Genomic DNA, 68,562 nt, shown 5'->3' on the forward strand with positions numbered 1-68,562 from the left:
CCCATGCATGCCTAGGTGATGGGTGGAAGTGCACGTACATGTGTCCGAGTGTTTGAACAGCTGACATTTCTCTACTGCATGACTGCAGATGAACTCCACTGAGCTGAGAATCAGAAGAGCTTTGTGTTAGCATGGGGGGGGGGGGGGGGGGGGGGTTGGGTAAGAATCTCTGCGGGGTCAATAGTTGATGCTTTTTGTTCTGCAAAGCCGATAAGCTAATATGAAACAGCGCTGTACCTGCCAAAGCTGCCTAAAAGAAAAGAGTTGCTCTCTTTGAGCTTCATCTCATATTTTACCCAGACTGCTTGGTCTAACTGCTCTACAACAATTTCACCTTTCAAATTTAGAGAGCTGCATCAGTGGCATAAACACACCGCTTTGCAAAAGTATTCACACCTTTTAAAAGTTTTTTCAAAAGCAGTTTTTTCAGCCTGATGGGATTTGAGGTATTTAATCTGTAGGCACTCCTCTTTAGCGGTCATTCTATCCATTTTGATTTACGTAGCAGGGTGGCTGAGGATAATACAGCCCCGCTGCATGATGCAGACCCTACCATGCTTGACAGCTACTCTTTCATTTGAAAGCCTCACTTTTGTCTCCTCCAAACACTTTTCTTGTGACTGCAGTAAAATAGCTGATGCTGTGTCTGGTAAACAATGACAATAAAAACGTTCTTTAGAAGTTGTTTGGCTTGGGCAGCTGCACATTACAGATGGTTGAGTTTGAAGGTGTTTTGGTCAGTGCCCTCTCAGTAGATTTTAAACTTAGAGGGGACATATGTTTTCAGTTCTTCTTTTTTGCATAAAAACCATTCAGCTTTGGTCTATATAAAGTGGAGCTGCGATGCTTTGGTCTGAATTCTTTGTGAATGTTCCCCCATGTTCCTCCTTTTTACCCTTGTGGTGAGGTTAGGGGGATGTTGGAGGGATGGCGTATTCAACAGCCGAGATCCAATTGTAGTTTCGGCATCCTTCCGCTTGGACAAGAAAATTGCTCAGAGAAATAAGAACGGCAGATTTAAGAGATACGAGCCTGGTAAGCTGGAAGTCCATGATCTTGTTTAGCAGCTCTGGAGAAAATACTATGATATAAAAAGCATAATAGAAAGCAGAGAAAACTGAACGGCTTGAAAAGTGTGACCCAAAACGAATATAAAGATGTCTACAGAGCTGCTGGACAGACTCACATGCCCTGCACTCCTAGAGACTCCAAGTGCACAACAGACTATTCAAGGGTTAAAAAGTGGATTTTGCATGATATGACCCCTTTAACCTGCCTGCACTATAGACAATGACACAACAGTTTAAGCGATTGATATTCTTGTGTTGTTCACACATCCTGTAAAATGTTCATCTAAGATGAATAATGTTTTTTTTCATAACTTGAGAAAGTTTTACTCATCAGTACTTGTACTGCAGTACAATGTTTTGAGCTGATAATCTTAGAATCTGCGTCTAATTAGAACTGACTCCAAAAGCCTTTTTCAACATGAGTGAATCCACGCTTATGCAACAATTTAAATGAAATCCTATGATTTCCCTGTATACTGCCACACAGAAACTAACAGGTGCAATCAGTCATGATTACTAACAAGAAGTTAATAGGCCTTGGCCTTGCTCGTTTTTCTCTCTTTTTTTCACAAACTCTGGATAATGTTGGTATGGTCCTGCCTTCCATCTCCAGAACTTTCCTGCTCCCCATCTCGACCGCCTCCAGGTGTTCTTCGCTGTTCTCACCACTGGCCTCTCATTGTCTTTCCTCCCCTGACTCTCCTCTGTGTGTCTTTCCTCCTCTTCATCATGTAATGCTCCCACAGGGTATGGATCAGCACTCTCCTCCCCAGCTCCCCTTCCACTTTAATCTCTAACTCCTGTCTCATCCCACCGCCTCCCGGGCCTTTCATCTTCCTCACACCCCTCTGTGTTGTCAACGTGTCATGCCTTTCCCCTTAAGAGGAGACAGAGTCCTGGTTGGCCAATAAGATCCTTTCTGTCTCCTCTGACATGTTGTACACAGTTTTTTTTTTCTCGCAGATTATGGACACAGCTTTGTCTCTCTCTCTCTCTCTCTGTCTATGTGTGTGTGTGTGTGGGGCGAATCAAACTGAGATGCAAATGTTTCACCTCAACAGATCGAAGACCAGCTCCCAGTGTCTTCCACCTGCATGTTGCTATGGCAACTGGGTATCCTCTGTACGTCACTTGTGCCCATGTTTGGTCTAGCTTCCTGCTCCTCTCCATTAGTCCCCCCCCTTTCCCTTTTCCTTGATGATTTGCAGTCCATGTCTCCCCTCTTCTGTCTGTGGTCTGAGGCATGCCCACCAACACAGACACCAGCAGAAACATCAGAAGAGCAGCTCAAATCAAAGTTGAACGTATCTCCCGTTAAATAAATTACTTATTGTTTGCATATGAACAATTCAGATTTAATATGCATCATGTAAACCACATAAACACTGATTTGAAACAATTCAATTACTTTGAACAGTGTCAGTTTACAGTTTAAACAGGTGTGGTAACTATTTATAATTCGTTTCTGCTCATCATCTTAAATTCTTGTCACAGATTTTAAACTGGATTAAGGTCTGGATTTAGCCTGGGGCCTAAATACGTTTTGATCTTTGATTGTATGCTTGGGAATTGTGAACCTGACCTCAGGCCACATCCACACGGCGCAAAATACTATGTCCGCACAGGAAAGTTTGAGCGTAAAGATGAAACTGTGCCAAGCCGGAGGAGCCATAATAGGCGTTGTAACACCTATTCCACGTCAGCGAGTGGCACTGTAATGGTGCCATAGAAGTAAAGAAAGAAGAAGAAGGTAGATTAGTGGTAAAAAGAAGGGTGAAAACAATTAATGCAAGACAGAGAAAATATGTGTTTTTGTGGAGCGAACATAAAAACACATATTTTTTGTACTGGTCCACACAAACACAGTAGAGAAGCAAAATAGGTTAGTGTAAAACATTGAATAGTGTCTGAAATCCCAACCACAACTCTGAAATCTTCCATTGTTGTTTGTATTAGCACATATGAGTCAAGGGAGAGTTGAGGTCTATGTTGACTCGCATGCACAAACACGACAGTTTGTAACCGGATATGCAGACAGGAGTGTCCAGATGGAGGCTGCTTCAAACTTTCCCAACCATTTTCAAATGTTGTCGGTTTCACGGCTGCTTGTTCTGGATGGGACCCCCTATCTGACTGAAGAGTGTCGGATAAAGCCAAACCAGTCTTCGTGTGGACAGGGCCTCAGTTTCAAGACTTTTGCAGCCTCTAATGATCTCCAGGTGTTTGGCTTTTGATTTTCTTTTGTGTAGGTATTTCAAATAGTTGTTGATGTTCCTTGGATCGTCATTTTTTTAGTTATTTCCTTAGCTTTTTAGGTTATTTTGTGTTCATATTTCTTCCCATTTATATTTTTGCTCATTTGTCCATTAGGTTCTTAGTTCATTCAATGTACATTTTGTATTATTTCCTGTTAGATTCCTTTACTGTGTTTCCCATTCATTTTCTGGTCATTGCACTCCTCCTCTCTGCTCATCTGTCTTCATTGGTCTTAGCTTCTCCTCATCTGCTCCTGATTGCCTTCATCTGTCTCTCCCTCCTCTATTCCTCTGTATATAAACGTCCTGGTTTTCATTTCTCATCCGTGGTTTCTTCCCTTGTCTTCATGTTTGCTGTTGCTTTCTTGCTCTGCAGGACATTTTTCCGTTGTTTATTCTCATGCTTTGTTTCCCTGTCCTGTTCCTCATGTCTGTTAAAGGTTTTTACTATTAAATATCTACACTTAGCGATTTGTCTGCATTTGGGCCCTTCCTCAACCAAAAACATGACCCTAACAGGTTTCCTTTCAGGATAGTCGTATATTATGGATATATTTATATGTCAACACAAGTTTCCCTTTGTGGGCTGAAGAAAATCTTCCACGCAGCATGATGTTGCCACCATCTTGTTTCACAGCTGTGAAACAAGATGAGCAGTGATAGTTTCTGCCCAAAAAAAATCTTATGGTTTCATCTGACCTTTACCAATATGTTTGTGCATCCCCTACATGGTTTCTGGTAAACTATTTTCTTTAAATAGTTTCTTCTTAGCAAAACATAAGTAGTTTGTATCACAGATTTTGCCAATCTTCACCATTATGTCCAATGCGTTGGATGCAGGTGGCATCTTGGAGAAGGGTTAGGACGTGTCTAAGGAAGACAAGACACTGTTTCTCACTGTGCTCTGTGGTGGATGGTGGCACTGGGAGAAATCCTGATGGATCCACAGGCACAGAGCACTTGGGTGTGGGTCTGGAGAATGAGGCGGCTTTGTGGTTTTCATGGAGTTTCCAAAGACTTCAGTGTGCAAGAGCACAGGGGTGCAGGCCAGAGGGCTTCGGATGAGTCTTTCCCTGGAGTAGGCCGTAGAGGAACCAGTGGTTCTCCGGGGGTTCATCCAGACTTGGATGTAGGAGAGTGCAGGAGAGGGGGTGGGTAGGAACAGGCACAGGAAACACCCAGGTAGGGACAGAGGACACTTATGGTAAGATGCTCAAAGAACAACAGGTTATTTATGAATGGAAACCTGACTATGTCATTATGGATGATCATCAACGAAAAATGGTCATCAACAGCGTGAGTTGGGCAGCCTAGTTTTAGGATGGATATTTCTTTGCAACCACACCAAGGAGAAAGTCTAGCGCAACACACTGACATACTCTAGAGCCATGACAACAGCTGAAAGTGTTGCTGTGAAATTGACCTTTGTGCTGAGTTCCTTGGTCTTCATTTTGCTGTTTGTTCTCTGATATTTTATGATAACTCTCTGAGGCCACAACCCGAACAGCTGGATTTCAACTGACTTTATATTACACACAGGTGACACCCTATTTAGTAATTTGGGGGCTTCCGAATGTGTGGGTTGCACTGGTTTTAATTTAGTTGGATCAGAGTAAATGACGCAGAATAAAAATGCGTGCCATAAGTTTTTTTTTTAAGTGCATAAAACTGTCCAGCCACTTAACTGCATTGAAATCAAATATAGAAGAAAGACGATGCCACAAGTAGAGTTCCAGGGACATGCTCTGAAAATCTTGAACAACTTCCAGCAAGGTTGCCGGATTAGATTTGGACAGCAGGGCGCCAGGTGTCAGGGTCCAACCTGGAGGTCGTATTAAAATGAGGAGTGATGGAGACACGGGCAGAGAGAGACAGCTCATGCTCTATTTAGAATATCATTCAGAGAGAGAGAGAGAGAGAGAGAGAGAGAGAGAGAGGACTGCAGTGAGACAGCTGTGGACTGGGCTGACCCTCCTCCCATTTCCCACCTTCTCTCTTTTATCGATTCAGTAGTGCAGCAGCAGCAGCATAACAAAACTCTTGCAATAAAAATCCCCTCCGCTTTGGCTTCTGCAGAGGAAAAGAACCCGATTGTAAAACTATTCATCACCGCAACATACTCAGTTGCACTTTTAACCATTCTTCAGACAAAAAGTACATACTATATGCAGAACCCCCCCCCCCCCCCCCACCACCACCACCACCCATCTATTTGTTGACTCTTGCTTCTTTGAGATGCTGTTTTTCACGTCAGTGCTGCCCCTCTCCTTTACTGCTCAGTGAACTCCTCTTTGTCATCCACAAGCTGTTAGAGAACAAAACCGTTGCCTACGCCGCCTCATCTTAACCCTGCAGCATCTCCTTCTTGCACATGATAACACCAGGAGTTCATGAATATTCAGGGATCAGTCTGGCTGTTTGTTTTTCTCGTGTAGCATCTTGTGCCCCTCTAGCTACAGTAAACTCCTGCTCAAGATGAGGCATACTTGCCATGCAGTGGGAGAAATCAGTCACAAGAAGATTGACTTGCAGAGCGTTAAGGGAAATAAAACTTTAGGAAACAATGAATTGCTAAACATGTTTATTTGGTCAATTATTTCTTTCTGTGTGAAGTCATATTATTCATTTATATATTTATAGTTTAAAAATTCTAGTATATCTGTGTATATTATATTATCTATATATTATATATAATATACCAATCATAATATCAATTTTCTTTCCTTGGAAGTATGGGAAAAAGGCAGGACACCTCAGAGCTGACCACAACTTGGAGCAGAATACCAAACTTGCAGACCAGTTTCACGCTTCCCTCTCTTCAACCTCTTTGAAGATTTAGCTGTTTGTGTAGAGGGTGCAGCTTATGCAGGTAATGGGCGTCTCACTTTGGGACAAATTGGGATCGCTGATTTGTCAGTTACTGCCGAGCCTCCAAGATTGATTGACAGGTGGCGTCATGTCAGCAGTAGAGAGAGCCCTATCCCCTCTGAGTGTCCCCCTGGACCTCAGTACCTGCAGGAGCTGCTGTTCAGCTGAGTTGAAGGGCCAAGAAGGTAAGTAGGGATGAAGAAGGAGAGGTATGGCAAGACAAGATCATTCAAACTCTTAACAAAATATTTGGGATTTAATGAACTCTAAAATAAACAGGCAACCAATGGAGTGAGATCAGATCAGGGGCGATGTGCTCTGTTTTTGGACACTAGCTAAAAGACGTGCAGTGGCGTTTTGAACCATTTGCAGATGAGAGACCAATGGCTGACTCACTCCAACATAGAGTCCACTACATTAATCTAAGTGGGATAAAATAAAAGCATGGATTACCATTTCAAAGAGTTGCCTGGACTGTTGTGATCTGTGTTTTTCGCAACATATATATGTTTTTCCTCTTAATGACGCATTTTTTGACTGATGCAACTTATATTCCGGAGCGACTTATAGTCCGAAAAATACGGTAATCAATGACAAAACGCATTGGTTTCTGATAAGTGTGACCGCTGACTGAAGGCGCCAGGCAAGCCTGGCTATTAGCCTGGTCTGGAGCAGGCTAGCCGCACAGAATAAATCGCCATGGGAACTTATGTGTTACTTTTCTGAAACCGTGTCGAGGTTTAATTTAACCAGGATGTCTGGAAAATCCCATCTTAACTCTCTCGGTTGAGAGAAACAGGCCTCAGGTAGCGCATCATTCTAACGTTTGCTTCTGTTTTAATTTTCCAACTGCCCAGAGGATCTTGCCTGTGCAGTGAACACATGATTGACAACATATGAGTCTGAGGCTGAACTGGTGACTTGGAAAAGCATCCTCCTTAGCAATGTCTGGACTCTGACTGGTTACTGGTGATCAACCCAGAGCAAGCGTAATTTTGTCAAATACATTTCTCCCACCATGTAATACCCTTCATGTGGATTCATGCTGATTTTTTTTTTATCTCAGCAATACCTTGAGAATATTGAACAGGATATTGAATAAGTTCAGGTTTTCACTGAATGTTTGCATAGAAATCATTTCGGTTACACTTTATTTGAAGGGGTCTACATAAGACTGACATTACACTGTCATAAACATGACACAACACCTGTTATGAACATAAATTACTCTTTATGAATGTTTAGGACTGTTGTCATTAATTGTCATTAATTATGACACTATTAAAGCAAAGTTGACATTGTTTAAAATGTCTTTGTTATGACAACTTGACATTAACAGAGACAAGGTTAAGTTTAGGGCTTGATGTGGGATTAGGTTAAATTTAGGGTTTGATTTGGGATTAGGTTAAATTAAGGTCTTGATTTGGGATTAGGTTAAATTAAGGGCTTGGTTTGGGATTAGGTTAAATTAAGGCCTTGGTTTGGGATTAGGTTGAATTAAGGGCTTGGTTTGGGATTAGGTTAAATTAAGGGTTTGATTTGGGATTAGGTTAAATTAAGGTCTTGATTTGGGATTAGGTTAAATTAAGGGCTTGGTTTGGGATTAGGTTAAATTAAGGTCTTGATTTGGGATTAGGTTGAATTAAGGGCTTGGTTTGGGATTAGGTTAAATTAAGGGTTTGATTTGGGATTAGGTTCAATTTAGGGCTTGGTTTGGGATTAGGTTAAATTAAGGGTTTGATTTGGGATTAGGTTAAATTAAGGTCTTGATTTGGGATTAGGTTAAATTAAGGGCTTGGTTTGGGATTAGGTTAAATTAAGGTCTTGATTTGGGATTAGGTTGAATTAAGGGCTTGGTTTGGGATTAGGTTAAATTAAGGGTTTGATTTGGGATTAGGTTAAATTAAGGGCTTGGTTTGGGATTAGGTTAAATTAAGGTCTTGATTTGGGATTAGGTTGAATTAAGGGCTTGGTTTGGGATTAGGTTAAATTAAGGGTTTGATTTGGGATTAGGTTAAATTAAGGGTTTGATTTGGGATTAGGTTAAATTAAGGGTTTGATTTGGGATTAGGTTAAATTAAGGGTTTGATTTGGGATTAGGTTAAATTAAGGTCTTGATTTGGGATTAGGTTAAATTAAGGGCTTGGTTTGGGATTAGGTTCAATTTAGGGCTTGATTTGGGATTAGGTTAAATTAAGGGCTTGATTTGGGATTTTGTTAAATTAAGGGCTTGTCATAACAAAGACATTTTAAACAATGTCAACTTTGCTTTAATAGTGTCATAATTTACCGAATGACAATTAATGACAACAGTCCTAAACATTCATAAAGAGTCATTTATGTTCATAACAGGTGTTATGTCATGTTTATGACGGTGTAATGTCAGTCTTATGTACACCCCTTCAAATAAAGTGTTACCATAATTTCTTTAAGTGGTTACTTTGTACTTATTTCCTTTATAGTTTTCCATATTGAAAGGCTGACGAAATATGATTCCTTCTGTGCTGGACTGTTTTTTTACGGTACAATTCTAGCTATCAAAGCTGCAAGTAAAGTATAAAGCTGATTTAAAAAAATAAGTTTGTATTGTATCAGGTCTTCTGTGCTTTTTACTGATGTAGACTAATTATGTTTACAATATATCTGTGATTTTTTTGGTAATTTTCCATAAACAGTTCACCATTCTGAGCTGTTAGGGTTACCAAAATATTATAGCGTAATGCGTTGTACAGTGGTGCCCTGGCTAAAATTCTGGCAACCACAGCTGCCAGTATGTTACCGTAAAATGTTTTTTACGGCGAAATGTCGTAATGTGCTGTACAGTACAGTACATCCGTTTTTACTACGGTAAAATTCAAGCAACCACAGCTCCCAATATTTTTGTTGTAACATTTACTATTTCATTTTTACTTTCTAAGGTCAGATTTGCCCATCTCTGCCCCTCGGCCTAGCTGAAAACAGACAACATAGTGGTGGAGGTGTGTGATGGTATGATGAGACCCCCCTTATATTTATTTCTGTATGTGACCTTTTTCTAAGCATGGTCAGACGCCTACGGAGCTCAGTTTGGAGATCACTGCTCTGCACTGATCTTGCACAGCTTTTGTTTCCTCTCTCCAAACAAAACCACTTAGCTAAATCCCTAATCAGGTTTGTTCTGCTCCTCTAATATTGTTTTACAGAAGACAGACTGGACCAGGGGCCTGGAGATTCATTCTGCTTACACCTTCCTCACACACACACACACACTCCTGTCTGCACCCACATTAAGCACAGAATAGGCTCTCACTCCCTCCTCTCATTTCTTCTCCTCTGGCTCTCCTCTCCAAATGGATTTTTCATGCAGAGTTATCATTATCATTAATTTAGGAGACAGGTTTGCTTCGGAGCAATTGAAGACACATTTGTTACAGAGCCTGTCAGCGGCTGGAGGAGAGGGGCTGGGGAACATTCCCACGCTGCCTGGTCCGCTGACAGTTCAGCGCAGGCATGTAGAGAAAACATCACTCCATATTTCTGTGTACATTTCCCGGGTACTGATCAAACATTAGGTCTGAGTTTACCTTTAAAGATCTCTCACATGCAGTCATCTGCGAACATTCCTAATTTACAGCAAAATGTAATAATATGTTAATATGGCGAACATAGAATTCTTGCAATTTGAAAAAGCTTAATTTAGTACATCCCACCTTTATCTTTGGAACGTGATTAAACTCGCCAGCGTTCTTGAAGCATCTTTGTGAAAACTTCAGGAACAGTTCTGCGGGCTCCTTGCTGGACATCCTAAAGCTCTCGTTTAGATATCAGCAGCTTTTCGTTTGCTGTTCTTTCAAGGCTCTTCAGGTGCCCTACAAGGGTATTCATACCCTTTGAACTTCTCCACATTTCTTCACATTACATGTACAAAATACATTGTATGTTATTAATCATATTGTTATAATACAACACGGAGTAGAGCATAATTGTGAAGTGGAAGGAAAACGATACAGGTCACCAATGATTTTAAAAAATCTGAAAAGTGTGGCATGTATTAGAAGTTAGATTCATTGAGTCAATCCGTTGTGGGACCAGCTTTCGCTACAGCTGCAGGTTTGATTAGATATGTCTCCACCAGCTTTGCACATCTATATACTGAAGTTACCTGTTTTTCTTAACAAAGTAGTTAAAAACATTTCAGTGTCAAACTCAAGGCCCGCCGACCGGATCCAGCCCACCAAGGCAATTTATCTGGCCTTCGAGAGCCAAAGAAGGCATATTATGTCATAAAGTAGAGGCATAAATCCTTTTAAATTGTATAAAGTGGCTAAAACTGTGCCAATGTTGTGAATGTTGATTTTTTTTACTGTGTAGTAACAGCATCCTGCCACTAGATGTCAGTTTTTCCACATCACATGTAAATCACCCAGAAATGTCCAGAAAGAGAAAAAGTGATGCAGAATGATGAGAGTTTAAAGAGTAACTCACCCCAAAATCAACTTTTTTTGCAGATAAACTGTAGAAACTGGGCCGAAGGGTGCTACTTTTATGTTACTGTGCATCTTTTTATATATCTATGTGAACTGATATGAAATTATGAAATAAAAGGTATCATCTACACAGATTCAACCGGGCCTTTTAATGACTTCATGATGCCAAAGTGGCCTATCATAGAAATGAGTTTGACACCCCTGATCTAAACCATTCCACTATAGAGTAGCTCTGGATGCCTGTTTAGGATCATTGTTCTGGTGGATGGTGACCCTCTGCCCCAGTCTCAAGTCTTTTACAGCCTGTATCAGGGTTTTCTATCATGTATGGCCTTTATTTAGCTCCATTCATCTTCCATTACCTCTCACCAGCTTCCAAATCCCTGCTGAAGAGAAGACTCCCCATAGCATGATGCTGCCACCACCATGTTTCACAGTAGGGGTGGTTTTGTTCAGGGTAACAATGTTTCCACTGAGCACAGTGTTTCACACCCATGGCAAAAAGTTACATTTTGGCCAAATCTGACCAGAACAAAATGTTCCACATACTTGCAGTGTCATACATGGCTTACAATCCCCATGGTACTTCTTGTGGGTTTCTTTCAAGACTGGCTTTCCTTTTACTATTCCCTCATAAATCATCTCCACAGTTCCTATGGCCATCATGGCTAATCCTCGCCCAGTTAGTTTAGGTCAGGGGTCTGGAACCTGAGGCTCCAGAGATGTCATGTTTTCTTGCCTCTGTAATAAATTAACTTAAATTTCCAATTGTAGATATTTATAAAACTATGTCAAAGCCTAACCCTTCTCCACAACTTTATCCCTGACCTGTCTGGTGTCTTCCTTAGTCTTCATGGTGTTTTTTGTTCAATAATAGTCAGAAACAAACCTCTGAGGCCAGAAACAGAAGAGCTGGACTTATACTGAGATTAAATGACACAAAGGAGGACTCAGTTTACTGATTAAGGCACTTCTGAAGGGAAACGTTTGACCTGGAAGGTATTTAAAGGCAGCAAAGTAAAGGTGACTGAATGGAAATGCATGCCACACTTTTCAGATCCCCCCTCCCCTTCCCTTGAAGAATGACACACATTTAAACAAAATATTTCTCAGCAGAATTATTTTAAAAAAACGAGTGTCTCACTAAAACCTTCAGTGCCGCTGAGGATAAATAGATAGCTAACGTCAGGAGTTTAAAAACATGTAAATATTCTATTATGGGGCTGCAGCTGCCACTCTCTCTCTCTCTCTCTCTCTCTCTCTCTGACAGTTATCTATTAAAAGCTGCTGCTGACGTCAAAAGTGTCCGCCATCTTTGTCAAGAGCTGCACTGCCCACCCCACCCCCCCCCCCCTTTCCCCCACCATTGAAGAAGAAGTGAGGAGGAAGCAGAAGGACGCGCAGTGCCTTTGCAGCATCCCAGTCACATACAGAGGGAGAGAGAGAGAGGCTGTTACTGCTCAGCAGCTGATACAGACAGACGCGTCCTCCCATACTGACTGCGGGGCTCTGACAACAGGCGCAGGTAAGACCTCAGCTCTTTTACCAAACTGGATGGTTCACTTTTTAAAACAAGGTGCTTTGACGTGAGAGGTTTAACGGGATTCGAGCAGGTTGATGTCACGTTTTCTTCCCCCTGTAATAAACGAACCTAACAAGGAGGTAAATGGGATTATGTTTGGCTGTCCAAAGATGTAATTGTTGCTATCTATTGCTATCTGTGGGGAGGAAAAGACGATCAGAGCCGGCTGAGTGGAGTGGGAGGCAATGCGTGACCTCCTGAGTGTTGAATCTGAAACACGCAGCGGATCGCTGGGAGGATGGCTGCCTTGCGCTATAATGCGCATGTTGGATGTGGGCGTTTTCTGCGTTCTCAGCACCACGGACAGCGCCAGAGAGTGCGCGCAAATCCAGCAGGTGGAATATTGATGGGGGGAAAAAAACGGCTTCATAGAGGGGGGCTGTGTGCCTGAACGCCGCATTGTGAGGGGGGGGGATTCGGTTGGTTTTTGGTACAAAATACGACTGCAACCCCCTTCACCCCCTCCTCAAGCTCGCTGTTGTTTTCTTCAGGCTTCGCCGGTGTCGCGGTGAGATGATGAAGCATGAATCAGTCAGTGACAGCCTGAAAGAGCGAAAAGCGCCGTCCTCCCTGTGGCGCAAACAGGAGGCAGGGGGGCTGCGGTGGAGCGTGTGCTGCTCTCAGGGTGGGAGGGGTGGCCACGATCGTGCTATAAGAATGCGTCGCATCCTTTTACTGCTTTCACGCCAACTGCGTGGCACCTTCTACGTGACCGTGGCGCAAAGGGAGCACCAAAAGACCCTGGTGTTGGGTGTAAGAGTGGTGGGCGGGGGGGGGGTTTCCCTCCAGGGAGGACCGCGGTGAAACCCGCACTACGACACCCCCGCCCGATTCCTCCTCTACTATCCACCACGGGGTCCGATCCATCCACCCCTCCTTCTACCACTTAACTATGGATAAGTGGCGCACAGTAGTGTGCACCAGTTTCCGCATCCACATCTCGGTCCACCCCGCATTCCAGTAAAGAGTGTTTTCCCTGTTACCACACTGGGAGAAACAACCAGAGAGTGCAATCAATTGCTTTGTTGTTTGGAGCAAAAACATAAAAATAAAAAAATAATCATATTTGTAATCTGAAACCAAGATCTAGTCCTAAACTTGGTCAATATCTGCATGCATGGACGGCCATGTCTCTGTGTTGGCATGGCTGCTGTGAGACGTAGGAATGCAGACATGCAGACTGGCTGTCTTTAAATGCGATGATGCAGCAGATTGCATCTATGGCGCAGCTGGAATTGCTTTACACGACCACATGGTGCATAGGCAGCTGGCTCATGCTTTTGCTGCTGGATGCTGTCACTTAAACTTACAATGAATGTTTAGCCCGTTAGTGGCAATCTTGCAGTCTAACAACAGAGTGAAATCTGCCAACAAGAAAGAGTTTCCTTTTGAGGAAATGTTTTATTTTGCATCTTGGTGAATACAATGGTCCACAGTCCAGTAAAGCCCGCCTTTTTTCCAAGCGGGCCATCTTAGAGCGTAATGATCGCCACAGCATATCGCATCCTGCAGTTTTCACAGTTTGGACTGCAGAGAAGGTGAGCTACAGTAACGTGGAGGTGATGGGGGTGTAAGCTGAGGGTGGGGGTCAGGCAGATACTCCACACATATTACTGAGGGGCTTCTCTCTGTAGGAGCATCCCATGTCTCCTAAATATCCTGGCCATCGTTCATGTCCCGCAGTCACTTATATGGCGCATGCACACAATGGCCATGAAGTTTCTGTGACTGATGCTGGCGAGCAGAGTGCGTTGTGCGTCTGGTAACAGACCTTATTTGTCTTCCTTTAGCAGCTCTCATTCTTCCCACATTATTCTGAGTCAGGCTTCAAAACAAGCCTGATGAATAGCATCTACTGTGCCTAGTATAGGTATTCACACCCCTGGGACTTGTCAACATTTTGTTTCATCACACACACACACGTGTGGGGACACACACACTCTCTCACACACACACACACACACACACACACTCACACACACACACGCATCATTGCACTTTACTTAGGTTTGTGTGGCAGACCAACACCAACTACTATGGGTGATTTCGAAATGGAGGGAAAACGATACAAGGTTTTCAACATTTTCTCACGAATCTTGGTCAGGAAATGGCGTGCAGCCGCGTCCTCCTTTCATCTTTCTACCCTGATGCCCCTAAATTGATTCCAGCGCAATCAGCTGTCTTCGGAAGTCAACATGATTAAAAGAGGCACAGTCCAGCTATGGGTAATTTCATATCAGCATAAATCCAGCTGTTCTGTTATGGCATCAGAGGTTTGTTAGAGAACATTAGAAAATAAACAACGTCATGAAAACCAAGGAACACAGCAGACAAGCCAGGGAGCGAGTTCTGGAGGAGTATAAAGCAGGATTAGGGAATAAGCACAAACTTATCAAGACTTTACAGTACCAGAAAAACTGACAGGCCAAAAGGCCCATAGTAACTCAGACGGAAATCTGCAGCTTCAGTGGGAGAATCTTTCAACAGGACAACTGATATTCATGAGATCCTCAAGTTTGGCCTTCGTGAAAGAATAGAAAGAAGAAATGCATTGAAAGAAATCCAAACAAGGCCCTGTTTGCAGTTTGCCACAAGCCATGTAGGGGGCACAGCAAACACGCTCTGGGAGACTTTTCTTGATCAGGTACAGTAAAGCTGAAAACAGTTCATGAAAAGAAGAATGGAGCTACGGTAAATACAGGGTAAATACGAAAGAGAACATGTTCAAGGCTGCAAGTCACCTAAGAATTGGACATTTATATTCCAAGGCGCTTGCCATCCAATCTGACTTAGCTTTAGCTATTTTGCAAAGAAAAATTAGGAAACCTTTGTGTCGCTGGATATGCACAGATAATAGAGACAAACCACAGACTATCACCTTTAATTGCAGTCAAAGGTGGTTCTATAGTATTAAAGTATTGATTTACTGAATATGAACACAGGGCACATGTTTCAGATGTTGCTTTTGTAAAAACCTTTAAAAACTGTGTATCATTTTCACAATTAAGCTCTACTCTGTGCTGATCTATCACACAAAATTACAATAAAATACATTAGAGTCTGGGTTTGTAACATGGAGAAATACGAAAGAGGTTCAGGGTGTACTTATATATTTGTAAAGCACTGTATCTGCCATTAAGCTGCATATCTACAATCACCAATATACATTTACAGACCCAACAATCCCCTTGATTATAGGAAGCTATGCAAACATATTGGGTGTTTTGAGGATGGTTTATTGATGTTTTAGAGCCCATCAGAACAATGTTTATTTGTTATCTAATATTATACTTTAGGGTATTTGACCATATTTTTTCTGCCGCACAAAAAGCTATTCCAATCCAGGAGCAGTATCACGAAAACAGCTCAGCTTCAGAGTTCAAGCTCCCGCAGGAGATGATGAATGACTGTACCTGTGTGCGCTCCCAACTATTAGCTTCTGCTATTTTCTGTTAAAGCGCCTTTTATAGGTCCACTGAAGCAACACGCTGGACCACCAGCTTCTGTCCATTGGCCTCAAACCACAGTTTAGGTGTAAGAAAGCTATCCTGTGTAAAAAAAAAAAAAAAAAAAGCTACAGCCAATGCTTTACGGTGTCTGAAGGTTGTTATTCTGTACCCTTTTCTCTTTCTTTGAATGTGGTCACATCATTCTGAGTTCATCGTCTCAGAGCCTGGAGGAGCCATGAGGACTCTGACCAGGATTAAAACGTTTTAGCTCCTAGGATGCGTCATAGCAGAGCTTTTTTCTCAATGACATTAGCAAAAAAATGTTACATAGCCTTTTCAGTCACTTAAAGTCTGTTAAAGGAAGTAAAAACAAGAGGGATTAGCTTTAGATATGTTAACATTGACTAGATAAACGTATAGACCTACAGATAACCTTAAGTAAAAACAGCAGAGTTTCATGGTTTCATGTTATCAACACATTGATTTAAAACAAAATGTATACCATAAATACATACATTATTCAGGAGCCACAATTATACCCGATGCTCCTCAGTCAATATCAGACTGATCACTATGTTCAGAAAGTTTTTTCTAACATTTATTGTCTTGATTCTGATGCTCAGACCTCACTGGACTGTGGCAAACATCAGGGATACTTATGAAATACCAAAGTGATTTTAATGTAAATGTACTTGTTGAGTGGCATCCCTTGACACATGTGAAAGGAGCCTACAAGGGCCTGAAATGTCATGATGTCCACTGCGGGGGAGAATTAATCTCTAAATCTCTCTACCCAAAGACTAAAACACGCTCATCAAGCCAGAAATCAGAATCACTTTATCAGAAAGCAAACGGGAAAAAGTCCCTAATCTACAATTCTAACTGGAAAAGTCAGACAATTCTCCTCGTCTTCGACCTGAAAATCCAACATGGCTGCTTAGGTTATGAAAGCATAGCGACTGTTTTCTAGACCTCTATTATGATGTGCAAATCTATGATACATACAAAGGAGCTATTTCACAGGCTAGCTTGTAATCCTACTAGTTGTCTGACTTAAATCAGGTTCACGATTAAATTTGGTGCGGCACCAATCCCATAGCTGAATATTCAAGCTTTATTCACCAACTTACCCTCCAACCTTTTTAGATGGAGGTAACAGGCAAACATTCCTGCATGACAAATAAATAAATATCTCCCCTTATAGTTGCACAGAGGGAAACATTTGGTCTCTTCTTACCCCTCCCTTAGAGAGCAGTGTGCTGCCGACACTAAGGGGCACACGGGGAGCAATCTGTGGTCAAGGGTCTTGCTCAGGGACCCAGAGTGACAAAGTTTGAAAACGCCGATCTTTGGCCAGAGTCCAACAGTCGCCATCAGCCATTTTACCAAAGCTGAAGCTGCTAGCATTTCCTTGCATCATGCAAGTTAAGGTCAGTCACTCAGTTCAATTCAATTGAGTTCAATTAATTCAATTCAATTCAATTCAAGTCAATTCAATTCAATTTTATTTATATAGCGCCAATTCATGAAACATGTCATCTCAAGGCACTTTACAAAGTCAAGTTCAGTCATATTATACAGATTGGGTCAGATTATACAGATTGGTCAAAAATGTCCTATCTAAGGAAACCAGTTGATTGCATCAAAGTCCCGACAAGCAGCAGTCACTCCTGGAGAAGCGTAGAGCCACAGGGAGAGTCGTCTGCATTGTACATGGCTTTGCAGCAATCCCTCATACTGAGCAAGCATGAAGCGACAGTGGAAACAAAAACCACCCATTAACGGGAAGGAAAAACCTCCAGCAGAACCAGGCTCAGTGTGAACGGTCATCTGCCTCGACCGACTGGGGTTACAGAAGACAGAACAGAGACACAACAAGAGAGACAAAAAAGCACAGAAGCACACATTGATCCAGGAATCTGTTCTACATTAGATGGTAATAGCGGGTGATCTGTCTTCTCTGGATGATGACACAGTTAACAGAACGCCAGACCAGGTGTACCTTCTATGAAGAAAAAAAAGAGAGAGAACAAAAAGTTAAAAGCTGAAATGACGACAAATTCCTTCCTATATTACACATTAGAAGCACTGTGCTCAGGGGGCACAGACAGGGGCGACTCCTAGACTTCAGCAGTAGGTAGTTTTACCAAGACGCTTCTAAACAGACCACTTTGAGTAGCATCGGTGGGTATGTCAGCTGTCAACTGGATGCCGTGGGTTTGTATGGTTTATTTCTGTGCTTTGGATGTGTTACATTCTGTTAGTTTGGCCTGCGGCCTATTTTTATTAATCATTATCTCAAACACAAAACTGCCTTAAAATGAGATTTTGCATTAAAAATCCTATCAGAATGTAACGCATCGTCATGTATTGTTAGTTTTACATTCAAAGGTTGTCCCTGTGATGTAGCTGAACTAAGCTAAAGACTATATCCTAGTCCTGAGCTCTTGTGAAAAAATTTGCAAATTTCCCCTTAAAATGTTGCGTTCTTTAAATAAAAAAAAAAAAACTCAGGGCACCGGCTTTGCGGTCTAAGGTCGTTTGAGGGAACTGGAAGAAGAGCGTCCTGTTTTCTGCAGGTGGAATCTGCCAAAGAGTAAACAGCTGTGGGCTGAAAGGCGATGTTTGGGCTTTTGTTTTTGACCACTCAGCTCCCGTGGGACGGCTCTGCACAGTCTCAGAAAAATAATCTGCACGTAAACAAAAACAGGAAAAAACAAAATGGCCACTGCCCAGACCCAGGCCGTCGGGTCGCAGCGGTGCATGGAGATAAAATGTGGTATTATCCACAGTATTAGCCAAATATTCAACATCTCCACAGTAATTATCCAGTGTGGAGATACGTCGACTAATGATAATTGCTCAGAGTTCACAAAGAGTGGAACATATCTAAATTTAGCTCAAAATATCTTGCCTTACTGCTTCATTCTCTAAGAAGAGATATTGAAGTTGTAGCAAGTTCCTACTGCCTTCAAGTTTCTGTTTTTGCTTTTGAAATCCAACTTTGTGACTCTGACGCAGATGTATTTGGATGGTCAGGTGATGCTTTCTTCCTTACACCTGCCTTTGCTCCAGCTCATGTAGGATTATATTATTATTATTCTGAGTGCGTAAAAGAATCTAAAAAGATTTTTAAAGTTAAGGAGAAAGAAAGATAAAGGAGTTGCAGACTGAAAAATAATATGTGCGACAAAGAAATTAACATTAGTGCTAGATGATTGGAGGAAGTGAGGGTACACTTCTTGAGAGTAAATGTAATAAATATCGTGGACATAGGCGGCCGCTACTCATTTCTGTGTACATACATATGATATGAGATAAAAAGCTTCAGTTACTCATCAATCTCCGAACATATCGTTTTACACCCCAGAATGGGCATCTACTCAGGCTGCGTTATTGCCAGTTGGACTTTTTGTACATTTCCAGAGCTTCGACTTTCACGCTGAAATCATACCCAGGCATTATCGTATGTTTGGGTCAGCGAAGCATAAACAGTAGGCAAATCACCTGTAGGTTGTGCGTTTCCCAGCATTGCGTGTGCTGAGGTCTACAAACGTCACCCAGCACCGTTCGTTCAGCCACACATAGCTGGTGACCCTTCGGTCCGTTCAGGCCGAAGGGTCACCAGCTATGTGTGCTGAGGCTTGGGCCGTCGCTACTGCATGTCATCCAGCAGTGGTGTTTCCAAGACTATTTATATGCATGAGACGAGACAAGACAACAGCAGATTTCGTGTCTTTTTTTTTTTAGAAAATCAATAAAGTTTTCACTTTATTGATTGCAGTAACAAAAATGTTACTGCATTTTTACAAATCCTTGTATCTTTTTGTTTGTAGAATCATCCAGTTCAGGTTTGAGTCGTCTAGATATTTGAAAGTTTGCGCTAGGAATGATCCAGTACGTCAAAATGATCAACCCGGTAATGGTGCACTAATTGGCGTATTGGTGTTATTGAATTGAACAGCAGCCCAGCGTTATTCACTAGCGGCAGAGCATTACTGAGTGCTTAGGCTGCCTCAGCACAGGGGCAGCGTGTCAAGTCGTTAACTGGACACGCATACAGGCAGCAGAGAGCTCGTCAGATAAACAGCCTGTTTTGAGTGCTGCCCTCTGATGGAATTTGGTTGTATCTGATCTGAACTCTGAAACCTGATCAAACTCACAGGTTTCTTTAGGTTTCATCTGTGAAATTTGCCACATGTAACTTACATTTGCTTGCGTGTAGAGCTAATTTGAATGCTGCAATTTATTTGAGGAGCTGTTTTCTATTCCTCACAAACGATGGCAGATTCTTACTTTATAATTTGCCATTTTTATTTTTGTACAGTATTTTAATCTTGGCATACATTAAGATGTTTTTTTTGTACGACTTCTTCGTTATTCACCTGAAGACCAAATTTGCCTGGCTGACTGAAGCGTGTCGATGTCCATCAAGAACTTTAAGGGTTTTTAAGCTGTCAAATCTGTCCTGTTTGACTGCATGAAATAAAAATCTCCAGGATCGCCGACTGGAATGTCTTTAATAACGTTGAGAATGCGACAGACGGTGTTATCCTGCGCCATAAATCCCCACGGCTGTGCAAGACTGCGACGGGAAAAGCAGCGAAATGCGTTCGCATTGGATTAGGGGACATCATGATGGAACGCTGCAGCAGCATCTCACAAGAACAAGAGCAACTTTGCACACTGCTGTTGCTCTGATCGCTTTCCTGCCTGGGATTCCATCAACTCTGCAGAAATAAAAACGACATCTGCTGCATCTCTGAAGTCGTAAAACTGAAGTGGCTCTGCATTCTGTTTGAAGCAGGCAGTAGAGGGTTTGTGCAGAAGATGCTTGGATGATTGCTAGTCATATGGTTGTATGCCCCATCAGTAACCTGCAGTATGGAGCCCCACCCTGTCAGCTCCCCTGTTTTTGCTTTTAGCCGTGCTGCATAAGTAAAGCCATGAGCCCCCCCCCTCCTCCCTGTCATGATTGGCTCGTCAAACGTTGTCTCTCCCCGGCCCTTTAGCCGCTGTAGTGTCATCTGCAGTGGCCACGTGGTGATAAATGTGACTGTGAGGCTCCAAACCCCTTCATGTACACCAAAGGGGGGGACTGAACACAAATAAATGTCTTTGGCAGCATGTGCTCACAAAGCATTGGTCTTATTTTAGTCCCTTTTTTTAATCACTGCATGCAGTATTCCTTTGTACTATCTGTCTCCTTTTTTTCCTCTCCTTGTTTCTAAAAATAAAGACCCCAATCCGGTTTCTACTTCTATCGCCCCTTTCTTCTCTGCTTGCTGTTTGTGTCCAACAAGCTGGCAGATAAGGAGCTCAGCCTCAATAACGGAGAGGAAACGACACTGTTTAGGAATAGGTGTCTGATCCTGAATTGAGAGCCCTCTCCTCGCATTGGGGCAATTTGTTGGGGATTAGCACATGAAGCTGCAGGGTGCGATAACTGTGGACTACGGCAGCATTCTTGACATTTCGCATCCACCTTACTGCCAATGCAGAGTAGATCATTGATAGTCCAGGGTCCCATTTAGTGTCTGCTGTATTCCAACTCTCCACTGATCCCTAGAATGAAAAAAAAACAAAACACAGTTGGCAAGGATACAACACGCCCTGTAGAATCTGCATTGCTGTTGTATAACATGCCTTATAGCACCCCATGATGCAGATCTCATTTGAATGCTCGTGTTTCTCCACTCAGACATGTGCGGTCTTCATCTATCCACTGGTTACAGATTTCTTAACGATCTGAGAAACTAACAGACCTCCTCTATGAATCAAAATCCACTTTATTTCACCAATTCTGGGGGTACTAAGGAATCTGACTTTGGATTCCGATGCTCGCATGACGCAAGAAGACGGGCAGACAAGTAACAGCGTGGAGACCGCAATTACAATCTGTAACAGAGAAGATGTTTTTCAGGGAAATGGGGTAAGAACAGGGGCAGCACAAATAGGATATAGGACCCTGACTGTTCATCAGAAACACCGCCTGGGGTAGAAACTGGCTCTGCGTCGGCTTGTTTAATCCATCAATGCTCTGTAGCGCCGACCAGCAGGTAAACGTCTGAATAACCATGACCAGGATATATTGGGTCTATTTTAGCTGCCTTCTACTGGCCCTGGGCCTCCACAGGTCTTGGATAGATAGAAGGTCAGTTCTGATGATCCTCTCTGCAGTTCTAATTGCTCGTTGTAGTTTGGACCTGTTTTGTGGATGAACTGAACCACACAGAGACAGATGAGCACAACACAAACTGATGGCAGTGTTGAAGATGATCAGTCCTGAGGAAGGTGGTACTTCTTGAGTTGCCGGTCTTCCGACGGATGGTGCCAAGGTGTGAGGACCATCTCAGGTACCGACAGAGGGTGGTTCTTAGGAACCAGAAGTGATCCAAAGTAGACAAAATGTTGTTGGGGATAGTAGGAGGAGTAAGGGGGGTTCTCCTGAAGTCCACCGTCATCTCCGCTGTCTTTAGCGGGTTTAGCTTCAGGCGGTTCTGGGCGTACCAGTTCACCAGCCAATCCACCTCCAGTCTGTATGCAGACTCATCAGCCCAATGACAATGGTGTCCTCTGCACATTTCAAGAGTTTCACCGACGGGTCCGCAGACGTGTAGCCATTAGTGTACAGAGAGAAGACGAGAGAGGGAGGGAACACACCCCTGGGGGGCGCCGGTGTTGACTGTTCTTGGTCAGGAGAAGATGCCCCCAGCCTAACTCTAACCCTGGCGGTCACTGAGGAAGCTGGTTACCCACGGACCAGGTGGAGGGCGGCACTGGAGGCCGGCTGAGCTTCTGGTGATCATGTCAAAGGCCGAGCTCAAGTCTACAAACAGGATCCTGGTGGGTGACCCTGGATGGTAAAGGTGACACAGGATGAAGTGTAGACCCATGCTGACAAATGTTTTTTATCATTTATATACCCTAAAGCCTTTGTATTATGACAGTCACATTTCAGTCTCTTTCAGTCTCATTCAGTCTCATACAGTCTCATTTTGTTCTTACAAAAATAAAGATGGCGGCTCATCATGGCTGTCACACATTCTGTCAGTAAACACAAGTGTAAGCCCTTGGTCAAACTTAACTTGACTTTTAAATGACTCATTTATTCTACGTGCTGTAAGCATTTACTCCCTTACAGATTTATTGTAATCCCAGAAATAACAGGACGCACACATTTCAAAAGTTCCCCTTTTGTCTTTTCAATCCACAGAATATGTGGATTGAAAAGACTTGAGGATCACCAAGATCTGTTTGGCACATATGAGAGCGGTCTTGCAATTTTTGCCAGGTCTCTTTTTTGCCTGCAGTGCGTCAGATATTTTTGGATCTCGTGCGACCTTCTGGAGTAATGTTGGTAGGCCAGCCACTCCAGAGAAGGTGTCGTTGTTTCACGTTTTCTCAATTTTTTGATAATGACTCTCACTGTGGTTCTCTGGTACTGAAGCCTTAGAAATGGTTCTGAAGCTCTTTCCAGATGGATTGATGTCAGTGACTCTATATCCTATCTATTGTTGAATTTCTTCAGATCGGTACAAGATGTGTATTTTATATGTGTATCTTTTTGCCTACTTCATTTTGTAGACAGGTTCTATTTTAGTGATTTCTTATTTTTTTTTTTCTTCAAGTCTTGGGTGTCATTGATAACACTGGACTGAATTCTTGACTTAAAAAATTACCTTTTGTATTTACTCAAGACAACATTGTCTGACATTAGAATTAAAGTGTGATCCCAAAAGCAAAAAAGAACAGTAAAAAAAAAAAAAAAAAATCTGTAATGAGTCAGAAACTTTTTCACAGTGCTGTAACAATACAGAATCATCAGAGCCATCAAAGAACCAAACACCCGCTTCTCTTGGACCCTTCAGGTAAACATTACTACACTCTGAGTCTTTGACAGGCTCCCAGCGGCAGGCTAACATTTGAAATGTTTAGTTTTTTTGCATGGCTTTTATCATTTTTTGCTAAAACATCATGGCTGAGGTGACTTTAAAACAACTGGTCAATTGGCACTCTTTGTACCTCAGAAAATGTGTTCAACATAGAGTCATGTGCAACCCCTGTTAGTAAGCTGGTTGCTACGGTGTTTGGGTGAATAATATGCAGATGAATACATTGTAATCATGTTTGCATTACTCAGAGTAGTTAGCCTGCTCAGTGACTACAGAAAAACTGGTTTTTAGACTTGCAACACTGGAACACAGTTAATGTGGGTGTGAGGGCATCACCAGATCTGAGTTTTGACTTAAAGTGACTACATCTCAATTATCACTGATAATTGCTACACAGCACCGATAAAGACTAAACTGCCTGTCATATTCAGGGTGAATTAAGTTGATAATAAAATGGTGGATGAAATGCTTTGCAAGTTCCGACAACCAAAATATCTGTTTTTGGTGTGTCTTTTAATAGTTAAATGATACAGATCAGTTTAATATAAATGTGTTGTAGCTGACTGTCACCATCACAGTAAGACCACCAACAGGTAAGAAACTGTCTCTGATGACCTGTCCGGGTATATTTCTCCACATTTTCTCATTTAACCATGTGTCTGTGACATGTGGGCACTAGCGGTGGGAACAGATCAATGGGAGATGGCTTCTGGACTTTTCTGGTCCGTAATCAATGTCATTTTCTTTAGAGCAGGCCACAAGGCTGATATTGTAGCGCTTAATGTGGATTCCTCTGTAGAGGCCTCCAGCTTTAGTGACACTTGGTCTCTGAGGGTAATTTTGCTTTTCTTTGCTTCGGTTCCGGGAACAAAAGTGCAACCTTACTGGGAGACTGAAATGTCCTACCATCAATTGTCAACCTCTTGATACTGTAGATGCTGGAGCATGGAGGTAACATGGAGGTTCAGGAGGGATCCCCAGACTTACAGAGACACTCACCAACTCATTCTGGGGAATGCCAAGACATCCCCTGGCCAGAGGGGGAGGTCCCTCAGAGAGTCCTGGGTCTCCTTCCAGTAGGAAGCAAGTTAATTACCGGCACATGTATCCAACATCCTGTATTCTGAGCTGATGGACTTGTATGTAGAGAGTTAAGCATTTGTGTTTCAGCTAATTCTTCACTACAACAGACCAGACTGTGTTTTAAATGGACTGAACTTATATATAGCTATCTCCAGTCATACTGACCACCCAAAGCGCTGTACACTAGAGCCACATTCACCCAATCACTCTCACTGACACATACACATTCATACGACTACTCATTGCCAATGTTAGTGGCAATGAGGCATTTAGAGGAGTGAAAACTGAAAGGAGCAACCTTTAACCCCCCTTCATATCAGAAATGGTCCCCGTTAGTTATGGCTAGTTTCCTGGCACCGGCCCAGCTTTTAAAATATAAGGTCCCAGCCATACCAGAAGCTTAATGCTAACCTGCCTTGTCCAGTCCAAAACCAGTTTTAATGTGTGTTTAGGATAACGGTGCCCTTCGCAGTTCAACCATCCATCTGCTGATCTGATGTGAAGTTGACCATCTGAGAGGGGACGCCTCTGCCTTTATTACTCAGCAAACTGCACCTGTACTGGCAGATCCAAACCAGACCCCCAGCATTATGCTTCTTCCACCAAATTTGATACTTGCTACGCTGTTCATAGTTTTGAAAGCCTCATCTTGACTCCTACAAACATATATACTTCTTGTCATTTTGCTCAGATAGCTTAGTCCTTCCTTTTGAAGGAAGGCTTTTGGCAATCTTAACTTGGCATATTTCACTTTAACACCGCAATCTTGCTAAGAAGTGATATGAGCTGTAAAAAGTGACAAGTGGATGCGGTAATACCAACAAATATCTGCCAATGTGGTTGACCTTTCACTTCAAATCTCAGCACATCATTCAGTCTCAGGTTTACGAAGGACCAGTCTCTCACACTATTCACAGCAAGTTTCTGTATTTCCCTGTCTCATAATTAAATTTGTCACTCAAAAAGTCATAGACAAACATTTGCCAAGCTATATATGGACATTTAGATGTGAAGCTAATGCTGAATGTGAAAGAGCATGGAAGCAAACACAAACAGGCACACAATCAACTCATTTGACAAAGAACCATTATGTGCCTTCGCGAGAACAAGGCAGTGCAGGATGTTCCCATAGAAGGCTGAGGCAAACAGGGCGCTATTGTGAGGCAAAGTCCACTTTCCACTATCATAAAATATTATATGATAACACATCACCAATTGCTCATGGTTGGATGAAATGCTCCGCGTTTTAATTCTGTGACTAATTAAATTAGTACAGAAAGAAACAGAGCCAGAGATTTAAGTGGAGAGCAAACACAGAATGGAGGCAGAGACTGAATCTTTTCCAGTTAGGTTGTGACTGTAAAAACACAAGATATCTGATTTTCCCAGAGATAAAGGTAAATACATGTATTTGCTTTGCTGATTTAAACTCAAAAGTGTTCATTTTGATGATTATTTCTTACAGTTATTTAAAAAAAAAAAATCTAAATTCCCTTTCTTTCAGTTTCATAAGACCAATACAAATAATTTTATAGCAGAAATGTTATTGCCATGGTGGTGCACACATTCACAGAAAAGACTGCAGACTTGGCCGTCGTCCAGCAGATATTCTGGTTTAGGAGCAGCTAAACACGAGGAATAAGACTACAGCTCAGGTCCTGGAGCACCACGCGTGTGTGTGTGTGTGTGTGTGTGTGTGTGTGTGTGTGTGTGTGTGTGTGTGTGTGTGTGTGTGTGTGTGTGTGTGTGTGTGTGTGTGTGTGTGTGTGTGGTGGATCTTAAGGCCCAGACGCACAGCTGCAGTCCACACTTAGTCAATCTCCACCAAATGTTATGCTTTATTCCTCTCAGGTACCTGCCACACCTTTTCCTTCAACTCAACATTAATATTCTTGAATACAGCAATCTGTCAACAGCCAGCTTTTTAGCCAGTTTTGTTGCTTATCCTCCTTGTGCAGAGACAGCATCAGAATACCTGGCTGGGAGAAAAAGAACTAGAGTGTTCTTCAGTGGCCATAAATCCTCTTTTCTGAATAAAGCTCGTATTATATTTGGAAATCAATTGGATTGATTGGCTGGCCTGACCTAAACCACGTAGATAATATTAGAACGAGGATGAGGAACATCAGAGTCTCCATGCCACGCTGCACTAATGCAGTCATTCCTGCAGCAGGAGCCTGTACTGTGCTTTACTCTACAGTACAGGTACTGCACTTTGAACAGGCCCACGTTTTTGTATAGTCTGATTAAATAAAAATTTAGACAAACCGAACTGAGGGGATTTATTAACTAAAATAAGAGTCATTAAAATCAGCAATGAAAGATGTTTGTAAAATATCACCTCGCGCGTAATGAAGCAATACAATAGATACGTTTCCCTTTCTGAACCGAACAGCTGAAATAATGGACTTTTTCAGTTGCATTTTTAACGACACAGACCTTCTTCTAGATAGCAGTAATAAATGCTCAGTGATGTGAAGCGAAGCGAGCTGGAACGACCACAGTACAAGTTGAATGCCTGGTTTCCTAGCACGTTTTTTTTCTTTTTTTTTTTTTTTTTGTAGGGCTGTAAATGAAGTCACGCTGCTCTAATCAGCAAACCTCACTCTGCCACCGACCTCGCAACAAAATGGATGTGCTAAAGTGTAAACACACGCCTGTTTGCATGCAAACACAATGGCAGCGCACGGGAGGGTCCGTGTATCCAGAGCGGCAATCAACAGCTTGTGTTTATGATTTTAATAACCGGCAGCACGGTTCTTTTCTTTCTTTCTTTTTTTTTTTTTTCCATTTCCTCTTCCTCGCTGTCATCCTGTTCACATCAGGTGAGGAGGTCGCACTCCTTACCGTTGCCCACCACAAATGTCGGCATGAAGGTAACAGCTGATGACAGGGTCACAAAAAGTCAGGAGCAAAGGACACATGGGTCTGTGGCAGCTCAGAGCAGGCAGACACAGCGGATTGGCCAAGATGTAGATCAAAAACCGAGAACGATACAGAGGACGTTGTTTCCTGTGGGTAAGGGAACTGAACAAATGCATTTTTCAGCCACCAGGATGGATGTATGGATGTTGCATTCGTCTGTCAGTAAATTGAGATGATTGCAGAACTATTTTCAGAGGCCTCTGTTCTCACACCATGACTTACAAACTGCAGCTGCACTTTCATTTAAAAGAATGTTATGAGTAACGTTGTATTTCCGACGTGCCAATCGGTCCCATGGCCACAAGCGTGTAAAATCACGTAGCTGGGCATGAAGACTGTTTCCACAAACATTTGTGCAATAATCGCTCTCCCTCAGGAGCTCGGTGACTTCCAGCGCGTTGCCATAACAGGGATGGGACGTCACCTGGGCAATGAGTCCAGTCGGTAATTTCCTCGCTAAATGTTCCACAGTCAATTGTTATTAGTATTATGAGAAAATGGATGTGATGGCAGGCCGTGTAAAACCACAGGGTGGGATTAGCTGAGGCGCATTGTGTGCAGCGCTCAGCGCCTTCAGCAGTCAATAGATACGTACAGACACTCTGCGGTAGGGGTGTAAATCACCAGCCTTATCACGATACGATGTTATATATCGATTTGTTTGGATGGCGATACGTTGTTGGCCGAAATCACAAGGTTTGTTACGATTTCCGATCGATGCGACACAATATCATCGCCCCATTTAGCAATATTATTTGCATTGATATAAAGTCAGCAAAAAACTAAATATGATTTGATCGTATTATTACTAAACAGGGATTTAAATCAAAAACATCATTCTTCTAACTTTAATATGATAATAATAATAGATCACCTGTTCACTTCAGTCTCATGCTTTGTAGATTTCAAAATAAAGGCACACCTTTAAAAATTACGCTATTTCATTTTGCATTAATGTAAAAATGATTTATTCTATATATCAATGTGGATCAATGTATTGTTACACGTCTACTTTGCGGGACTGATGGGTCGGGTATCCATGGATGGATGGATTGGGCTGTCTTTCAGGAGTTGTGCTCCGCCCCTTAGTTCCATTCAAAGCAACCCTTTATGATTCAGCAGTCCAAAACGTTTAGCACTTTGGACAATTTCATGCCTTAAACTTTGTGGGACCAGTTTGAGGATGGCCCAGTCCTCTTCTAAAACGACTTTGCTTCAGTGCACAGAGCAAGGCTTATGAGGGCATGGATGAGTGAGTTTGGCTTTAAGAACCCTATGTGATAGAGCACCTTTGGGAGGAAGCAGTACAGAGACTGTCAGCGTTTCTCCTCCATCATCAGCTCCTGTCCTCACAAATGTGTTTCTAGTAGAAAGGTCAAAAATTCAATAAGCATACTCCTAAACCTCATAGAGTCTCCCAAAATGAGTTAAAGCCATTACATAGTAGCTGCAAAGAGTGAGACAATATTACACTAAACCCTCTGGATTAATAACGGGACTGGATCTCATATTTGTGTGAAGGTAGATCAGTGAAAACATTTTGTCCCCGCAGTATTGATGCCACTTGAGTCTTTGTTGATATTTTGTCACGTTACAACCACATACTTCTTCTACCCAGTCATAATAATAATAATAGATAATAATACATTTTATTTGTATAGCACTTTTCTAAAAACTCTGACAGCTTACAAGAATCAAGTAAAATTACAAAAAGGACAGTTAAGTACATCAAACAATATAAAAGAAGAAGAAAAAAGCACTTAAAATAAAATACTCAGTTTTTCTACTTAACTATTACTACAAGTGTATGCAACGCACCAACAAAAATCTGCATGGCTGTAAAATGGAAGAAAATATTTTCATGATTTTCAGTAGATTCATGTGTAAGAACGTCCTAGTCAAAGTCCAGGCCTAAATCCAATCTGCTGCAAGACTTGAAACCTGGTGTTTGGTGGCTGAGCTTGAACTCTGTTGCAAAGAACTGTGTCATTTTCATAGAAACGCCCCCAAAAGACTTGCAATAAAAGGATGGATCGACAAAGAATATAAAACCCAACTGGGTGCGGTTGCACTGTAAATATTGCAGATAAATATTAAACAAATATTCACAATAAAATTCAAATGTGAAAACGTTCAAAAGCACTGCCGTATCCTAAAGTGAGATGAGGCGTCCTTCTCGGTGAGGCGTTGGCACCTGGACTCTGTAAGGGAATTAAAAATGTAATATAACTAGGACCGTCCCGCCAGAGTCTAAATCAGCAGGCGGTCTCAGGACGAATCTGTGTCTCCTGAGTGGAGATGTTTCACGGATGATGGAGCAGCCTTACAGGTCAACAGCTTGATCCGTTGAACGATGTCTCTCAGCGGCCATTTCAATCTGCCGGCGTTACTCTACCCAGTCATTTGCTTTCTAGTAGCTCAGAATGATAAGAATGCAACACTGTTTTGTTCTTTTTGCATTGGTTCTGATTTAGAACCTACCATCATTACCACAGCCAGTGGTTTATCAGGTGAGAACATGGTGGACGTTTAGTCCGTTGCGGGGGCAGGCCAGATGCAAATGTGCAGCTTTTGATTGGGGACGTGAAGCGAAAGGTCACTGCCGCCTGTGAAAACTTAATTGCCTCTACTGGAGTTATGTAATGACACGGGCGGGCGATGACGCTACGTCTTCCTCCGGTGTTTGTGAATCTGGCTCGATTCAAGCTCTGCACTGCGCTGTCCGCTCTGAGGTTTATGTAACCGGCATAAAGGATGTTCGCTGATATGAAGCGAGGGACTAAGAGAGGGGGGGGAAACATGGGAGGAACTAGAGCGGGGAGAACTGGAACAGGCATGTTGCGTAAATACAATGGTTTCCAGCCGAACATGCGAGAGCTTCATTTAAATAAACTGCCCTCTGAATGAGAGCCGCGAGCGCAGTGCAAGGCCTTGATCATTATGAAGCAGCTGTGGGGTCTGTCCACGTACGCCGAGGCAGAGGGGCTCTTTTCACTACACCAGCACGCATGGTGGATAGAAAATCCTGCACACTCGTGTTAAAATGGCAGATTTTGATGAACAGGAATATGAGGAACCATTTTAAAACTTTTTCCACCTTCAGTGTGGCGTAAAGCCTTTAAAACCCGCTTACATAAGCCTGCACCCATAAACCAATACTTTGTTGAAGCACCTTTTAACTTAATTGCAGCAATCAGTCTTCTTGACAACACACATCTCATTAGTTACGGAGAATATGACCAACCTGAAGCTCAGCTGTCCCAGGTGGGTTTTCCAGGTATTTGCTCATAGGCAACCTTTCCCTAAAGTCATATTTTGTAGAGACATTAATGGAGGGAGGGCTCCATGAAGTGATCATGAAGGCGGCCATTGCTTATTGTAACACAGAAGCATCTGAGGGAATCCCTGCTGGGTTAGTTCTGGTTTTGCTCTACATGTGACCACAGCCTCCTGTATTCTCCATATGTCTGGACTAAAAGGTCGAAAGACAGACTCGTTGTCTACAACAACCAGCCTGTACAGAAATGTGTTCAATTCAATTCAATTCAATTTTATATATAAAGCGCCAATTCATGAAACATGTCATCTCGAGGCACTTTACAAAGTCAAAATCAATCAGATTATACAGATTAGGTCAGATTATACAGATTGGTCAAAAATGTCCTATATAAGGGAACCAGTTGATTGCTTCAAAGTCCCGACAAGCAGCATTCACTCCTGGAGAAGCGTAGAGCCACAGGAAGAGTCATCTGCATTGTCCATGGCTTTGCAGCAATCCCTCATACTGAGCAAGCATAAAGCGACAGTGGAAAGAAAAACCACCCATTAAACCTACAGCAGAACCAGGCTCAGTATGAACGGTCATCTGCCTCGACCGACAGGGGTTACAGAAGACAGAGCATAGACACAACAAGAAAGACACACAAGCACAGAAGCACACATTGATCCAGTAATCTGTTCTATATTAGATGGTAGTAGCGGGTGAGCCGTCTTCTCTGGATGACGTCACAGTTAACAGAACGTCAGACCAGGTGTACCTGAAATTAAGAAACAGAGAGAGAGCAAAAAGTTAAAAGCTGAAATGACAACAGTCATTTCAATGTAATGCAATGCAAATCTGGAGAACAGTAGGAGAACTCAGCAGAGTGAGAAAAATAGACCCTGATGTCCTCCAGTAGCCTAAGCCTATAGCAGCATAACTATAGAGGTAGCTCAGGGTATGAGCCACTCTAGTTATAAGCTTTGTCTAAAAGGAAAGTTTTAAGATTAGTCTTAAAAGTAGACAGGGTGTCTGCCTCACTGTTATAGTGGGAAGAAACCACACTTGAACTTTTTACCATAGTTTGTAATCCATAGCGCACGGAACAAAACCCATTTTGCCATTTTTCCCCTCAAACAGATTAGTTTGTTTTTCCACCGAATTGTGAAAGATAAATGTGCCGGTAAAGGTGGAAACGCGTCCTGCTTTCTTTGCATCTCAAAGACCTGGCATTTTGATGTCAGTGTGTTTGTTATGGAGGAAGGGATGTGTGACGGCACCGCCAGCAGATCCATGCGCTTCAAGCGAGCAGCCAGCCGACGTTGGTGCGAGCGTGTTTTGGATGCGAGTGGGCGAGGCAACCACCGAGGAGGCACCTGGAGCTCTGAGGCAGAATATCAGGCAGGCTGCTCGCTCCGTCACAGGAGTGAGACACGTCCAGGTGGGCGAAGCCTTCTGTCCGAGCCGATGCAGACTTCTTCTCCGTGCTTACAGGCCGTTACAGGAGACGTGTCACTTACCGACATGTTTCGCACATATAAATGGTGCAATGCTCCATAGGGAGTCAGTCTGATTGGCTGCCTGTGCTTGGTTTAGTTGCTGACTTGTAGTGTAGCGTCAGGTTACTGGCGCTCGGTGGATGAACCGTTTGTGATCAAAATGTGCTTCCTGTTGTTAGAAACGACTCCAAACAGAGGGTTTAGCTGAAAGACGCCTAATTAGGTTTAAGTGTATTGATGGGAGCCCAGAGTGATGAGGCATCGGGCTATATGAAGCCTCTGTGTGCTGTTGATTCTCAGCAGGATCGCCACCACTGCTGTATTTATTATTTGATCAAGCACCCCTGGCACATAAGGGGAAGAAGTGAGTGGAGAAAGTTTAGTTTATTCCTGAAAGGGCCTGATACTAGCAGGCCCTTTCTTAGTCATCATCACACTCACAGGTAATCAGTAGCTTGTTCTGCACATAAGCTGTTTTATCAATTTGTTTAGTGCAATCAGCTACTATTTTTTTTATTATCTAGGCAATTGTTATCTTTCATGATCAGGAGAACGAACAACACGACGTCAGGTACAGGGCGAGGGTGCACTTAGTGGCTCCGTACAGAGATAAGGACTCGAGTCAGAAACAAAGACCTGGACTTGCAGCGTAAAGTCTCCAGATTTTACAAATTCTAGGTGTGGAAATCAGGTGAAGAATCTCCCCGTCGTCTCATCGGAGAGAAAAGTAATCCGCCACAGACCGCAGCTATGAAAGCTGATGCACGTATCAGCGTGTGAAAAGGTGCATTTGATTTGTCAGCCTAGGGCATCTGCTGATGTCCTTGAGCCTTAAATGGTTTATTACAACCTTTTAATGTTACAAGTGATCTATACCTCATGGTCTAAAAGTGGTTTATTAGAATAATTTATTGTCCGTTGTAGCTTTGTTATATTATCTCTGAAACTTACCCAAGTATTAAAACATCATGTAATTTAAGAACTATATAAACTTTAGTTATGATATTGTTTCTCTCCTGAAAGACGATTACTGTCCTTTAGGGGGGAAAAAGCTCCTCCTGTTAAATGTATTCACAAATGTTACATTCTCACATACTTTTCCATACTCTGCACCTTACTCTGTATTTTCTAATTCATAATCTAACATGTATATGGCAAGAAACATAAAATAAATGAACTTTTAGATTTATTTTTTGATTTTTTTCTAATGCAGTGTCCAGCAAATTTGACTAAAAGCTCCATATGTTTCTCTCTTCCAGCCCACCCCTGATTCCTATTAGGATCTTCTCTTCCCTCTTGGAGACCCTCTCCACCCTCCACATCCAGCAGCCATGGCAGAGGACGCAGACATGCGCAATGAGCTGTCGGACATGCAACAACGCGCCGACCAGCTGGCCGATGAGGTTAGAAGAACACGCTCACCCAGGCACAGCTGCTTATGTTGGCATGAATACGCACCCGGGATCTGACTCAGTCACCTCAATCAGCAGAGGAGGGACCGCACACATTTGTGTATGCGAGTACATCTGAAGAAATTTGAATATTGTAAAAGAAATTCTATCATTTATGGCACTCAATTGAGGAAGTGAAACTCATACGTTGCACAGATTCATTACAGTCCTTTATTTCTTGTAATATGCAGGATTATGACTTACAGGTCATAAAAACCCAAAATCCAGCGTCTCAGAAAATGAGAATTTTACATATAATCAAAGACAATTTGTTACATTTTTTCCATCCATAAATTCTATGTTATTGTACACAAAATTGTTTAGAAGACTGCTGTCGTTGAAGTGTAAGCCACAAAGGATCTTTGTTAAAGAAGCTGGCTTTTCACAGAGTTCTGTATCCAAGCATTTCAAAGGAAAATTGAGTGGAAGGAAAAGTTGCAATGAAAATGGTGCAAAAACAACAAAGATAACGGCAGCCTTGAGCGAATTGTAAAGCAAAATCCAAACTTGGATGAGCTTCACAAGGAGTGGACCGATACTATAGTCAACGCATCAAGAGTCACTATGCACAGATACAAATGTCACTTTCCTTGTGTCAAGTTGTGCCTGACCCAGAGACAATGTCAGGAAATAATGTCAGGACCTGGACTGTTGCTCAATGGTCCAAAGTCCGGTTTTCAGATGAAAGTAAATGCTGCATTTCATTTGGAAATCAAGGTCCCAGACTCTGGAGGAAGGGATGAGAGGCACAGAACCCACATCACTTGAAGTCCAGTGTAAAGTTTCAGTGATGGTCTGGGGTGCCATGTCATCTGCTGGTGTTGGCCCACTGAGTTTTCTGAGCTTCACAGTCAACACAGCCGTCTACCAGGAACCTTTGGAGCTCTCCAATGCTTCCTTCTGCTGACAAGCTTTAAGGAAATGCTAATTTCCTGTTCCAGCAAGACGAAACCTGCCAAAGATACCAAAAAGCTGGTTCAATGAACACCGTCTTCCTGTTCTTAATTGGCCAGCAAACTGGCCTGACCTGAACTTCACAGAGACCCAACAATGCAGATAACCTGAAGGCCGCTATCAAAGCAGCCTGGATTTACGTCACACCTCAGCAGAACCACTGGCTGATCGCCTCTATGACACGACGCATTGATGCAGTGATTCTTGTAACAGGAGGCTAAACCAAGCAATGAGTGCATAGAAATTAACATGCTTTTCAGAAGCCTGACATCTCTGTTTAAAATCTAACTTTTTAATGATCTTCTGAGATACTCAAATCTTTTTGATTGATTCTTTTGGGATTTTTATTATCTGGAAGCCACAATCATTAAGATTACAAGACATAATAATTTGAAGTATTTCATTCTAGGGGTAATGAATTTATATAAGAAATGAGTTTTACTCTCTGCAATGAGTAAGAAAAAATACTCAGGTATTTTTATATTTTTTTTCAGATGTAACTGTTGTATAGATTTGATTTCAAATGGCCCCATGTGCATGTGCCAAAAATCTGTAGCGCAGTTTCTAAGCAAACTGTGTACAAAGCCGGCTGCATGGTTGTGTTGTGGCGAATGCGTCAGACGGAGAAAGAAAGTCTCTGTTGTGGCCCAGAGCAGATCGGCCAGGAGCCCTGCAGCTCCACATATGACTCACTGTGGCACAGCTGAGCAGAATATTAAACACACACGCATGCATCAGTACAGGGCATGCACAAAATGGCGGCGCCACAATAACAGCTTTTCGCCTCCGACCTAAGGAAGCTTTTACATCCAGACATAGGCTTCACATGAAGAGCGAGGACAAAAGAAAGAGCTGCTGCTTTAAAAGTTCCTCGTATGTCATTGCTTCTCAAAATTCTGTTTGAGGCTGTGTGTTTTTAGACGTGTTGGTGACTTCTGAGTTGATTGTGTGTCATTTCAAGCAACTAAGTAACTTCAGATGGTTAATAACCGGACTTTTAATTTCTTCACAGTCATTGGAGAGTACTCGTCGTATGCTGCAGCTGGTGGAGGAGGTAAGAAAAACCCCCGTGACGCTGAATAACCATTCCTCATCCATTAACAGTTTATGGAAATGACAATAAATCTGAGGATAAAAAGGTTTACGAAAAAGTGGTTCTGAGTGGGACAGATGCAGAACTTTTAATTTTGTTTCCCTCCCGTTGTCTCAATCAGGTAAAAACTATGTAGTTTTGTGCAAACCGGATAACAATCGGAAACTTATGTTGATGCTATATGGCCATGTAGGTGCAGTACTTCTCAAAAATATCCATAACCACAGAACCTTTTCATGTTTTGTCATGTTACAATCACCAACTTCAATGTATCCTTTGGGGATTCTCTCTGATAGACCAACACTACAAATAAAACAACACAAGAGGGTGTCCTGCGTTCATATTCACCATCATTATTCTGACATCACTTGTTAAAATCCAGTGAAACCAAGTTGCCTTTTAAAATCAACCAGTTGGTAAACCGAATCCACTTGTGTGTAATGTCAGAATATCTTCAGCAGCTCTGTGAAGGCCTTAAAGGCCTAGAACAAACAGCATCATGAAGACCAAGGAACACATCAGACAGGTCAGGTAAGCTTAAAGCTACATTAGGGTATAAAACAGTACTATAGTGAAACTATTCATCCAAACTGTCAGAGCTTTAGTGGTTTTGCAACGAAGAATAAGCATAAGATTGAGCCTCTGCATATGCAATGCTGATAAAGATGTACCCCAATAGACAGTGGTGGTGGGTGTTTGAATGGGTCACACAGGGCGGGCCGCCAGTCCGTCACAGTGTCACTAAACAGAACAACAGATACTGAAGGTTGTGGTTGTGATGGGACAAAATGTGGAAAAGTTGAAGGTTTATACATATTTTTGCAGAGAAATTAAAACATAACTACACCTCTATGGATAAATTCCTAAAGATACCAATGATCACTTCAGAACACCTTAGGGAAGTACTGTGCCGACCAGCAGTAACCCAGGCTCTAAAAAGAGAGAGGGTGATACGAGATGATCATCTAACAATTGAATAAACCTGCAGTGTCTAAATTTAACGTTTACGTTTAATTTAAGATATGATGCTGAGGTGTTTGTACAGTATCTTTAAGAGCTATCTCTGAGTCAACCGTGAGTCAACGGAATGACGGCGTGAATAACACATTACAGGAAATGAGCAGACGTCAGCACGAGATAAGATGAACACACACACACACACATATACACACACACACACACACACAGCACATTAAAGTGAGTGCTTGTGATACCAATGCCAAGAAGATGATAGCATGATACACTGAAAGGGCAACAAGCAAACAGTGAAAAGAATGGAGAAAAGGCTGCGGGTAGCTGGGGATAGAAGTGGATGACGGAAACTCGTTGCAGCTCTCAAGGTCAGATTGATCATCAGTGGACATAACTCACCACAAAACCGTGCTGCAGGCTTGGAGGAGTAGGAGAGGAAGTTTATAACTCCTCTGGGCTGACAGGAGGACTGCTGTTTGGTTGTTATAAAATAAAAACCCTTTTTAACTACTACAGCAGCAAATGTAAATAATACATTTATTTCCTATGATAAGATACTAAGTTTTATAGACAGGGGCTTACTGACAGCTAATTTAGCACTTCCATAACAGTGATGATTCCTCCACAATGGCTGCAGTGGGTGCTGAAAAGAACTTTGGGCCCCATCCATCCATTTTCTGACACCATAGGTGCTGGTGCCTATCTCCAGCTGTCAATGGGCGAGAGGCGGGGTACACCCTGGACGGGTCACCAAATCTAAATCCTCTCAAAAAAGCTCATGGATTTTCTTTTTTTGTTTTTGGCTGTAATTGTCCTAACACTTCCCCCATATATGGCACACCTGAGTAAGCTTAACTGTCTTGTTGTTGCCCCACACCTTTTGGATTTTAAATCCATTTTTAATCCATAAACAGGGGCTGCAATTGTGTTGCAGAATGGTTTTACATTTAATTTTGGCCTGTTATTTATGTCGAATGGTTTTCCAGCAGGAAATAAAATAGTCTGGCATGTATTGAATCCTACTTTGTACAGCGTGACACAATTTGCAATCAGAGTCTTCAAAATCATGTACGAGTCCATGATTTTTGGAAGAGTACAGTGTGCCCTAGCAAATAAGAGGGTGATTCTAAATCTAGCTCAATACCAATTAAGCTAACATGTGTGGAACACAGTTTTATTTTGTATTTTTGAAAAATAAGAATTTCTGTTATCAGGAACCTTTTTTAAATCCAAATAAACCAATTTAGCTCAATTCCAGCAGTGTAGCTTAGCTTTCGCTGTTGGGTTGTTAGCCTAAGAAGTAGCTTTAGCAGCTGACAAGTCGGCGTTTTGTTTTTACAATAAACTCATATAACAAATTACAAAATTCAAGCTACAATGAACACGTACTCAGTCAGAAAAAAATGTTTTGGTGAACGAGATGTTGGTTGTTTACGCACTAATCATTGGCTTAATTCCATAAAAAAATCTGCCATGCTAACAGCTAGTTGTTCGCTGTGCTTTATCTTTTTGATTTAAAAAAAGGTACTCTAAAAAGCAGAGATTGTAACCAGAGAGTTACAAATTGCTTAAAATATTTAGTGGTTAAAATGGTAATTGATAGACACGTCTTTTCTTGGTTAAAACCATGCAAGCCGTTTTAAAGGAAGAGCACAGATCTCCGTAGGACTTAACATTTTGTGCTGCTTGCTGACAGCGGAACAAGAATGATATTAGCTCCTCTTACTTTTCAAACCGCAGTTTGTCTTTTATTTCAAACTGCTAAGAAAACAGGGTGTGTTATGGAGTGTATTGTAGCATCCTTGAAAAAAAAATGTGAATATGCTTTGACTATTTCCACAGCAATGGCATTTGTAGCAGATCCAGTTACCAGCAGTTTATTTGTTGAACGCCTCTCTGGGCGCAGCTGTTTGAAGGTCACATAGGCATTAAATTAAAGTCTGAATAGTAAAAGAAAACCAGCAGACAACCCAAGAGACACAAACTTTTCCAGAGACATGGGGATTGTCTTACAAAGCATCGGTTTTATTATTTACGTATGTCAGTGTATCTTATCAGGTCTGCGAGACCAAATGTTACAGTTGTGGTACAGTGCGTATTTCTCAATTATTATTGTTGTTAATCTCCTGGGAGTACTTTCTAGGGAGTATATTCTCTAGGTTTTCAGCTAATGGTATAATGACCAACTGCCCTCTGCACATTTTAATCAATACCAGCTAACATGCTGAAGATGGGTATCATCTAATTTCCACCCTCAGGACAAAAGGCTACGATACTCTTCAATTATTTACTAGGATTGAGATATTAATGGCTTAAGTAAAGCTCATATCACTCAGCAGACAGCAAAGTGCAGACAGGTTTAGCCAGAATGTGTAGGCAAATACTGACTAAACAACAAAACAGTCAACTCAAATACAGCTGTCAGATGAACTGGTCTGATTTCATGCATGTATATATGGCAGATAACTGCTTTTAATCCTTGTGTATGTTTAGGCTTAGTCCAACAGAAGAAGAACACAGGAAGAAAACCAGATTTCTGAAAAGTCTTCACTGTCTACAAATGAAAAATCTATAAGCCACTGTCTTTAGAGTCTCAGCTACCAGGTTCGAAGCTATCAAGGAAGACGTTTCTTGGTGAGGCATGCATCAAACAAGCTAAGACATTTTGAATAATTCAGAGTTCTTTTTGTGAAGACTTCTCTACTCTTCAACTATTTATAGTAGAGTGGCCATGCATGCAGATATTTTGAATTGGTGTGTCTGTAAGGACAGATGACTCGCTGTGGTGACCCATAAAAGGGAAAAGCTGAAAGAAGAAGACGACGATGGTGCATCTGTAAGGTGTCTTTTTCTAAAAGACACCTGCTGCTACAATGCAGAAAAATAATAATCTTAAAATCCATAAAAAACAATTTTAGTACAGTTCCTAAACATTGCCTTACATAATAATGCTATCCCCACAGTAATACAGTGTGTGAAAACCCATAAAACATCCATGTTGTAGTTATGGCTGTTCTCACAATGTTTCGTATCTTATCTCAAACAGCTAAGTTCACATTTGTTTATACCCTTTGCACATTTATATTAAAACGACTTGACATTCTAACAACATTTGTGTCTGACTGGAAGGAATAATAACATTTAGGACTGGTCCAGGCAGAGTCCTGACTTGATTTTAGTAAAGAATGTGGGGAGGGAGCTAAAGAGGGACTGAAAGCTTTAGCATCACCACCATCATGCTGTGAAGCTATATGACTTACAGTTTTTCAGTTTCATACAGTAGCTGTTTCTATAGAAACCTGGAGAAAGAAAAAAATATTTCTGACGGTTCCTACTATCACGACTCTTTAATTTCCAGGTTCTCATTGTTGACCTCCGTGTTGATTTCTGTTTTGTCTTACTCCCCCTACCTGTCATCTGTCCCTTGCCTTCTCTGGGGAATAGAGCAAAGATGCTGGAATCAGAACTTTGGTTATGCTGGACGAGCAGGGAGGTAAGTTGACTAAAGAAGTGATCGTCAATTTAAAATGTTGCTGTAATGAATAAGCTATTTAAATTAAGCAAAGTTGATATGTTTTTTTTTACAATGAGTGTAAAACTGTGCCTATTATCGCATCTTAATTCGGTATTTTCAATATTTAATATATGATAACCATTGGATGAATGAAATGTTTCATATTCAACTGCTTGTTTTTATTTAAATGCATTCAAGACTAATTAATTTTTCCCTCAGTGTTATTTTATTTATACGTTCATGTTTTTTCTTTTATTTTTCATTTTTACTGCATGCTTATTTCATCAAAGAAGGTTGCAAGATTACTTTGGGGAGGTTTTCTTTCTTTCAGCTTTTTTTTATTTTTCTTCACTTTGGCTAACCTTTTTCTTCTTGGTTTGCTTGATTCGTTTTAATTTGCCTCCGGCTTTTTTTTCTTCATTTTATCCTTTCTTCTCCATCTTCTTTAGTTCCAGCTTAAGAATGACAAGAGAAATCTCAAAAGTGCCAAAAATAACTTGAAAGATCTCACAAAGAATATTTACAAATGGCCACTGCAGTACCTAAACCACCCACAGCTCAACATTGTTGTCAGATTAAATTGTGTCTCTGGGTCGATTTTTGCCCCTTTTCCAAGTTGTACCTCAATTTCGTACCCATGCGTTGCCTTTTTGTCCTTTTCTACTTCCAGTTTGTAGCTGTGAACAGTTTTGTAACCATGTACTTAACATATTGTGTTTTTTTTCCCGATAGTTCAGCATTTTCATGAAATTTGGTGATAAATTACCATAAAAATACCAAAATCTGATGAATAATTGAATTATTCATTCTTTTTCTGAAGAAATTGTGTTACATTAATTGACAATTATAACTTTAACTGATCATATCAAAATAACTCTTGGTAAACTATTTTAATATACCTTCTAGTGCTACTTGGAAACTACTTGGATACACCTTTAGTGATGAACCCAGGTTCACAGGGTGTCTTTGATCATCAGACTCCCTCGCCTGGGTGACCCACACAAAGGGGATCAGCCCCTGACTTGTGTCCTAGCGGCTCACTACTCCGCGGATCCCCCTCAAAATACATAGCCCTCCTAACGCCTTTTCAGCAGCCTCCAGGATGTTTTTCTAGGCTTTTCCATGCAGTTGATCCCTAAAGCCTTGAAAATTGAGTGTTCAATGCAATGACTGGCTAAGAAACGGCGATTGACGCTTTCCAGCCACTTGTCTTGCACTCCATCCCCTGCTCTGCATACTTGGCCCATTTTTGCTCATTAGATTCTTTGGTCAAGTCTTTCTATTGAAATGGTAAGTTTCAGTAGCAGCACTTGTTTTGCATACTCTTATATTATCACCATATCTGGGTGGAGTAAACTGAACACGTTGTGTTCTGGAAACTTAAGCTGCCTTCCCCAGTAAATTTGGATCTTCTGGTCCCTTGCGATGGTGATCAGTCCTTCAAAGGAAAGTAGTGGTTGTTGAGGCTTTTCTCCAGCTCTGACGAAGGTGGTTATGTGCTTTGCAGTAGTCTGGTTCTTGCTGTTGTAAATTGCTGAGCTGACTGTGTCTACCAGGAACCTGAGGACTTGGTGCCAGTGGTTTTTGAGATCCCTCAAAGCCTTTGGACAGCGAATGAAGGTACATTCTAGAGAGTCTCTCCCTTGGCGCAGCTGGCATGAAGAAATGTTGGCTAATCCCAAACTCATATTTGCTGGACTTGGGAGAACATCATACACTGACTTGTAAAGGAACTTTATGTGCTGTGGCTTGGTTCTCCAGAGCTCAGACCAGCTGATGTACCGCTGTTCAGCATAACCCCACCTTGTCTAAGCACCTTGCTGATGCAGCCTGACCATCTTGGTCCAATGGTCTTCATCCACCTCACCACCTATCTCTTCCAAAGCCTATTTTTTCCTTTGGCTTTGTCATACCAGGGTTTGGGGAAGCTGGTCAGGCCTAACCAACCTACTGCCAAATTGTCAGTCACCATGCTGTACTTTAGCCATGCCTCTGCTCTTTCCAACACCTCCTCTGGCTTCCATTTTATTCCGGTCCTAACAAATATTCCCTCCGAGATGACTTCAATATCAGAGGACTTAAGATACATCATCAACTCAGGGGCACATGTCTCCTTATAGTCCTCTACTAAGCCAATAATTGGAAGCTGCAGCTTGAATGCCCATACAATGCAATGCTGCTCAGGTACTGAGGGAGTCCCAGCTACCTCCAGAGGAACTGGCTGATGGTTCTTTCCAGTGCGTCTACTTGTTCTCTGGCGTACCTCATAGACAAAAAAGGGCCACAGAAGCCTCGTCGGGACTCTGGTAGATCCGGCTTTTAGTTTTGCTTGGAGTTCCTGTCTAGTACATATTCGAATATCTCAAGAAGGTGTCAAAGGAGGTTTTCTGTCACGGCCTGGACTTGGTGTGCCTGAAGCTCATCCTCGCCCAAGTAATAAATCGCTCCAACCACTATAAGAGCCATTTGCTCCCAAGCACAGATGTTGTTGTAAATAAATAGTAAATAGTTGGATCGCAAAACTGTAAAGATAAGCCTCATGAGCCTTCATATAGAAAAATCAAGCTGGCATCAAAAGTAGTATGGACTGGAAATAAGCTTGGTCGATATAGAGCGGTTTACATAATAGGCGTTTCAGTGCAACCAGCCCAATGTGAGTCAAATACAAAGCAGGGATCTTTTGTGGGTTTTTCCCCCAATCAGCTGCCCACACAGACCGTCTGCAGTCGCTTCACACGCTCCAGTCGCAGCTATTGTTCCCGGCATCTAGTAAAAGTAACAGTAGCAGGTGGAGTTTGACCAATTTGCTAATGGAGACAGTCAAAATATGGTGTCTAAGTTGGGTTTCAAAGTGTTGTGTGAAAGGGGATATTATTTGCTGAATGATAAAATCACCTGTTCTTTGACCCAAAATAGAAAAGTTAGTTAAAGCAGTTATGTCCTGTGGTAGATAGTTCAATTTGCAAAACAATTTTGCTATTTTATTCTTTTAAATCTGTAATAAAGTAGGTAAAACTGAGATCAGGACCCCTTATACAAGGGGGACCTGGCCATGAAAGGCAGCAGCACACGTCATGAAACAAACAAAATCACAAAGGTACAAAATGGTCAAGGGGCAAAACAACCAGCACCATTATATTGTTCTTTTGTCAGCTGGTGGTTGAGTAACTTCCACGCTGTTCTCCGATCTGTTTACATTGAATCCTTTTAAACAATTTAAAAACTGCCAAAAATATCACAGCACTTATGACATCTAGAAGGTTTGTTTTAAAAATCACATACTCATTGTTTACAATGAATAAGAAGCCCAAGCTGTCTTCGACGTTTTGTCTGATTGGTAGTTAAAGACAGTATGATTTAAACAGATCTGAGAACAGTTCTGCTATGTCTAACAAACCAGAGGTGTAGCAATGAGAGAACTGGGTAAAAGAAACGATCGATTTAGCTGGTAATGACAAAATATTCAACCACTCGTCTTTCAGCCCACTTACTGATTTGTACAATCCCTGGTTGCACCTTGAAAGTGTAAAAACTATACAGGTACCGCACAAAATAAAACTGTGAATATGGCGGGTAAAAATATATACTAAGGTTCTTGAATATTGGACCTCAGCTCTCCCATTGGCTGGAAGTCACATCTATCAATTCATACACTCCTCTTTTCTCTCAACACAGATGTCTCTCACTGGAATGTAAGCTCTGACCTTCCTGTAGCAAGCCATGCGTTAACTCTCATGCATACTGGCCACCAGAGCATTTCTGCACCTGCACATTATTACGAAACTCACTGTAATGGCTGACTAAGTGCCGCCTGGGAGCTGAAGTCAAAATTCAAATTGCCATCTTGTCATGACATTGAATATTTTAAATCTGCAGCTGATTGAGGATACAGTCGTAGCAATAGAGGTTTGCTTCTGCTGAATACAAGCTAACCAAGGATATGTCTTCAGTTGTCACATTAATGCCTTTAACCCAGCTCAGTGTAACAATACTAACTTGACTCACCTTAACACTTTGGGAAGTGCATGCCAACCAGGGGTTGTACAAATCTATACAGTCAGTGAACAAGTTCCTGAATCCACTCCATATTTAACTGTGCCACATGCTTTCACATTCTACTCACATATTATTTCTCTGTCCTAATACTGATTTTCTTGGAGAAATAGTTGCCAACACGCCATCCACCACATCAGCATGGCAAAGCTTCCCACACCTTTAAACCAGAATCCTGTCATGGTCAGGATCCTGTCAAATTGAGGAAATGCAGCAGTAATGTGTTCCATTTGCCTTAGAATCCAGATCTCTGTGTGACACAATGGTGAACATATTTGCGTTCTAGCTCAATGGGAATCCAGCAGGATTTGCTAATTGCTGTGGTTAGCAACCCTGATGGCTATTACTTGCAGTGTAAGCCAAAGAGCCAAATGGCATTTCTTTGCATTATAGCCTATGCCTCCAAACACCAAAGGAAGAAACCTCAGACCCAGAGTTATAAGAGTTTGTGTTTTAATTCAGACGTCTGAGTAAAGGGTGACCGCCATGGATTTCAAATAAAAAATAAATGTCCTTATCAAGAAAAAGTTGCTGCACTTTAGGTTTTAATTGGTGGGAAAGAAAAGCTTGTGCAGTTTCAAAAATGTGGAGATGGCTCTAATGGCTTCATGATAGAAATATTTGCTTTGCCTTCACAGAAGAATTGGAAAAAGATAAGGTATGAGTGAAAAAGCCCTGGCTTGGATTTAAATTAGAAAAACTATAACACTCTGATGCTAGTATTCAAACGCTCAGCTAGTTAGCTTAGTTTCTTAGTTAAGTTACACACGTACAGCTAGCTATACAGCAAGCTACATAAAGCTAAATAAACAACGCCGAGTTAAAACCATCATTTATGCCCTGATAGGAAGCACATCCAGCCAATTTTGTTCACAGGTTCAGGTTAGGTTAGGTTTGAGCGAGCCCTCGATTGGGTGACTGTTCTCTTCTTAGTTGTTATGCTAAGTTAGCCGTTCTAAGTAGTGTTATACCAGAGAGTAGTATAAATTGTTTTTGTTGGCCTCTAACCATATTCCAGCCTTGCTGGCCAGATTGTTAGCCTTATTGAACATGGGAAATTCTTAATTTATCCCATAAAGTCTGAAATATTTGCTCTAGTCCACACATGAGGTTACACACTCTCACATTTACACCTCAGTTGCTGTTCATCATATCTCATATTTCTGTCAATCGGTCAATGAAATTCATTCCACTACTGTCATCCCTTTGTCCTGACCAGAGCAACTCGATCGTGTTGAAGAGGGCATGAACCATATCAACCAAGACATGAAGGAAGCCGAGAAAAATTTAAAAGATTTAGGGAAATGCTGTGGGCTTTTCATATGTCCATGTAACAAGTAGGTACTGACAATGTGCCCCAAAGGTTCTTTGCATATGTGGTGGCGTCCAGTTTTTCCTCTTTTTTTTTTCTCGTTTTGTTTTACTTTCTTTCGTCATAGTGAGTGTCTGAAGTTGTTGTCTTCTCTCCTTTGTCTTCTCTCTCTCTCTCTCTTTCTCTCTCATCTTCTTCCTCTCTCTTTCTCTCTCTCTCTCTCTCTCTCTCTCAACGTGCTTCGTTCTGTCGGGGATAAATGACTTGTGTTTAATCAGAGCAACTGGAGCGCATCGAGGAGGGAATGGACCAAATCAATAAGGACATGAAGGATGCAGAAAAGAATTTGAACGATCTAGGGAAATTCTGTGGTCTTTGCTCCTGTCCATGTAACAAGTAGGTGCTGCTTGCCTGCCTGCCTGCCTGCCATTTCAAATAGCGACTAAATACCAAATAAAATGCAAAAAAAAAAACAACAGAGGAAGAAGTGACATCACTGTGGCCATTAGCCAATAGTCTGCTCTGCTCCAGTTCCCAATAAAAAAACAACACTTTTATCCATACAATGGGGACACAGGTAGATGATATTCTTTAAAATAGTTCTAATCTCACCCTCACATAAAAACACTTGTCCTTACAGTCGAACGGAAGTCTGATCTTTTACAATGTGAATAATGTTTTTTGGAAGGAGTTAAGAGGACAAGACTTCGTGTGTTTGAGAAAGCATTTCCCACAGAAGTTGACTTTCAAAGCCATCTCAGTAATCCCCCTTTAACGGCAATTATGGCTTTATACCATATTTCACCTGTTTTGTAATGGGTTTTTTGTCTTCTGGCCTTATAAAGATAAAGGTCCATTTAAGAGGACATGTGAGAAATACTAAGTGATGTAGTTGTCAAATAAGTTAATCAAGAGTCTTAACCTGAGATTTTCCATCCAATTGGCCGTTTGTTAGTTGCTCATTTGCAAGCCATTAGGGATGGGCAATATTATATTGTATATATGGGAAGTGGAAGGATGGTGGTGAGAGCGGGTAATAGGAATTTGTGAACCAGGAAAAAATTTTAGTATGATGGAGATTGGCACCGATTGTTCACTCTTGATGCTAGGAGTGTCCTGTATGATAAATCTCAGAAACAACCGGTTTTCACTATATTATCATACATTTCAAGCACAACTTCATGAATTCATCTAATCACTTTCAATTTAATCAGAGAAGCCGCAATGATTCCAGATGCTGCTTTAATTAAATATATATATATTGGTTATTAGATTAGATTTTTGAATACTTTTATTTTAAAATAGATTTCTTTTTATTATTAGTTTTAAATGTTAATTTCTAAAAGCCTAGCCAGGAACTGGGCCATTGGCTAGGGGGCCTACGGACAAGATAACACTTTCTTTTAAATGTAACGTTACACATCTTGTCCCTGCTCAAATTAATTTGAAATAAAGAAGTAGATTGAATTGCATTAAATCACATTTCATTGATACTTTTCTTTGAATCGCAGAGGGGAAACAGGAGTTTAAAAAGGATAGAATTAGTAATATTTTTTAAAAAAAATAGTTGGAATAAAGAAATGCCAACTTTATATGCAGTATCTAAGAAAGAGACAGTAATCAAAGAAACAAAATGTAGGAGCTACGTGCATTAAATAGTTCCAGTGATAATGTTATCTGCGACTTTTATTCAAAGTCACTTTGATTTTGACACGTAGACAAAGCAAAAATCTAGAACAAATACATAGTAAATGTCATAGTTTTTAACAGCTTATTGTATATTGTAATTAGATCGTTTTCGCAAATGATTTTTATAGAATAACACTGGGTTGTTAACAAGCTGCTATTTGCCGGTTGTTTTGTCAGGCCATCTGCTCCGTTAGCCAGCCTGCATTCTGCTGATTAACGGACGTGTCACGCGTAGCCTGCCTACTGAAACACGATTTTACTCCATCGGTACTGAATGGTAACTCTTTGCTTTCCACATTATCACTGCTGATGTATTTTGTGACCTTCGTGAGTCACATGGGTCAGTCAGAACACCAGTAAATTCTTCATTAGGCTCTGAGGCTAGATACTGAGAGACCTATAGCCAAAAAGATTGTGGTAAATTGCTTTTACCGTTACTCTTATTGTCATTGTAATAAATACCACAAAATAATGTGGAAAAATGTACAATTAGTATTGCTCATCCCTTGGCACACTATTTATCTATTATAATGAAATCAAATGCACATTAGTTTTGCTTTGATATACTTAATCCTTCCAAGATGTCCAGATTTCTAAACCAGTTCTAAATCAGTACCTTGTTTGGAATTTGAAATGGCAAGAAATCTATATGTAAATGTACAAGTTTCACAAATATTCCCAAGTATAACTACTGCAATTAATTCTCATTATTCATACATATAACATACATAAAATCTGGTGAATAATCATTAAATCTGTACTGAAACTTTTTCAAACTTTCCTCCACTCAGCCAAGGCCACAGTTCAGCAAGTGCCTCTATTAACACCCTTCTACTAAGTGCCCTTCCCCAAGTGCCCTATTCTCTGAACTCACACTTCTTTAAACAGCTTGAGAGACTTTTCAATTCAGGTGTTCCTATTATGGAAGACTCAATTATACCATTTGTACAGATTACTTCTGAGCAACATTTGATCTTTTTCCAGTATTTAAACATGTGGTGGGATGAGGGGACTTTTAAAAGATATCACTGTATCTGTTGGCCTTACCAACTCTAAAATGAATGAGATTTTAACAACCAAAGAGCAGGGCTGAGGCTCCCAAAGCATCTTGGCACTCAAATGTTCATTCTGTATTGATTCAGCCAGGAATATGTTTTTCAATCTTGGTCCCAAAATGCATTTGGGCAGCCTGGTCTAGGACTGTTTGACACTTCTCCTCACCTGCATGATCTCTTCCACCACACCGCTCTAACATCCAGTAGATCCTCACCTTTTTGCAGGGAACGAGACCCCCCCTCCCTCCCCCTGAACACCTTGCTCCTCCCTGACCACTGAGTGCCAATGACATGGAATGACTGGCGAGCATGATCCTGGGAATGCTCATGCATGCTTGATAATGCAACTCATAACAGCAATTTTACATTTAATGATGCTGAGGGTTCTGCTGATAATGGTAGCTGATAATCAAAATGAAGAAATCCTTTTTTTTATGTTTTATTTGAGGCTTTCAAGGGGATGGGGACAAAATGGCTGAGATTCATAAAATTATTTATTTATTTTCTAAACACTAAAATGGTCATAATGACTGTGTTGTATTTTGGCATAACGAATTGTCTTCAGCGATCTCATAACCATATGAAAGAAAACGCTTCCACATTTAGTTTCATAAATGAAATAGTTGCATTAGAAACTGTCAAATGCTCAAAGCAATGCAGTGAAGACAAATGCGACAGGATGACACATTGAAAGGCAAAAAAAAAAAAAAAAAGGTGGCGTCGCTGCAAGCAGGAATGTGGAGCACTGGAGTCAGGTTTGACGTGTCCATCATGCCTCCGCTTCCCTTGTCTTTACATGGCTTTATGTAGCGATCCGGTCCTCAGCTCCCTGCCTTGTTTCTCCATCGGAGCTGCTGCAGAGCTTCTCCTGCAGAGCTCTGTGCTAAATTAGCCTCTATCCTGCATTTGCTGCTTCAAAACATTAGTGTTTGCAAAGCGCCTTGTCCCTCAGGCTGCTGGCTCACATGTAGGTCAGCCATATCAGATAGCGGCATGGAAGCCTGCTGGGACGGTGACTCAAACTGACAGTGCAAATGGAGGGTTGTTAGAATAAGGAAAACAACACATTTTCTTGGGTATTTGCAGCTCTGACACTCTGAATGTATATTTAATCCATTTAACCTGCTGTCTGAGAATGACTGCAGGCTTTTAGGAGCTCAATGCCTTCAAATTCTGCCGGCCTGTGCGCCGGCGCTTGGTGCACGTCTTCATCTGAGAATGAATTAGAGAGAACGAGTTTAGTTACCCAGGACTCAAAGCATCTAATCAGATTATTTTACTTCAATAACAGCAAACCTGATTAAAGGTGAGCATTAGGGGTGTAACGATCCTTTCAGCTAACAAGGCGAGACACGATGTCAGGTTCACGTCAGTGAGAGTAGAGGACAACAATCTTTTCTCACAAATCCCAAATGGTTTTTGTAATAGTCAGTGTAAAACAATCTAGGTGTAACTTCTCAAAAATATTCTGGTTTTCATTCTTTTCATGATCTATCTTGTTCCTAATGTATAAAAAAACAATTAAAATACATATCTTTTGTGTTTTCACAAATAGATGTTTTGCAAATGTAAAATAGAGTGTTTTGAAGAAAGTTTTTGATGTGGAGCTATAACCTGGTTAGATCAGTGTACGTATTTTAGATACTGATCTGTAGATTATCAAATGCTTCCAGGTTCCTTTAAAAAACTGCAGTTTAGCGCTGATTGCAAGCTACAAACCAAATGCTAACTTTAGCACTGCTAGCAGCTAACGGTTAGCCACTATAGTCATAGAGGGCAGGCTATCAAAAAAAATTAAGAGTTGTATGTCAGAAGAACAAACCATTTTAATCTAAAAAGCAATAAATAATCTGTCAAATAATACTAAGACCTTGTGTGTTGGGTAAAGATTAAGATTTAAACAAACACGCCCAATTAAGTTCTTGGCCAATTTATGACCTTCAGATCATATTAAATCTTGTGAAAAGTTGTGACCAAAATTTACAAATAACTTCTTGATTACAGGAATTGTTGTCCATTTAACCATAAAATCATCTTTGATGAATTCTTTGCCATTTCAACTATGGTGTGTGGCTGTCATAGATTCAGGCAAAGGCATAAATTTGGTACTATTGAATTTTTTTTTCAACAATAAAACCAGCAGCTGAGCCGATTATGCCTCATAGCAAAAGAAGATGTTCTGCTCACATTACTTTTCCAGAGTAAACATCAAAGGTCAGTTCTGCCAGTCCTTTTAAATTGTATTTATAATACTATTAGTAATGGATAATTAACAATGCGGTAACGCACCAAATTGGCTGACTTTTACTTAATATAGGTAGGAACTGGAAAATATTATCTAACAGACAAATAAATCTTACTCTCATTTAGGTGAAGCAAACAGGGTTTTCTTGGACCAAAACCTCAACAATAATTTGCTGACAGGAACTTACCTTCTCAGTGCTCACAAATCATCAGTATCTCATCTAATGCAAAAGGCTTCCACATCAGCAGTTGTGGTTTTATAGCCAGTCGACAAAACAAAATAATTAATAATTTACAGCATACACATATAATATTGTGAATCTATGTGAGAAACATAGTGGTGCTGTTCCATAGAACAAGATCTTGTTACACCCCTAATGTGCGTCGCATCCAACTACAGAGAAGTAAACTTATATTAGAGATGGCAAATTTCAAGGAAGAACAAAAGAAAAAAGAATGGGAATAATGTAGAAAAAGGAAACAAGGTTAAAGGATTTGGACTTGTCTGATGTGCTTAGCACATTGCTGTGTGTCAGCAAGGACAGGGAGCTAAGCCAAGCCTTGCCTCAGTCTATTTCTATTAATAATAACGGTGTAGGAGGCTGAGCCATCAGCATCGCTGATACATCAAGAAGATATCCACACAGAACTCAAAGAACCCCGGCAACTAAAGCTGTGTTAGATGTGAAAAAGTGATGCTGAAATGATTTTTAAGTGTTTCTTAAGGATTGTGAAGATAGACTCTCACAAATTAATGCAACTACAATAATAATAATAATAATAATAATAATAATAATAATAATAATAATAATAATAATAATAATAATAATAATAATAATAATAATAATTTATCCCTCTAGCTTTTTGGCCAGACCTGATCCTGATGAATCAGACTATCTGAGCACACTTGGTGAGGTGACATTTCTAAAGCTGAGCTGTGTGATTGTGCAGTGTGTTAGCACAGCTCTATTTGTCAGGATATTTTCTGCTCCGGACACAGGCTGACATAATCCTCGGCAGAGGGATCTCTTTCTGTCCAGCTCCTTATCATTTCACCTTGCTGCCTTACTGCTGCCAAGAATCCCAGATCTCCCACAACTCTGAACCTGCAAAGAAAGTGATGACACACGAGATATCACAGCCGGGGTTGGGGGTTAGCGAGGAACGTTGGATTTTTACACAGGGCCTAAGACTCTCTACTGACCTCCTGGCATTTTTTTTTTTTGTTTTGCTCTGTACCCTCTTGTTGTTTTGAACAGTTTGTTCTCAGCACTGATCGTCGTCCCTCCTAAGAATGTCACAGTCCTGTTCCTCTGTGTTGTGTGTCTGCAGAAGCCTTGTGTCTTCTCTGTTTGGGAGAGGGATTGGATTGTTACTGTGGAAAGAAGAAATAGAACGAACATGGGAACTAGTAAAATGCAATATATTTAGTGTACTGTGATTGTCTTAGTCTGTATCGTATGTTATATAACTAGAAAATATAACAGTGATACTGTGTAACGACAGAATGAGCTTGAACCCACTAAACCCAGTCCATGCCTGCTATGCTTTGCTTGACTTAGTCTAGTCCCCTCCATCTATTTATGTGCTGGATGCATGAAACCAATTAACACCTTTGTGCCAGTCGATCATACATACAGATAAATATCAGCACCTCAAACCCAAGGCTTTTCTCTATAGATTATCAGTAATAAGAAGCCAGCTGGTTGAGGCCCATGCCTGTTTCTGTCAAACTGCTGAGTAACTGTCTCTGCTCGCCCCATCCCGTCGCTGCCGGCATTCAGAATGAAGAGCGGCGCCAGCAAGGCCTGGGGGAACAACCAGGACGGGGTCGTGGCCAGCCAGCCCGCCCGCGTGGTTGACGAACGTGAACAGATGGCTATCAGTGGAGGCTTCATCCGCAGGTAAGCTTAAAAGTCGCGTTAAAATCACCTAAAGCCGAGGTGGGCAAGGAAACCCAAGGTTGAGCTAAATGACTGACTGATGATGGTGAAGATTCTTCAGTCATCCAGGTCATGATCAATCCCAAAAAGGAAACTTTCTCAATTCAAAATGTCTACACTAGTCCAGATGTTTTGAATAGAGAAAGCTTCTTGGATGGAAAGGTGGAAAACGTCCCCAGCTTCAGAATAGAAGTCCAGTTGCTTTATTTTTTAACCTTTTTTGGATTGACTGACTGATGCTAATTTAATAGCAGTGTTGAGAAATATAATGTTTATTTATACATGTGAAAAACACAGTTACAGTGAGGGCAGTGGCTTGCAAAGGTGCGCATAGCCATTGAGCTGTGGTGTGCAGTTGTTTCCAGCCTCTTTTACCACAAAACTAATCCAGAGCCTATCTTCAGATGTCACCTAATTAGTAAAATGGTCAGGGAAAAGGTTTAATCTTTTAATATCCCAAGATTTAAACACCTAATATGGCTCCTTTTAATCCATCGTCTGAAAATCAAAAGTGTATGTCACAACTGCAAACTGTCTTCCTAAACTAGAACAGCATGAAGGCTTGTGCTTGTAATGTGACCAAAAATGTTTAAAACACCGTAAACATTTACATGATTTTTATAACCACGGTGTGACCTGATTTATCTAAATATCATGAATCAAAGTCAAAGTCTTAAAATTGCTATAAGTGAATTTATTTAACTGTGAAGGAGAAGGCAGAAGGGACCTTCTGGTATATCCCAACATTTGAGAAAACCCTGCCTCTTGGAAATAACACTCTCAAATGTGGGGCCAACAGATTTTTGCTGTTTTGCTTTCTTCTTTGTCTGGGTTATATTTTTAATCTATCTGGAAAATTTGCACTTAATTTCAGAGAATAAAAACGGTCCACAATGTCACACTGCCAGGTTGACAAGCCAAGGAGAAAATCTTGGGGACCTCAAGGGTCTAAATAGGTGGCAAATGATTGCAGTCGATTTTATTTTAGGTTATTAGAGAAAAGTGTGCTACTAATGCAAGCCACACAACTGCTGCAGCTTATTAGGGCATTCATCCATCCACAGCTATCACAGCAATTATCTGTGGATGCTATTATAGCAAAATGGATACAAAGTTGAGTTGTTCAGATCCCGGGTCTAAGGTCAGCCTCAACCCCTCATAGCATCAAAGGTAAAAGATGGCTGTGGTTGTTCCAGATGGTGCTGGCTCTGACCTGCTCTTCAGCACATACTGCCCGGTATTACATCTAACCTTCCTGTGTTCAGGGTAACAGACGATGCCCGGGAAAATGAGATGGACGAGAACCTGGAGCAGGTGGGCGGCATCATCGGCAATCTGCGGCACATGGCTTTGGACATGGGCAACGAGATCGACACGCAGAACCGCCAGATCGACAGGATCATGGAGAAGGTATCGGACTTTTTCCCAATCTTGTTACACCCTGTAATGGAAATGTTGGTTTACCTCAGCCATAGCGCCACATTTTATACAAAAAGACATATATTCAATTGTTTACTTTTGTTAGGTTGACTTGGAAATAGGTCTTTTTTTATGCTTCAGCATATCAAGATATTTTGGATGATTTTCTTCTCCCATCTTTGGGGAAACCGTTTGGTGATGGCCCCCTTTTTGTTCCATCATGACTACACGCATGTCATAAAGACATGGATGAGAGAGTTTGGTGAGAAGAACTTGTCTTGCCATCTAAGGGTCCTGACCTCTACCCAAGAGGGCAATTTTGAGATTTAATTAACTGGAGTAGAGGCAGTGAGTAAGTCCTTCTCATCCAACATCGGTGTCTGACCTTACAAATGTAGTTTTGGAAGAATGGTTGAAAGTTCCTATTAGCCTACCCCTAAGCCTTGGTGAAAGCCTTCCCAGAAGAGCTGAAGCTGTTGAAGCTGCAAAGGATTGAATAACATAATTTCAAATTCTCTACATTAAAAACGGAATGTCACTTAAGTTAATATTTGTGTGTGTGAAGCTAGGCAAGTAAATAGACAAGTGAATACCATGTATGGTCACCTTGAAGGCAATTTTCTCCAGGAATCAAAACAAATTCCCAAAAAAAATCTGTTCTGTACTAGGGTTGTCAAAATAATTGATATCTCAATGTAATCAAAAAACAGAATTATTCAAAGATACTCATTGGCATCAAAATCCACCGATCCATCCATTTTCCAACACACTTATCCCTATTGGGGATCACAAGGGGTGCTGGTGCCTATCTCCAGCTGTCAGTGAGCGAGAGGCGGCGTACACCCTGGACAGGTCCAGGGCATCAAAATCAATATAAACTATAACAAAAAATAACAAATTCCTATTTGTCCAAATTGCTGCACTTTTTCCGAACACAGCGCTGCAATGATGGAGATAATCAGTCTCCCTGCAGCTGCCCAACAACAATCTGCTGCAGGAAGTTTTAATTAGGCTAACCTGTTGAGGCCAGCCCGGAAAACAAATGCAACCCTCTTTATTGACAACACAAACACAAAAGCATTGTTCAGAGGGTGCCACATGCTAAGCTAACGCTAGGACACTGATGTTAGAAAGCAACCTTGAAAAAGGTCAGTAAAGCTCCTGTATCTGCAACAGTGAAGTAGTAAACCTCAAAGACGACACAGGCTAACACAATCTGTGTAAATATTAGCTTCATGGAGACAGACAGAGCAGTGACGGAGTTCTGTCGGTCTTAGTTCCCTCATCAAGATGTACGTCGCTCCGTTCTGCTACGGTACAAATCATGTTAATTAAAATGTTAATGAGATGATGGGTCAGTCAGCTAATCAATAGTTCAGCAACGGAAAAAAAAACAGGAAATCTTACACCCTCCATTACTCCCGCCATTTTGATTTAAAGGCACTGGAGGCGAATGTGGCTAATAATAACACATGTTATAGGGGATCCTGACTGAAATTACTTTAAAATTACCTTTTTCACTAATTAGCACCTTTCAAAAATGTAAGCACTTAAGAAAACCTCAAAATGAGACCAAAGCTGACCCACGTCTCCTCTCTTCCAGGCTGATTCCAACAAGACTAGAATTGACGAGGCCAACCAGCGCGCCACAAAGATGCTGGGCAGTGGCTAGACGCCCTGAACCAAGAGCACGATCTTCCTGGCGTCCCGCGCCACACATCAACCGGCGCTGACATGCTTTCATCATGGTATTGACCTTCTAGGTTTGCACACATGCACATATCACCTCCCCTTCCTCGATTTAAATGTTGTTCTGTGTTGTCTGTCGAGCTTTTTCAAGATGATTGTCCTCGTAAAAAGATGATTTCTTATACTCCGTATATCATTCTTTCCAAAGGTTGTATATAGTGCTGACTTGATGGCTCTCTAGCTCACTTGTGAAGTTTTTATTCTCTTTATCTCTCTCTATCTCGCTACATACATACAAACACACACACACACACATATATATATATATATATATATATATATATATATATATATATATATATATATATATATATATATATATATATATATATATATATATATATATATATATATATATATATATATATATATATATATATATATATATATGTGTGTGTGTGTATGGAAATAAAGTACACTGCTCTGGATGACAAGCATATAATAGGAATGCTAAACAAACTGTTTGTTTTCTTCTTTTCCTTTTCAGTATCTCAGTATTGTCTTTGTAAAGCTGTGTCATTCCATTTAGGCTACTGTCATGCTCCTTATTTGGTGTTGTCACAACAACAGAGGGAGAGAAGCGATTAGAAAGACACCTGTAATGATGATGATGATGATGGTAACCACACTGCGGTACAGCTGAAAAAGATTGCAAAGAGCTCTTACAATCAAAAAAGGCAGTTGCTGATATGTTTTTTCCTTAATTGCAATCATACTGAGTTACTGTTTAGACAATGTGCAACTAGACTCTCTGTAGCTGTATTAGACATTGCATTCCAAGTGACGTGAATTGTGCGTTCTCTGCATGACAAATGGTAGATTTTAGTCTCATAAATAAAACCTGTCTGAAAAATATATATAAAAAAAACCAATAACATGGCAGTAGCAAATTGACAAAACGCATGCTCAGTATTAGGACACAGTTGTTCGTTCCATACTCCTGCAAGTTTGCAATAGTGCCACTCTTTCTGTCTCGATATATTTACCGACTGTGACCATCTCGTTGTACAATAAATGCAAAGGGGATCAAAAAAAGGTGAGATAAAGGTGAAAAAAAAATATGAGGACTTGGGGGTTGTGTTGCAAAAAATGACCTGTTTTCTAAACAATTATGCAGTTCATTGATGAAGATGTTGATTATGTGTTGAAAGAGGAGGACTGGCTGTGTATTGTATCATAGGTTTTGGATGCTCTGACAAAAAAAGAAATAAAAGTTTGCAATGTAAAGCAAAGACACATATTTCTGAGAGACCTTACTTTTATAAGAAGACTGTATCTGTAAGTTTATTCTTCCCGTGTGGTTTGTTATTGGTAAAATACTGGTATTATTAAATGACAATAACTACACTCTAAAACGAAACAAAAAAAAAATACCACGTTTTATTTTCTTTTTTTCTTTGCTTGTGTACTTTAGAGCTATGCACACCAAATCGCCAAAATGTTCAGTAGTTACAGTAAGGTGAATAAAAACCCTAAACCTGAATGACACAATAGGTTCAACTGTGAGATTGATGTCCTCAATGCATGTAATAGTAAAGACTCCCTCTCTGTATCCTGTCAGTGTGTGCAGTGGTGGACATTTTGTAGCTAGCTGAATTGATTAAAAGTAATAAACCCTAGTGGCACCCGTGTCTGTCTTCATTGCTCACAGGAGTTTGGTTCTCAACGAGCTTCTTCTAGGCCTCTAACACAGAAAGGTTATCAGTGACGTGGCAGACAGTCCACCAAATGTCCACGCTTTCCCTAAAAAACAGGAAGCATTCAGATCCAGCTTCGTTAAAACCTTAATTATGCACTGACAGTTAATGAGGTAGATTCAAAGTCATCATGGATTTATGCACAATGGCTACTTTATTGGGTACGCCTGTTCAATTGCTTGACGTGGTGAAGTAGACTTGCTAATGTTCAAGCAGAGCATCAGAATGGAGAAGAAAGGGGATTTAGGTGGCTTCAGACATGGCATGGCTTTTGGTGCAAGAACGGTCTGATGGTCAAATTGGTTACTTGAACATGACAATAAGTACGCGGTACTCCAAGGGCCTAGACGGTCACTAGATTTTAATGCAATAGAACGGCTTTCTGATGGAGAAAGAGATTCCCATCATTGAATGTAGAGCTGACAAATCAGCAGCAGCTTCATCGAGCCATCATGTCGATGAGGACCAAAGACTTTGTGGAATATTTGAATCAACCTCGTTGAATCTGTTATACAAATAACTGAGGCTATCAGAAACTAGCCAGATGTACCTAATAATGTCTAGTGTGCATGTAGGATTATCTTGGGAGAATTGACAACAATACAAATGAGGGCTAAAGTCATTATACACTAGGCTAACAACCTGAATCTAATACTCAAACATTCAGATTTTTAGAAATGCCTAAACGAGACAAACAGATGACTTTGTTCTGATTTTTTTTAAGACATTTGGCTATTTTAGTCTGTAGACACTCATTTCCAAATGAGCCTGAACAAGCAGTAGTCCAGGATTTTAGGACTATTTCACATCCCCCCCTTTGTACTCCGCTGCTTATGGTTTGGAAAAGATTTCTGCGCTGTAAAGAGATAAAGTTGTGTTTTACCTCACTGCACATTAGATCACTAGGTTATCACTATGGGACTGACCGTAGCACCATGAACAGAAAAGGGTAAAACAGTGGAAAATTAAAAAAAAATAAAAAATAAAAAACAGCTGAACTGGCACTGATTGGCATTTCAAAATCTCACGTCTAAATGAGAAAAAGACCTGCTAAAGGTTTGAAACATTTCCTCAAGCACTAAATAAATCCTTTAGGAAAATCTTTGACGTGATTCTTTAAATAATTCATGACTGCATGCAGTTCAGCAGTCACCGTCTTTTAATGGTGTTGTTGCAATTGTGCATGTTTCACTTTCATCCAGCACAATGGTGGAAGACAGAAGATAGCAGGAGAAGCTCCAAATGCTCTTACTTTGGGATTACAGCAACAAAACAGAAGCAAACATAGTCCAAAGTAAACAGAGTTATCTTAGGATCATGACTAATACACTTTACACATAGATCTAATCAATATTCACTGCTATAGTAAAACATCATGCACAAACCCTATCCTTACCCTGCTATGCCATTTTAAGACCAGCACTGAAAAGGCCCGGAGTCTCTTTCTCCCATATTTTAAAAAAGCAGTGGTGTTATAATCTTATGAAGGAATTTTTACTTGGGTTTCTACTTTTCCCGTTTGGAATATCTATGAGGAACTCGCTTGCCTTATAATGGATTTGTTCTCTGAGAGAAATATCTCAAAACAACAGAAACAAAAAGTATTGAATTATACACACACATACTTATTGTCTTTCTCATTTTGTGTCACTTAAATTTTATCTAGTGAATGTTATCATTGAACAAAGACAAACCAAGTAAACACAAAAAGCATTTTTTTAATGATGATTTCATCTACTCAGGGGGAAAAAGCTATGTAAAACAAGCGTCTGAAACAACCCTGACCCCATCTGACTGTGACTTTTAATTAAGAACTGACTCTAAACTGAGTGCCGATACACAAACAAGGCCAACTCAAGTCTACCTGATTAATAACTTTCTAAACTCTGACTAAGACTCTGGTCAGCTTTACAGTGCATTACGTTTAGATCTGACACAATCTGCAGTAAAATAGAGCAGAGACTCCCACACGACGATTCTTTCAAAACACAGCATAGATGGAGTTTGTTGGATGAAAATTGTGCTCTGGAACCCATGTATGGTACCAGCTTTGAAGTCATCAAATAAAAGTCAACCAAAATTCTTAATGCCTTGTACTTAGTCTTACTTATACAATCAAACCATAGATAACTGGGTTTTTTTAATCACCTTCTGCTTATTTCAGCCTACTTTGTTTTTATTTTCTGGGTAATTAAGCTTGTAAATTTCTTGAAAGATGAGGGATGGATTCGCTGAGAGAGAACACCTCCTTTGAACTGCAGCCTACCAGTATCATCCATCATCCATTCATAGATTTATACTGACTAACAAATATGGGGCAGAGCGTTTCCCAAATCAAATAAGCACCGAATGCTTCTTTTGACAATAAATATTTGAAGAGTTCATAGTTTATTTAAAAGGATGACAAAGTTTAGAGCCAGATGTATGTATAAAAGTATAACTCATACATTTGCCAAGCTACAAAAGTTCCATGACAGTGATACAGGAACAACATTGTACAATCTTTGCCTGCCTTAATGTATAAAATTCAGTGCCGTTTGTTAAATGTTGCTTGTTTAATTTCATTCTCCTCGGATCAGATGCTGATTAAACTGTTTGCTGATAACTTTGCAGTGTTCACCACATAATTAAATTGACAATACTATAAGAAAAGGATTTTAATTCAGTTTATTTATATAGCGCCCATTCACAGCAGATGAAAGTCTAAATTTAATTCGAGTTAGTCAGATCTGATGCAGCATAATTTAGTTAGTCTTATTTAGCTCCAATTACATGCCGTCCAATGCAATGCTAATTGTAGCACAATACCATCAATTTCAGTTTATTATTTAAGCCACTTGGTATAATGTTGTCTGAGGAATCCCAGCTGATAGTAGGCCTATCAAGTCGTTGCAGCAATCCCTTGTCCTGAGTGAGCATATGGCAACAGTATACAGTGATACACTTAACTAACAGGAAGAGATCTTATTCCTGAACCAGGCAAAATATTAGTGGACACCTGCCACAACGGGCTAAGAGCTGAGAATAAACACAACAATCTGATCCAGAATTACATTTTACGAGAGAGTAAAGCACATTTACACAGAGTTTATTAGTAGGTCAAATTTATTTATGTCCTGTTCAGTGTTAGGTTATGGATCTATCTGAAGGCGTGTCTCTGTAGAGGTGTCTTCAGAGGTGTCTATTTTTTGAGAATCCACACCGTCTATGCATGGAACAGATTGAGGAAGCGCCTACCAAAGCATTAACACTTTCTATGTAAAAGAAAAACAAAAGAAAGCTTACGTAGGTAATGGCCGCAGTAGCACCCTCCATCAGTCCATCAAAGACAGAGACAAAGGTAAAAGTTGAATGCTTGAACCAGGAGTACTTTCTGAGAAAGAAAAAGAGAAAGTTAATAACAGTAATAGCTCTCTTAATAGCCACTTCCATAATAGAGGCACTGATAGTCATAGCAACACAGGGCCAGGTTTAAAGGTACATATTGACGTTATTTGACATTTTAAAAATGTATACATTAGTAAGTCACTCTGGTTGTATACAACGTTTTTCTGAAAGACAATCATGTCCTGCTGGCGTAGTATTTGTTACTTTCATCTTTTAAGCTTTGTTTTTGCTCAATTTGTTAGTAAAAATATAGCATTTTCTGTGTATTGTTTTTATCATAATAACATCATGTGACCGGGGTTATGTCACTGCTCATGCGTATAATTTGTCAAAGCACATGTAATAACACATTTGACTCACCTTACTGTTCAGTCATAGTAGTAGCGTAGTGCACAGAAAGACAAGTTCACTTCTCAGTCTAACTTTAAATTACATTATACGTTGACTGAGTGCAAGGTGAAAAGCGGCTTGGCAGGTGTTTGGGGGTCATAAACAATTTACTTATCGGAGTAATAGCATTTTAATGCGTTTAATTTGCATTCATTCCATATTAAAAGGTTTTAGCCTTTGTCATTTATTTATGTCATTGACAAAATTCTTACCGTGATGGTGTGTCCTTGTTTGAGTTTGGTAGGAGCCGTAATTTTCCTTGATTTTGTGGAAGGAGGCTCAAGGAAGGACTCAATGGAACTTGAAATAGAAGGTTGGGTTGGTCTTCGACTGTGCCGAGCTGTTGCTTTGCCACTAGGCATTACAGCACAGTTGGCTCAGCTATCCTTTAGTAGCTGCGTCAATGGTGACCATCTGGCTTTCTAATAGTTCTGCAGTACTGCCAGTAGATGGCGCCAGGTCTGTATGTCAGCTCATCACGACCTTTGCTGGGGTTCTATTTAGCCTCAAAAAGAACTATCAAAACACTATCTGGACGGACACGTGCAGAATACAGCCTTATTTTATCATAATCAACTGGATTTGTTTTTTGTTTTTTGGTGTAGGCATATAAAGTGGCTAAATACCTTTAACATTTGTAAAAAAATAAAAATAAAAAAAAAAAGTTGAAAATCAGTGCAAAAAAAAGTCCATAATTCCACTATCGATAAAATGGCAATGTAATTATATTTAGAAAATAGAGCGATGTTGTACAGTGTTTTCCAAATGACAAAAAAGGTTCTAATTTAAACTTTGCTAAGGGATTGAGAAAACAAAATCACATCAGTTAATGAGGGACCACATTATTAAAGTAAATGAGAAGAGTGCAGGAGGGCTATCAGTTGACTGACTTTAGGAGGAGAGGAGGAGAGGAGCAGTGGAACAACGATCTGAATAAACTGAGGGACATGGAGTGAATATCTGCACAGAGTGGATTGCAGATTGCAGTGAAGCAAGGGCAGTAAGGGGTGGGTGGGGGTGAGCTGCTCACTGTTACGCAAAGGGAAGCCACTGCAATCCCCCACCACCACCCCCACATCTCCTTTCTGGAACACTAACGCAGAACAAAATAAACAGCCCCACCCTGCTCTGCTCTAAGAGGCTCTCATAACGCTGTAATATAAGATGCCATTAACCATGGAAGCCACTCAGGAGGAGGTTTCTGTCAGCAGGCTGGGTTTGCCCATCTCATAAAGGCCTAGGAGTGGCTTTCTGTCTGTTTCTGTGGCTACTGTGTGTCTTCTAGTTAGAGTGTTGGTGAGAGTGAAGCACAATGGGGCAGAGAGACAATTGACAGTGAGGATGAGCTCTTCAGCCCTTTTAACCTTGACCTCATTTTTATCCGTCTGAGGTGTCTGCTCTCCTGAAATATTTTGGTGTTATGGTGTCCCTCTTTCTCCTCATTTTAATGGTGCACCCTACAGGCTTTAACCAGAGGCCATGCACCATCATTCTGTCCTCAAAGGCATTAAATGACCTCTGCTGCCATGGACTCTGTGCCCTTCTAGTTATTTCTCAGGCCAGGGAAACACTGACACACTGTGGTAAAGATGAGACACTGCAGCGCAAATTAGTAAAGCATGTTAAAATTTAAATAACTGAAAATACGTCTAATACTGACTTAACTTGCTTCATGCACAGTCAGAAAGGCTGGATAGGTGCATCCCACTAAAGAAGGGGAAGAGGAGAAATCACAGCAATTTATTTTAAGTGAAACTCGGATCTTAGATTGATTAAATGCACAGTGATATATTTCAAGTGTACATTTATATTTATTTAGATGATTATGATTTACAGCCAATTAAAAAGCCCAAATTCAATTTCAGTTTCCAACCGAATCATAAACGAGGTCCTCAGACTGTCTTTGGCATCATTCTCTGTTTGTGGTTCTGATTCTGTGTCTCCCTTCATCTCCCTCATCACGTACCGTTCAGGTCAGAGAAAATTCCCACCATCGTCATCACATCAGCACTGATCAAGCTCCAACATGGGAAATACACAATTAGTTGCCATGTCTCTTTAGATAGTTGCCGAGAAAACTTGACTGTTTTTTTCTGTATGCCACAGTTTACATGTCAGAGTATGAGACAGCTCCAAAAGGTTTGATAAGATATCCCTGTATGGAAGCAGAAGTCTAATTCTAGCTCTAGACCTGTAATGACATGTTTTAAGTAGAAAATACAAGAATCAATTTATTTAAATAGTTTGCTGAGCTGTAAACTAGCAGAATTAGATAGTAAGTTAATTTTATTTTATGTACTACTCTGACATCAACTGGCACATATCTAAGTAAGCCATTTAACATAATAAATACTGGATGTTCTGATAACCTACAGCACCTTCTCTTTGTAATAAAGGTTTATTTTAGTTTTGACTTTCTGGAATATTAATCTGCTAAATAGATTCAAAGCTGTTGCTAGTAATCCTGTACAGAAACACTTTTTGTTTACTGGGTAAAATCGTCCTTCCATCCTGACAGTAGTCAATACATTATGTATTCTGAAAAAAATAGGTTAAAAAATGTATCTCTGTGAGAGCTGCAGACCTGTAAAAACTCTAACCAATCAATGCCATTCACACCAAAGAGCAGGGATTTGTCAGAGTTTTGTTCTTGCTATCACCCTCCTCTGTCCCTGAAGTTCCAGGGGAATCACCTCATCTATTGGTTGTCCCACATGCCAATTTAGTTTCCTCTTGCTGGCTGCCCAGGCTCACTTCTAGTGTTTATGTATCTGGTTAGCTTAGCGTTTAGCTTCGGTGTTAGCTGTTCATTGTTGCTCCGCTGCTCTCACTGTATACTTTGAACGTGGCTGAGAGTCACGAGAAGCAAACCGTGTTCATGTTTATGAGAAGAAGAGGAAGGCCTCAGTAGAAAGAAATCAGACCAGAGTGGATTTGGGAGATTTTTTTCATGCGATCCTCCTGAGGAGCAGAAGAGCGAGGTAAGACAGTCTTGCATATGGGCAGTTATTCAAAAAGGGACTTGGAAAAACCAATGCTTTAATTATTAGCACTTTTAATTCATACTGGCCACTCAAAGAACTTCACCCAATCCCATTCACTGACACATTGATAGGAAAGTAACTTGGGTTAAGTCCCTTGCCCAGGGACATGTGTGAAAGAAACTGGAATCACACCCACAACCTTCTGCTTGCAAGACAACTTCTCCATCCACTGACCACAGTCTCAGTTCAGTTTATATATATAGTGCCAATTCACAATTTATGTTGTCTCAAGACACTTTCCAATAAATGTCATTTCGATCTAATCATACAGACAGATTTTAAGTCAAGGACAGACGTCACAATTGATCCTAATTATCAAACAACGAATCACTTTGTTTTCTATCCAAGGAACCCCAGCAGATTACATTGTGCCATTGACTTTGCAGCAATCCCTCATACTGAGCATGCATGTGGCAACAGTCGAGAGGAAAAGTCCCCTTTAACAGGAAGAAACCTCCAATAGAACCAAACCACGCTCAGCTTGAATGGCCATCTGCCATGTCCGACTGGAGTTAGAGAAGACAGATCATACACACATGAGAAAAAAACAGAAGCACTAATGCAGAAGTATTTTCTATTTTAAGGAAAAGTAAATATAAATAGTTGATAGCATAGGATCTCTGTTAGAGGCTTCAGTTAGGAAAGAAAGAGCTGAGCAGATAAGCTCCTCAAGCCACAGCGAAAAATCACAAACAGTAGTTCCATCCACTGTCAAATTGTCAGTCCTGGTGGTGACAATCAAGTCCTCCATTTTCTTATACTTTCAGTTAAAATCTGTCAGTTTGACACTCCGTTATAAACTAACGTGGTGTGTTTTAGGGTTTGGTTCTTGGATCTCTTTTATTCACTACACACTCTTCCTTAGTAAGAGCATCTATCACCATTGTCGCCATTCTGTTTGAAAGATGTCAAAATATCAATGTAATCTTTTGCTCAAGCTCAACAGTAACTCAGTAACTCCTTATCAAGGCCTCAATGATCTTACTCCAGAAAACAGGACATGTGCTAACTCAAATCAACATTTGTCCCGCCATAACCTTGCCTGCAAGCTTAATACTCGCGGTATTTGTGCATTCACAAACATCCATTTTGTCCTTCCTCAACCGTTCAAGAAGCGACCCAGCACGAGTTGGCCCATCCTGTTGCAGTATTATGGTTTAAGGAGGGGCATACAGCTGTGACAACAGCCACATGTGCCAAGCCCACAGCCGCACCAAAGTAAACATGGCAGCAAAGGAGGATGCGCGCGTAGCTGCTGCTATCACATCTGTTTTGTCTAAATCCACAATTTCATCTTTGAAAGAAGAACAGCAAGCAGTGCCTCGTGTATTTTTGGAAGGCAAAGATGTTTGAGCTTTTTTACCTACAGGATTTGGCAGATTCGCCTGTTGCTTACGACATTTTCATTTGATACCTGGATTGACTAAACCAACATTTGGTAGGCGGGGACTAGGTGTTGCTGTGCCCAATCAGCTCAGAAAGTTCTGTTAAATGTCTCTCCTTTCCCTAAACAGATTTAATGGGAGCAGGCCCAGATTGATAATGAATGAATGAGTGCCACACATTTTTAATCTGGATTGCCGGTTTACTCCCGTCTCTCCATATCACAATGTTCACAACCTAAGCATCATTCTGAACTCCCCACTTGTTTCTCAACACTTGCGTCAGCTCTATCTTCAAGGCAGATTTATCCACAGGAAGGACACTGAGAGACTCTGGCCATCTCTAACTGATTCTATGGCAGATCTTTTGATTTATGCCTTTGTTACAGCCCAACTGATTTACTGCAATAACACCCTGTTTGGAGTTTCCAATAAAGCATTGGACAGTCAAATGGACTGAAACTACGTAATACTTTTCTAAGTCATACTGACCACTCAAAACACTGTACACCATGACCACATTCACCCAGTCACTCTCACAAATGTGCACACATTCCCTCACGGATCAGTAGTCAACTTGGGCTTACATGTTTTGTCCGTGGGAACATCAACGCTCAGAAACGGGAACTGAACCCACAACCTCATGATTTCAAGGCAACTACTCTTCCTACTGAGCTTACTAACGTTAACTAAACATGTCCAAGATATCAAACCTGCTCAGAAATCTCCACTGGCTGCCTGTCAACTCCTTCTCACCAACAACTCTATCAACACCTTCAGCTCTCGGTAACTGTTAAGCTTCCTCAACTCATACGGAAAGTATTGAACTAGGACCAGGGTCTACTTCTGTCCTTCACATGAACACCCGCAGCTTGGGGATAGATCCTGCACTGTGACTCTGAAAGTCACTCCCCTCTGAACTTCAGCCCCTTGAAACTCAAACTCAGCTGATTTCAAACTCCACGTTATTTTTCACCCTCTAAAGTAAACATCTATCATAACCTTTTATCAGGTTCCTACATTTGAGTCACAAGCCCATGAGAATTACAAGGTTGTGGACCCATGCAGGATTGGTGGAAACACCTTTGTTGCTTACTTAAGGTTTGTTTATTCCAATTACCTATTTTATCGCCAATTGAGATGTGGTGTGATGCAGCTGATCCTTGTAGCCAATAAAACTGTTTCCCAAGGGAGACTAATAAAGATACATTGACCCTATGCTTAATTCATCTGCAAGGTCCGCACAGCGCCATCCAGGCAAATTCAATAATTTCACCACCCATGCTCCTTCGCAGAGTCTCTGAGCTGCTATAATTTTCAAGAAGGGTGTAGCTTCAGCCACAGAATACGCCTGACCTCTAATACAAGTGGGCATGGTTTGTAGGACAGGGGCACGGTTTGTGGTGTCTGCAGTTGGGTATTATAGAAACTTTCCTTACTGCGCAAGAGGTTCTACTGATGGAGATTCACCATTATGATTCGACCCATTAAGATCAAGATCAAGTCACTCTTGAAAGACATGAGGAAGCATTAAAAATGTTGGAAACAACTGCGTTTTCTACATCTAGATATAGTGTGGTGTTGTACATTTGCAGTAGAAGCCCTGCACTGCCCCCTATAGGAGATTATTGGCTACACATGGAGAATAAATGTTGCGAAAGTTATGTCGGCTTGATTCAGCATGTCTCGTTTCATCCAGAACATACATGCCTCAAGCACAAACCAAGCTTTAGCCTGGATGAGAAAAACATAAACCGATAGCGCACTGCAAATTATTGTTTTGCATAAACCTCCATCGAGACATTTTTAAATGCTCTAAATTATCTGCTTGTGATTTTAAAAATGTTGCTGTTCATAGCTAAGGTAGTCTGATAGTGTGAATCGTATAATAGAAGAGAGTCATGGATTGCGAAAGTAGCTACTGAAGAGAGATGACCGTGAACCAGAAGATGCGACCGCCACCAGGGAGCTTAAAACAGAGGAGAGGCCTACCCTGGCACCACCACTGCCCTAACACTGCGTAGAGCAAGCGAGTATAGATGGCGACAAAGGGAAATAAAAGGTGACAGGGACATTAGTGGTGCAAATGTGAGGGAAATGAAAGATGAAAAGAGGTAAATATAGGCAGATGGGGGGAGGAACAGAGGAGGGGATGAAAGATAAAAGTGAAGTAATTAAATAGATGGCAGGCATAGGAGACAGAGGACAGAGGAAAAATAATTGACACTGAAGGAAATAGGAGAGCGTCAGAATTTGAGGGGTAAAGTGAAGCAGAGGAAAGGGAGGATGAGATGTCAAAGGTGGTAATGACCATTGGAGAAGTGACGGATCACTTCATGTGACTCAGCATATTTCCACTCTGCTTCTCGATGGCGGTAGTTTCATTAAGGCCCCTGTCTCTGGCTTTGATCAAAACAGCCACAGCTGCTGCAGTGGCTGACCTAGTTACAGCTGGTACAGCAGGCTTTTGCTTTCCATTACCAGGAAGACGTCACTTAAAGACTCAAAATAAAATATAAACAACTGCCATTGAATAAAACCGCTCCATATATGTAACAGTTCCTACCAGTCCACAACAACCAGTGGTGTATTTTGGCAGATGTAATTTATTAAAGTCACTTTTTGGGTTATTTAAAAGTTAAGCAGTGAAACGCTTTATGTTAGGCTAATCAGAATTAACACCTCCAGTAACATGTGGTGACATTCAGGTGAAAGATGTATTTGGACAGGGAGCTGCTACTAGCTAAGGTGATACTTTGCTTAATGGCTTAGAGATTCGAGGTAGACTCTTGACACTTTGCCAGCCTGTAACTGAGCTAACATAAGGCAGCCATGCAGGCAGTCAAACCTAGGGACATTTAGA

The 68,562-nt window shown here is 41.0% G+C and overlaps 1 protein-coding gene across 2 annotated transcripts; it reads left to right on the plus strand.

The window, feature by feature from the left end:
• The first annotated feature begins 12,015 nt into the window (after nt 1–12,015).
• snap25a (synaptosome associated protein 25a) lies at nt 12,016–56,069 on the plus strand. Of its 2 annotated transcripts, none has more exons than XM_021324344.2 (8): nt 12,016–12,184; nt 33,611–33,754; nt 35,769–35,810; nt 40,266–40,314; nt 45,608–45,725; nt 52,473–52,592; nt 53,897–54,041; nt 55,654–56,069. In XM_021324344.2, exons 2-8 carry the CDS (start codon nt 33,683–33,685, stop codon nt 55,720–55,722), a joined length of 615 nt encoding a protein of 204 aa, XP_021180019.2. In that variant the 5' UTR covers nt 12,016–12,184; nt 33,611–33,682; the 3' UTR covers nt 55,723–56,069. The 2 variants fall into 2 exon arrangements, with proteins under 2 accessions (XP_021180019.2, XP_012733553.2); XM_012878099.3 differs by lacking the exon at nt 45,608–45,725 and adding an exon at nt 45,979–46,096 and having other exon boundaries at nt 12,021–12,184; nt 55,654–56,067.
• The last annotated feature ends 12,493 nt before the right edge of the window (nt 56,070–68,562 follow it).

Source organism: Fundulus heteroclitus, chromosome 15 (genome assembly GCF_011125445.2).
Source record: "Fundulus heteroclitus isolate FHET01 chromosome 15, MU-UCD_Fhet_4.1, whole genome shotgun sequence".
Classification (NCBI taxonomy): Eukaryota; Metazoa; Chordata; class Actinopteri; order Cyprinodontiformes; family Fundulidae; genus Fundulus; species Fundulus heteroclitus.

Coding starts and splice junctions, on each gene's coding strand:
- snap25a (XM_021324344.2), top strand. CDS start 33,683: ATGGCAGAGGACGCAGACATGCGCAATGAGCTGTCGGACATGCAACAA. Junction 45,726..52,472: donor TTCATATGTCCATGTAACAA/GTAGGTACTGAC, acceptor GCCGGCATTCAG/AATGAAGAGCGGCGCCAGCA. Junction 54,042..55,653: donor TCGACAGGATCATGGAGAAG/GTATCGGACTTT, acceptor CCTCTCTTCCAG/GCTGATTCCAACAAGACTAG.